This window comes from Terrapene carolina, unplaced genomic scaffold (genome assembly GCF_002925995.2).
Source record: "Terrapene carolina triunguis isolate 2854851 unplaced genomic scaffold, T_m_triunguis-2.0 Scaffold90, whole genome shotgun sequence".
In the NCBI taxonomy this organism is placed as follows: domain Eukaryota; kingdom Metazoa; phylum Chordata; order Testudines; family Emydidae; genus Terrapene; species Terrapene triunguis.
The window spans coordinates 1,073,662-1,145,750 of NW_020664441.1; the positions used below are offsets into that span (position 1 = coordinate 1,073,662).

The 72,089-nt window shown below is 45.4% G+C and overlaps 1 protein-coding gene across 1 annotated transcript; it reads right to left on the reverse strand.

Moving 5' to 3' along the window:
* Nucleotides 1-13,092: 13,092 nt before the first annotated feature.
* Nucleotides 13,093-51,287, reverse strand: FADS2 (fatty acid desaturase 2). The gene is made up of 12 exons (XM_024197971.2): nucleotides 51,081-51,287; nucleotides 36,032-36,142; nucleotides 34,294-34,491; nucleotides 33,774-33,875; nucleotides 31,339-31,464; nucleotides 24,709-24,769; nucleotides 24,114-24,190; nucleotides 23,823-23,920; nucleotides 19,233-19,329; nucleotides 17,297-17,376; nucleotides 15,928-16,053; nucleotides 13,093-14,136 (listed from the first exon to the last, which is right to left on the reverse strand). The coding sequence occupies exons 1-12, from the start codon at nucleotides 51,285-51,287 to the stop codon at nucleotides 14,085-14,087; spliced, it is 1,335 nt and encodes a 444-aa protein (XP_024053739.1). The 3' UTR covers nucleotides 13,093-14,084.
* Between the last annotated feature and the right edge of the window lie 20,802 nt (nucleotides 51,288-72,089).

Below are 72,089 nucleotides of genomic sequence, written 5' to 3' on the forward strand. Positions count from 1 at the left end.
TCTCTGGAGAGCTCATGAAGTTATCTACAGGCTCCAGAGAACACTCAGTTGTTCATGCAAAACTTCTGAGAGTTTCTGAGTATATGCCTAATGGCTGCCAATATTTCCTGTTTGAATCTCTACTTATACTTCATTACTGTAAGCATCTTCTAGCAGGAGAGACAGATGGTAACGTGATTCAGAGGCAGACTCCATCTGTCCTCAGCTCCCTTGGCCCAACGTGCTAATCTCACTATCTAATCACGTTGAGAATCCTTTCCAGTGGAAATGTCAGTCACTCTTTAGCCAAATCTGTTCTCATCCCATTGCAAATTCTGAGAAAACCCTTCAGTACCTTGAATGACCTTCCAGGTCAGCAGGCCAAGCGACTTATTAGTGCAGAAAGCCATCTGGCAAAGTGATAAGAATTAAGGTTGATCCAATTCCCGGTGCAGTCATTGACAATTCAGTGGCAGTGACAGCTGATGTTGATTTCATTGAGAATTGGATCAGGTGGTAAGTAACTCCAGTCTTTTACACCAACCCTGCTAAGGGAGAATGTCAGGAGTGCTGCTAGAAGAGGTCTGAGGTGCATTGGCAGAGCTATGTGAGAGGCCTTACCTGTACTTTGCCTAAAGAGTCCTTTACTTCCATGAACACTAACTGAGGGGACAATTAGTAACCTGAGGGTCAGATCTTACCTATATTCACAGTTCCATTGAAATCAGTGGGAATGACATGCATGTATCTTGAGGGCAGAATATGGTACTTGATTCTTAAATCCCTTGATTTGCCCCTTAGCTTCCTGGTCTTTTGGTCCATGTATTCCCCATGTATTGATAGCTGGCTTGGTTAGCAAAGGGGATTGATTTTGCCCAGTGCAACACATGCCAATTATAGACGTTTATAATCCTCCTGGGTAGTAAATTCTATGAAAACTTGGGAAGTACCTAGACAATCCTGAATTGCCACAGAGTTGCCAACAGTCATAATTGCCTCAGGAATAACTTGATGTTAGTTGACACTTAAGCCAGTCTTAACCCACTTGAGGAGCTCCATCTTTCTCACAAACTACAGACATGCCTGGAGTAAGACCCCTCTGATGGGCTGCCTTACTCACTTCCCCACCTCCTGGGAAAGAGCAGCCAATCCGGGCTGCTGCCTGAGGCAGGCTGAGCTGTCTCCCCACCCATAAGGAGCCAAGATTAGGTTTTGGTAGGGGAGATGGAGCAGAGGAGGGGTTCTCACTGGCTGCGAGATGGCCTGGAGGAGAAGAGGGAGGAGAAGGTAGTTGAAAGAACCCAGCAGCTCAGGGCAACTCCCTTCCCATGAATAACGGGTAAGTCTGCTCTGCTCCCTGGTCCTCCCCCTTCCTTCTCCATCTCTGCAACACCAGGGCTGGGAGGGGCAAGAAGGGGACCCTGCTGCAGCTGCACCCCCTACTCCAGGCCTAGGTGAGGAGGGTGAAGAACCCTTGAGGCTGCAGAAGGAGCAGAGGTTAGGCTGGGTGATGGGGGGCAGAACTGATGTGAGGTCAGAATTGATGTGGGGGCAAGGGGACAGGCAGATGTGATGATTGGGGGAAGAGAATTGATGTGGGGGCTAGGGGGTGGATAATTAATTGCTAGGCTGGGGAAGGGGCAGATGTGGGGCTGGAAGGGACACAGAATACATGAATTAGAAGGTTGGGGATTGGGGAGAAGGCAGAAGCTAAAAGCTCTGCCCTCTCACGCAGTCAGTGAGAGCTCCTGCAGTGGGGGCCAAAGTCACCTCACTCTATACATTTCAGGGAGCTGACAACACTGATCTGTTTTACACACACACACACACACACACACACACACACACACACACACACACACACGGGGTGGGTAGGGGAGCTCAGAAGATAGACAATGAAGCACAATATAATTTAAAACAAAATCTCATGATTTTTGGACCAGTCTTGTGATTTTCTTGGAGTCTGACACATGATTTCTGAGCTTTTGGTGTTGGCAATACTGTTAACACTCCAGGCCTGATTTTCTACACAGGCCAGTTAAGTGTGCGCTTGGGGGCATCAGTGTGCAAACGCTTAGCACCAGGCTTCCTGTTTGCACAGGCTCATTTTACACAGGCAAGTTTGTGCACTTATGTGTTTTTAAGGAATTTGGACCCTAAATCCACTGATGACATTATGGAGTGAAAGTTACACCCATAGGGCCAGTTTTTACTTTCATTTACACCAGCATAAATCTGGAGTCATTTCACTGGTGTCAATGGAGTTACTCCAGATGGACACTGGTGTAAACTGAGAGAAGAATCTGGCCTTAACTGTTCAAAATCCACAAACACACTTAAATAGATGGCACCACCCCAACCGCCCCACTTATCTTTACCCTCTGTTGGACATGCAGTAGATTTTGCCCACCTACATGTAACTGATTGAGAATGGAATTGGCCTCACATAGTCACAGCTACATATTTTGCATACCCAGTTTGGACAAATGAATTTAGTCCTTGCCACAGTCAGGTGACATTTACAAAATATTTGCCTCAAACCCCACAAAATTGTCCTGACGTTTTTGTCTATTCACTTCCTATGATAGCTGGTTACCAAGACACCTGTGGACAAAACCACCCCGAGGAGCTTTCTCCTTAATAAACATCCTCCTTCTCCCTATGTGATTCACTCACAGATGTCACCAGGAGAACTGTGCAACATTCCCTGCTTTTGCTTCATGAATACTCCCCCGTGCAAACAGACACGTTAGCCAAACCAAAAATGTCAAAATATTGTTCTGACACCATGTCTTCCTCCCTGGCAAGCAAAGAACAACAGGAAAGAGTCTGGGCTTGTTAGTCTTTATTTCTGTTGCCTTAGTGTTGGGGTGCCAACTGAAACGGGGCCTCAATGTGCTAGGCACCCTACACGTAGACTGAGTCAGGCTCTCCCACAAAGAGCTTACAGTCTAAATAAACAAGGTAAAGTGGGAGGAAAGGATACAGCATAGAAGCAGAAGATTGGGGATAGAGGCACACAGAGATTAAGTGACTTGCCCAAGGTCATTGGGGGAGGCTGTAGCACAGCCAGGAATTGACTCCATATCTCCTAAGCCCCCAGACCAGTGCCTTACCTACAAGACCATAGTTCTACTCTCTTTAGGCTGTATGGGTGATGGTGGGGAGAAAGAAAATCATGAGGTCGGGACACTGCACCACAAACTAAACAATGTTGCATCAAGACCATTCTGTGGCTCTACTTCAACATAACATTGAATTGTTGCATCACAGACCCATCATAATATATACAGGAGAGTGTTTTTCCCCATTCACACTGAATTAGAGATTTATTTGTGTTGGAAAACTGAGGGTTGCCTATAAGCTTCAGCAGTATTGAGAGACATGAATGAAAGCAAGGGATTGGAGCGCAAGGATGTCTACAAAGCATCTACTTGTGTCAGACTAGCTTTGTTTGGGGGTGCTGGTCTAACCTCATAGCAAACGTTCAGATCCATAGAATCATTGAGAAGTAGGGCTGGGAGGAACCTTGAGAAGTATCTGAGGCAGGACCAAGAATGGACCATTCCTGCCAGGTGTTTGTCCAACCTGTTCTGATAAACCTCCAAAGATGTGGGAACACATGAACCTTCATCTGGGAATATGTACATGGACCTGGTGGTCACTACTCTGCAAAGGGTTAAGACTTGAATGCTGAATTTTGCACAGCTCTGCCTGCGAAATTTCTGAATGAGTCAAGCAGGAGGGGAAAGGAGGTGGTCATTGAGGAGAATACTCCTGCTGATACACAAATGTCATCTAGTGTACCTCTGCCTGTTTTGTAGTTTCACCAGACACATGAACTTTTTCTGAGCTCCCCAAGGATGTGGTCCCAGTGTTGCAAACCTTGATGAGAGACCGCATCAAAGAATGAATCAGGGAAGAGGCATAGGCTAAATTCTCAGTTTTTTTCCCCATGTGGATGCTCTCTACTGGGTTGAAAGTTCATTGGTGCCTACAGAATTTGCACTTTCACCTTCCAAATTCAGGAAGACTGTTGTCAGATGTCAAGTGAATTGGTTCAGCAGAGATCAAAAGAGAGAAGCCCAGGCCTTGAGATCAAGGGGAGTGTCTGGGTGCTCAGCACTTTTGAAAATCAGATCATGTATTTTAGAGGTTAACTTTAGAGTTCCATTTTTGGAATGTCTTTGCCTACATGTCTGCCTCAATCAATTTCAGTACCCATTTATGACCAATTGAAAATTCATGTGCATCTTTGGTTATGTCTGAACATGCATCTCGAGTGATGCTTTATGCCCCAGTTATCATTTCTGGTTTGGTTTGGTGGACTGGGTGACACAGGTATATTCACAGGTTCATAGATTTTAAGGCCAAAAAGGAATGTTATGATCATCCAGCCTGGCCTCTTGCATAACCGAGGCCATAGATACTCATCCAGTAATTCATGCAGCAAGCCCAGTAATTTGTGGTTGAACTATGTTGTCATATCCTTTAAAGACATCCCTTGGCAATGGTTGATTGCTCTCACTTTTCAAAATGTGCATTTTATTTCTTGTTGGAATTTTTCTAGCATCAGCTTGCAGCCACTGCATCTCATTATGTCTTTGCCTGCTAGAATAAAGAGACCTCTGCTCTCAGAAATTTTCTCGCTGTGTGCATAAGTATAGACCATGGTCAAGTCTCCTCTTAACCTTCTCTGTGATAACCTAAAAAGAGTGATTCTCTCATTGTAAGTCATATTTTCCAGAATTCAATCATTCTTGTAGCTCTTCTCTGAATCCTCTCCATTTAAAAACAAACAAACATTCTCCTTAATGTGTGTACAACAGAACTGGACTGGGAAGAATTAGGTGAATTCAGTTAAAAAAAAAAACCAAACCAACCCAAGAATTTGCTCAAGTTTAAAAATAAATTGATTTTAGTCCAGTTCATGTTCATTTATGATTACAAATGGATGAGCAAATACTTGCTGATTATAAGCTTGCATCCTTGATTATTTGCAGATAGTGAAGTCATGGATGAGTTCTTCCACTGGAGAGAAATATATTTATTTGGTGTGGGGACACTGTATGGGTACGTCTACACTACGAGATTAATTCGAATTTAGATAATTCGAATTTGGGAAACAGATTGTATAAATTCGATTGTGCGCGGCCACACTAAGCACATTAATTCGGTTTTTAACCACATTAATTTGGTGGTGTGCGGCCACACTACCCCATTAATTTTAACCACATTAATTCGGTGGTGTGCGGCCACACTACCCCTAATTCGAATTTACAAAATCGATTTTGGTGCTACTCCGCTCGTCGGGGTGGAGTACAGAAATCGATTTTAAGCGCCCTTTAATTCGAAGTAACTGGCTCCGTTGTGTGGACGGGTTAAGGATTAATTCAGATTAACGCAGCTAAATCCGAATTAAAGTCGTAGTGTAGACCAGGCCTTTGATACAGCAGGGTGACAGGATTCCTGAAGCCTCTAGCCTGAGTCCTGATGGAAAGGCAACTAAACTACCTGTGTCCAGTCAAAGGGCCTGTTCCAATACCCATTGAAATCAATGAAAAGATTCCCACTAATTTCACTGAGCTTTGGGTTAAGCCCAAAGGTTAGATGGCACCCTTTGCAACAGAACCATGAACATAGGTGTAATTGCTTTGTGCCTATGGCTGTGATAAAGACAGAAAATCACAGGCTAATAAATGAAATGCACTTGGTATGCTTCATATGGGATGATCACTGCTTTATGTGGGATGGTCACAAAAGGGAGACAGGAATCATGGAGTCCTGACAAGAGTGCAGTGATCTGGTTGCTGTGACATTACATTCCATATTCCTTATGAAAATATGCTTATGATGAATATGACACAACTGAGATGTACTTTATGCAAGATATCATTGGAAAGGTTATCATAGAATATCAGGGTTGGAAGGGACCTCAGGAGGTCATCTAGTCCAACCCCCTGCTTAAAGCAGGGCTAATCCCCAGACAGATTTTTTCCCCAGTTCCCTAAATGGCCCCCTCAAGGATTGAGCTCACAACCCTGGGTTTAGCAGGCCAATGCTCAAACCACTGAGCTATCCCTCCCCCGAGAGCTGATTTGCAGCTGGCTGTGGCCCTGCTTGTATGTGTTAGATGCGGTTTTAAGAACCTGGCTCAGCAAGACAGGTGAAAGGGGGCCCAGGCTGGCAGAACAGATAGACTTAGCGGTATTTCAGCACATCCGGTGGCTTCCCAAGGGGTCCAACCCGTCACAGTTGCATCCTTTGAAACTAGGACTCCACTCACATGCAATTACTCTAAGTGTAAGTGATTAGAGAAGATTAAATGTTAACTCTGCATCCAGCTGATAAATCTCACAGTGACCTACACTGTTCTGGGAATGATGCCTCTGGCAAGGCTTGTGTAGCCCGGAAGAAAAAGGGTCAAGATCCCCCAATCAAGTTTATCTGTCTCCCTGATAGACCCAGAGCCCCCATGACATCCTGAATATTTAAGGCCTTGTTTGTACTTCAGATTAAGCCAGAGGTTCTCAAACTTCATTGCACCGTGACTCCCTTCTGACAACAAAAATTACGACATGACCCCCAGCAAGGGGAACCGAAGCCTGAGCCCACTAGAGCCCTTCTGCCCCGGCCAGGGGGCCAAAGCTCAAGCCCATCACCTGAGGTGGGGGGGGCCAACTTGGGCTTCAGCCCCGGGGTGAAAATTATTAACATGATAATCATACTCATGATGAATCTACCAACCAATCATGTCTCTGGTGGATTTGTGCAAAGAGAAAATGTATAGTACATGTGTGCAAACAGGAGCTTTCTCTTCAATAACCTCCTTCCTACCTGACACATTCATCATTGCCCTTATGGTCCTGATCCTGGTTGAGAATCTTCACTTCCCATTAATTTCAAGGGAGGGGAGCACGTCCCAGGATTGTGCCATGTGGGAAGCTGCACACAATCTCCAGTTTGCTTTGTGATGAAAGCAGAGATTTGAGCAAAAGGGTGCTTCTGTGACATCCCCTCTTTGTCCATAGCCAGCCTAGAAACTATTCAAGAAAGTGCTTCAGATTGGGCTGCCTTCAGGAAGTTTACATGCAGGGACCACCTTCCCCTACCCAAAAGAAGCCCAAACATAGTGGAACTGCATTCCAAAAAGAGACTGCAGGGAGACTTTCTGAGGTTCCATGGTGAGAACTCTGAATCACCACATCATGCTGCTGTCTACAGGCTTGATCCTGCTCGTATTGAAGTGAGTGGCAAAAGTCCCATTGACTTAAGTGGTGCAGGATCAAGCTTTTGACGCGAACAGAATTTTTTTCCTAGGGGGAGAGTTGACCCTGGGATCCTCTCCTTTGTAGCAAAATCTAGCAGGAGGCCAGAAGAGACACGGAGCAGCCACTTGGGATGGAACTGGGTCTGGTTGTGATAAAAGGGTAGGGGCTGGGCTTCCAGGAAGAGAGCCTTGCAACATGTTCGATGGAGGAACAGAGCAAAAGGAACAGAGGTATGAAAGGTCAAGCCTGAGGAGGGCAGACATTGGTTTAAGTTTATACTTTTGGTTTGAGGTTTATTGGGGGAGTTCAGGGAAAAGACATTTGAGTCCTTGCTCTGAAAGAAGGGTGAACTTAGAGGGCTGTAGGAGAGACCTGTTGGTAGGAAGAAGTCCAGGAAGGTGGCAGCAAGGAGTTTGGCGGTGAACCTTGATGGTCTGTCCTAAGGTCCCTGGCCTGGAACCCAGTGCAGTGGGAGGGCCTGGTAATGCAGCATGAAGCCCCTGAGAAAGGTACAAGGATGATTGAGATCCCTGAGAGAAGAGTGTGAGAACTGTGGGGGCCAGAGTCAGGTCCAAAGACATTGTGTAAGGACATTGGACTGTTGTTTGTTGGACATTCTATTACCCTCAAAATGGTGGGAGTACAATGTGGCTCAGCTGGAGGACCAAGTCTCAAGAAGAAGGGACTGTTGCAGGGCTGGAGTGGCTGTCGACAGGGGCTGTCATAGTTTCTTCTGTATTAAGAACATAAGACTATTTTGTGGCTCCAAGTTCATTCACAGACGAAGGAACTCTCCTGCTCTTGAAGGTTTACACCCTCTAATACAAAAGCATGCCGAGATGTCTATTTTCAATGGCTTAAATAGTCACCACACCAACTCATCCCCACAAAGCGAGAGGCTGGGGCTATCATAGAACACAGAGGGTTCCCCAGAGACATTCACAAAAGTCATGTCTGCTAAATATGGCTAGTTAGAAAGTGGTAATTTGTAATAAGCAGACAGCCACAACTGGAACTTTAAATCCTAATCCCTCTGAGGCCCAGGCAGGTCTGGACTTCAGCTGTTCTTATGGCTTGGGGGTCTGGTTTGGGGATTCAAAACAGGAAAAAGCTGCTTCATCTCTGATTTGGAATTGGAAGCAGTCAAAAAGAACAGCACTAACAAAACGGATCCTGAACCATGTACCAGATTCAGCCTTAAATCACACAAGTCTACACAAGTCATACTGAAAGAGCATTATATAAAAGCGCACGGGGAAACTTTAATGTGCACCAGCAGGGTATATACAAATCAATTAACATGCAACACAGTGCTTTAGAAATCACACCCCATAGTGCCATTACCCCCCTGGCTGAACAAGCCTTAAATCCCACCCCAAACCCAGCTAGTACTGGATTTAAACACACATCCTTGACACAACTCCAGACATAAGGAATGGTGTGCTGTCCTGGTGTTCAGATAATACAGCGATGGGTGTCCTAAAAATGCCCTAATTAGGTTAGATAGCTCTTCCTTGTTGCATGCCTTCAGTTTGTTTGTACATCTGCAGCTGCCCGAGAAGCATATACATCAACAGGTTTCACTATGGACAGCAATTACTTTGAATGTGAGTGAATAAACCACATTAAACGGTTTTATAGTCAACAGTTATGAATTTATTGAGAAGAAGATACACTAGAAAAAATAGTTCCTTTGATTTACTGAAATATTTATTGAAGAATGATACAATCAGGAGCTTTTCTATGATGATTTTTGAATTGATGCTTTTTTTTTAACTACCTCTAGACACACACTATATTTTAGGGCTCTGTTAGGGTGGCTTTTAGAAAAGTATCTGTTGGAAGAGGCTATGGCTGATGTATAGCAGCTTGTTACAGAAAGGAGGCATTTTGACACAGACTTCTATTGATGTGTGTGGACGGTGTTATCCATGGTACACGAATCTATTGACAGCAATGGAGTGGCAAGATTTACACCCGCTGAGGATCTACCCCACAGCTTTTAGGAGATTTCCTAGCTGGCTCACCCAGCATGTCTCCCAGAGTGCTAGAGAAGTGCACACTTCAGAGAGAACTGAAACACCCCTTTAAAGGGTGCAGTGTGTGTTTTCTTCCCCCTCCCCCGCACTGGCCCTGTTCTGCTAACTAGGTGGGAGTAGGATGGGTCCAAAACCCAACTCTTTGGGTTGTCTAGTATTGCTACTTGCATTAGACGCACCCAGTCTTTACTCAGGGAGATCAAGGACTGGGAGTGAGCCTTCTCCTTCCTTGTGAAAGGGAGCGCTCCTTGAGCTGGTGTCCTCCCTCCTCGTGCACCCATGCAGGGCTAGCCACAATCCTGCCTTGAAGCCATTATCTCATCAGGTAACGATGACATGAGAGAGAATGCGGGACAGTTGATCTCAGCCTGGTTTCCTCTCTCCTCGTCCTCTTTCCCCTGCTGATTTCTTTTCTGCCTCATGCTCACATCCCTGACCCTGTTCCCCTCACACATCCCCCAGCTCCCTACGACCTCCCCTTTCCCACCTGTACTCCCCATCTCTCCGCCCAGGGCTCCTGCCCCACTTTCAGCAGGTAACTCCTTCCCCCTCCAACTGCCAATCCCAACTGCCAAGGAACCTTCTAGCCTCAATGTTCCACACCGCCCCTTGCTAACTGGAGGGAAGCAAAGATTGTTCCTTCAGGTCTACCCATTCAATCGTCCTGTCTGAAACAAGCTGCTTACCTCCAACCCACAGCCTCTGGAAATGGCCTGCATGCTGCCAAAGGCCAAGTCACCCATGGCATGGCTCAGGCTTGTTTCCTAAAAGCCCCAACAGGCTCCCTGCATGTCCTAGAGTTTGTTGTGTGCTTGTATCTCATTCAAAAGCAATAAATAATCAAAAGAGAGAAAACATTATAGATTTTTCCCTGCTCGCTCTGGGAGGGGAACTCGTTGATTGCTGTTCTCTGGGGATTTGGGCAAACTAGGTTTTAAGTTTCCATGTTTGCACCCCTGAATTTCACTTTGTGTGTCAAGTTCAAACCTACAAACACAAAGTCAAATTCAGCTAAAATTGCAGAGTTTAGGCTGGTTTGGGACCAAAGCCATGCAAGGCCACTTCAGTGGTTCTTGGCTTTCATTCCAAAGCCTTCAATAAAGCCAGGATCTCTCTCTGCTGCCCCAGGTTGCAAACTGCTCTGCACCTTTCAGGCTAGTTGACTAGAATTTCAAATTTCATCATGAAAGTTTTTCACTTCTCTGAATACAGTGAGCCTGATTCATCCCTTTACACCAGGGCTCAGCCTGACTTACTCCAATGTATAAATGGAGACCTTGTCACTCTACTGAGTTGCTGCATCTGGACACACCTTTGTCTAAATAAAAGACTGTCTGGAGTTGGAGGAAGGAGAGAAAAGAGGCCTCAGTTCCAGCGAAAGAGGGAAGTTTTGAGAAGAACACTGCTCATTTGGGAAGGTGATTAAGTGGGACTGGCCCCAGAGGCAAAATTGACAGATACAGCTGACATTGTTCCCAACACATACAGTTTTCATAAGAGCATTGGGTTTGCATGTTAGTGTGACACTAACAGACCCCAGTTGTCAGCACTGAACTTGGGACCTCTGGAGTTAAATGCATGAACCTGTATTGCATGAGCTAAAAGCCACATGCCTCTTACCCAATGCTGTAGCAGACTCATTAATCTCTAGGTGGTTTAGTTGCCACTAGAGCACCACACTCAGCAGGCATAGGTTACATTAATACATAAAGTAAGATAAACACACCTGCAAGTTATGGTGGAGTCAGTGACTTGATCCTCTGTAGAGAGAGGACTTTCATCTCCCAGTAGACGTAACAATACGTCACTCAAATCTCTCCCAACTATATAATGGCATAGTTTTTATTTTGCAGGTCTTAGTGACTCAGAGTTTTCCATGAACAAGAATGTTTCTATAGTTTGATCTAAAGCACCCAGCTCGCCTGGGTGAGAGGGAAGAGCCAATATCAGGCACTTGCCTGTCCCTACTTGTTCCCTTTATGATTTTGTTTGTTGTTGCTCAGGACAAATGAAACAATTGTTCTGTTTAAGGACTGGCCCTTCCTTCTGCATGGTGCCCAGCCCTATTGCTCTTCTAGAATGTTCCGAGGTTCTACAGCTGTCAGTAGTGATAGCTGCCATCTCCCAAGCATTGGCAATGCAGGGTGCCCTACTGGAATTGCATTATTCTTTTAATAAAACACGAGTCCCTCCAGTAAGCTGATCAATGACAACTACAAAAGCACATGACTAGAATAAGGCTACTGGTTTGGGATGGGTCTATTGGGACGGTCACCACTCTCCTGAGATTCCTCTGGACGTTTACCATGCAAATGGACAACATTCCAACAAGACAGACAGCAAAGAGAAAGGGGCCAGAGCCCAGAGGAAGCAGCAGCCAAACTCAGAGTTTGTTATGGAAACAAGAACTGGAGGAGCAAAGAACCTGAACCTTCTCGAAAAGCGAGCTGCCTGTTTGGAAGACTGCAAAGCAGGTGCTGCAGTATGTTTGTGCTTATCCCTCCTGGAGCAGAGAAAGTGAAATACATTCATTGAATCAAAAAGAGACTGAGATTAAGGCAGTTTCAATGGTGTTTTCCACAATCCCATGCTAACTCATTACTACCTTGTTCAAAAAGATTACAAAATACAGAAGGATACTATTAATTATGCTATTAGAGATTGGAACCCCAGGGACTGCAATATAAAAGGTGTTCAAGGTCTGGTTGAAACTGAAACACCACCAGGACAATAAAACTTCATTCTAACCACCTGTGGTGATATTTAAGTATTGCAATCAACAGGGTGTGTATAATCACCCAACTATTTAGAGTCCCCTACAAACTTCAGGCATCAGTGGATTGGTTAAATTACAATGTCCACTATGAATTTCCTGGCTTTAGTGCAGTAAAATCTGATCTTCAGTGAGACATTTTCTAAAGCGGGTTAAACTTTCTCAAGTGTCAAGCCCCAGTCCTGCAGCTGCCTCCAGGCAGGCAGAGCCCTGTTGATTTTAGTGGAGCACCATCTAGGTCAGGGCCGGCTCCAGGGTTTTGGCCGCCCCAGGCAGCCAAAAAAAAAAAAAAAGAAAGCCGCGATCGTGATCTGCGGCGGCAATTCGGCGGAAGGTCCTTCGCTCCGAGCAGGAGTGAGGGACCGTCCGCCGAATTGCCGCCGAACAGCTGGACGTGCCGCCCCTCTCCGGAGTGGCAGCCCCAAGCACCTGCTTGCCAAGCTGGTGCCTGGAGCCGGCCCTGATCTGGGTGATAGGATCTGCTTGGGGAGATGCAGTTGTGGGATTGGGACCTAATGATGTGCTTGCAAACTTGCTGTTAGGTAACTGCATGACTAAATACCTATTTTGCACAAGGAAATGTGGGTTTTGAACAAGCAATGAGGGATGGGCAGAAGTTTAGAGGCCTTTTTTTAGAAACCTTGGCCCTTAATGTTACTGGAATGTCACATCTGTCTTGCTTTCAACTGTATTAAATTAAAGTCTCTGGGCCTAATGTAAAGCCAACTGCTGTCTATGGCAAACTTTCTATTGCTACCAGTTGGCTTTGGATTGGGCCCTGTGTCACGGAACCAACTGAACTCTACTCTCCACTAGAGCCACTAATGGTTCTTGGGTAACTGTCTATCAGACAGAAAATAGGTCTAGACAATTTAAGACATTTTTCAGTGCTCTATGGAAAGTTTCACACCAAATGTAAAACCAGGGTAGCTTGGTTCTCTGCTGTATTTGTGTTAAGTAGCTGCAACCCCTCCCGCACAAAGAGCACAATAAAGCATCTGCAATGGTCAGGTCAATTTGTTATATGCATCAATATTATCATTAGTTAGCAGACATCTCAGCAGTGTTAATGGGCCACATGGAAAGAAAACCTAAGTGATTGTTAAATCCCTCTCGCTGTTTCAGCCCAGAGCTGAGTTGCAGACCCCTGAAAACAGGGGTGAGCAGTAAAAACACACACGGAGCCTGATCCAGCACTGAGGCCCATGCAGTTGGATACTTGTGCCTGTGTAGAGTCCCAGCGAAGCTAATGCGGGAGTTCACAGCGCTGCGCTCAGAGAGAGAAAGAGGCTGAGCGAGAGACAAAGCCACAGCAGGGCTCTGAGCGAGGCAGACAGACTAAATAATGCAGCACCTGCTGCTCACAGCTGCGCCTCCCAATTCTCCAGGGAGGATGCAGCAGGCAGCGCAGCCAAGAGACTTCGCCGTTCTGTGGGTGATCAAACAGGCTTTTGGTTTTTTTTGTTTTTAAACACAATCCAATCCTGGGCTGTTGTTCCTCTGCACCAGCATCAGAAGGGGGAAAAGGACGTAAGCTGATTGGGGTTTCTGGGATTGTAAATATTGGAACAGATGCAGAAGCTCTTTGATGCTGGCCTGATCATGTTTATGAATCAAGTGCCTGTGTGTGTGTGGGGTTGAGGCTAGGGCTGCAGTGAATGGCTCAGGAAGAGGGAGGGGAGGGAAGAAATTGCTCTTCTGGTTATCCACCCCACTCTCTCATCCTCCCCCTCCAAAACAGAAAACCCCACTCAGCTTGGTCAATTTCCAGCCGGGTGGTATGAAATGGATCTTTTAACTCATCCTCTGAAGACTGTGCCAAACACATTTAAAAATCCCTCTGGTTTAAAAAGGTGTCTTAAACCTCCCCCCCCTCCACCCCCCAGTAGCATTTCACAAGACAGGAAACTCCCCTCCAACTGTGCACACAGATATAGGCTGAAAATCTGACAGTAAAAAACAAAAGAACAAAAACACATGGTCCTTCCCCCATCACTCGCACCTCCCCACTACGATGCAGTTTCATTTATGGAGGTAGGCATCCAACCAGAGATGTCCAGATTTCTTTAGGGACCTATGGAAAGAGAAGAGAGGCATTAGTGAAGCAGGACTCACAGGCCTACCTGAACAGAGATTCTGCAAGGAGTTGCCCACTTCTGAAACCAACCATCATTCCTCAGGAGGTCAATAGTCCTTCCCGAACGTTGGGTCTATAAAGCGAGACGAGGTGCCTATCTCGCTCCATACACAACTTGACTTAAAACAGAATGGGCACAATCCTCAGGTAGTGTCCATCAGATTAACTCCACAGACTTCATGGGCATTACACTGATTTACACCCACTGAGGAGCTGACCCAAAAGAAAACAAATTGTAGCTCCACACACTGGAACTATCTCTGCCTAACCATGCAGAACAAGCTGCACACATACAAGAATTCCCCCCTTCTTCCTCTGCATCACCCCTCATACAGAATTCCCTTCCACAGCAGCTCTCTGAAGACAATCAGACATGGAGAATGCAACAGATTTGGGCTATTATGGATCAAATATTCCTCTCAATGAGACAAGGTGGCTGGAGATGCCATGCATGGCCTGGAAGTGATGCTGTGTGAATGTGGGGGAATTCCACTGAGAGGACTGTCGGTTCTTACTCTCCCAAACGAGGGCCACACGTGTGCGGAGGTTTCCACAGAGTGTTATGTACCTTGCCCTTTGTAGTAGGAGGACTTTATACAAAGTGCCAGAAAGTAGCTCAATATGTTCTGCAGCAGGAACTCCTTCTAGTTACAATTCAGACAACACCCATGTTTCATGGTTTCAGAGAATTTGTATGTTATAGTCATGTGGTCACTGTCCTGAGAAACATCTGGCAGAACCCCCTGTGCATCAGAGCAGTACTTGATGCATCTGAGGGCAAGGGGGGGAGAGCAAAGGTGGTTTGCTGCCACTTTTCCATCCTTTTAAGGATTGCACTAACTTGTGCCAGCTTAGATTGGTTCCTTAGAGGCTGTTACGGCAGCATGCTGTTTCCATATCCCCTCCCACCCCCAACAGGCCCCCGTTAGAGTAGGCGGTACAGAACCAGTGATGCTAACTCTTTGCCAGCTGAGGATTCTGCAATGGTGGAGTAATCCTCAACTGCTTCTTTAGCACATAAATCCTGAGCATATGTGTGCTTTGACGTGGCCTCTTTGCTGCTGGAGGGGCACAAACAGGACTCAGTGTGGCTCAAGATCTGGGCCTTTAGTCTTAATGTCCACCTATTTCCCCCATCCTGAGGATGTGCCACTTCTTCGGGAATGTCAGCTGAGCAATAGGAAGGTGCTGTCTGCAAGAGTCAGGTGCAAAATGGCTACGTTAGGCCCGTAGCTACTTAAAGGGCTAGCCACCTGAATAGCATGGTACGAAAGGTGCTAGAAAGGGGTGAACATCTCTTGGGGGAATTCAGTGGTGACTTGGTAATCACTGAGCAAGTCACTCCTGATTTCTCCTTGTTTGAGGACCAGGGTGGAAGGAGTCTGTGGGTTAGAGAGCTGGAACCTGCTGTTTTTGAGATAGCTTTGTCCTTTTCTTCTCTATGACATTACGTCAACTGGGGATCTGGCTCAGAAATGGTTGTTACTCCACTGAAGTCAATGCAGCTATGTCATTTCTACAGTAAAAATCCAGATGCTTTTTAGTTTGGTGCAAAAAGGTTATCACTCCTACACCAAACAAACATTTTACAGCTCTAATGCCACTGCTCTAGGCACAGGTACCTATGAAACAGAGCTTTTTATATTAAAATAGACAAGAGATTAGTGGAAGGCTGGCACTGGCACTACAGGCTACATACACCCATGAGTAGTACTGAAGGCCCCTTACCCAACAATGTCTATGAATGCCTTGCCGAGAGATTTCTCTTCATAGTGGACTCCGTACTTGGTGCACAATGACTTCACCAGTGGGGCAATCTTGCAGTAATTGTGTCGTGGCATCATGGGAAACAGGCTTGAATAAAGAAGTAGAGAGAGCCTGAGAAAAACCTAACGACAGACCCCTGGGAACAGACACTTTCTGCTTCCTCTTAGGGCTAATTACTGCCTCTGTCCAAGCAAAACAGGCAGACAGAACAGAGCGAGAGGGAGAAATCCAAGCTTTGAAGTACCCCCTTTAAAGAAATGCTCTTGAAAATTGAATGTATTGATTCCCATTCCTGCTGTCATGCCCCAAAACAAAAACGTACTTAGAAAGAATGAAAGATCAGATTAGAAAACAGGGAGTGCTAGAAAAATAAGGAGTGAGGCAATCTCACTTGATCTACTGAGATTGCTGTCATAGAATCATAGAATATTAGGGTTGGAAGAGACCTCAGGAGGTCATGTAGTCCAACCCCCTGCTCAAAGCAGGACCAATCCCCAACTAAATCATCCCAGCCAGGGCTTTGTCAAGTCGGGCCTTAAAAACCTCTAAGGATGGAGATTCCTCCACCTCCCTAGGGAACCCATTCCAGTGCTTCACCACCCTCCTAGTGAAAACGTTTTTCCTAATATCCAACCTAAACCTCCCCCACTGCAACTTGACTTGCATTCCCTTTGGATAACAACTAATTGTCTATTGACAAGCTAAATTGTCTGGAAGTTCATAGACCATACAAACAGATAAAGAATTATCCTCTGCAGCTCTGTTAGGTTCTCTTTCATTCCCTAAATCAACTTCCGGGTCCTTCAGGCTTACTCCATCTGACCTCTCCTCTAATTTTTGTATTGTCATGGACAGCATTTTGCATAATTGATCTTATCTTTTGACATCTTTGCTGAACTAGGGTACCTAGAACTGCAGATAATCCTATGCAGTTGCACTAAAGCTACATAAATCAGAGGCTGGGAAGAGGCAGAGGGAATTACTGAAGTGAGTAGAAACACTCCAAACCAAATGAACCCAAGGACCTGATTTAATGGCCATTTTAATCAATGAGTCCTGAATCAGACTCTAAATTAAGATTGTGAGGGTGAAAGGGGAATTTGCTGGTGGCAACAGGTGAACGATATTTGTGTTTAGTGGTGAAATGAAAGGATGACTGCAGTTGTTTCTTCTGATTTCATGCATGATGTTCCTGAGGTCCCTTTTCCTTCCCTGCTTACTGCCGCCCCATAATGCTTGCACCCCTCCCCCAAGTCCTGCCCTGACTGGCCAGGTGGTGACCTGGTTGTGTCCATAAGATTCCTTCCCATCCCCCTGGGCCCATACTCACTGGTGCTCGATTTGGAAGTTCAAGTGCCCGGTGAACCAGTCATTGAAAAAGGACTGCTCGATATTACAGGTAGCTGCCAACTGCAAAGACAAGATGCCGACAGTGAATTTTAATGAAGCCTGGGCCTAAAACCAATTGGAGCAGGCTCTTCTTGCATGCTGCAGAAGGCAGAGGAGGTACTTCAAACCAAGCAGTCGTGTGCACCTTACTGCACTACCAAGCTGTTGGATGAAATATTCTCTTATGCATCTTCTCCTGCACTAGCTGTATTCCCTATACTCCTCTAGACCAATCCCATCTGGCCTCTGCTGACCTACTGTATATTCCCCTGATGCACCCTGGGGCTTGAGACCAGGAAGACCACCTTGGTAACTGAAAAAGAGGCTAATGGTGCCAGGCCAGTTAAACTACTAGGGTGTTCATAGTCTCAGCCTATCTTGGAAACGGCTCCTGGCTCCTAGCTCCAAGATGTGCAGCACATCACATTGCAGGTTGTCCTTCATGATAACAGAGCTGATGTCAGGGTGTTCCCACTCGTTTAGATCCCTCTCTGTTCTTCTTTTAGTTATCATAATAGTACCTCCCTATCTCCAATAGCAAATTGCTCCTGAGACGTCCATCCCTTCTGAACCAGAGGCAGATTGACAGAGAGGGCTGGGGGCACTAAAAGAAGAGTGACCAACTCCCCCACTCCTTAGGGAATAACCACATCCTCTTGCATGGCTCCACTAGCCTAGAAAGGAGAGAAGGCTGCAAGGCATCAATTCCACGTCTCTGTCACCAGAGAGGCTTGATCAGGGATTCTCTCAAGTTTTGGAAAGTGAACTGCATAGGGGTTGCCATACTGCCTCAGTTTCATCTAGTTGGTATCCTGCCTTCAACACACCCTATACCCAGTGCGTCAGAGCCAGGCAAAACAAGAGGCCATTGTACATCCAGCCAGCTGTGTAATATTACGACTTTGTGGGAGGTAGGGGATGGAAGGGAGGGAACAGGAAGATTACCTTCCCAGCTGCACACAGGTCATCAGCTGAACCCTGAAGCATGAGGTTTCAACAGGCTGGGAACATTTGCTTAGCTGGCATAGCTACCATTGGGATTCGTGAGCATACAATTACATAGTCTTTCTTAAAATTCTCTTACATTCTTTTCCTTGCTAAGCTGTGGCAGTGAATTCTGCATGGTGACTGCATGAGCAATAGGTGTTTCCAAACAACTCAGCTTAAAATCACATCAGTGTCAGATCTGTTCTTTCTCCAAATCCCCCATCCAACAAAACAGGTAAGCATGTGCTTCACGTCATACACATGAGTAGTGGACTACAGTGGGACTATTTACATGCTTAAAGCTAAGCAAATGCTTAAGCGTTTACTGGATCTGGACCCAAGAGAGAGATGGTGACTGCCAGACTTTGAAAGCTATCCCTTGAGGGCCTCAGTAGATAGTAGATACTGTAACTTGATGTAGGAGAATCCATCTCCTACTCAACTCAGCTACACCCGCTTTCTACTGACGTTATTGGAACTATTTCTGATTTACACCAGTATAATGGAGAGGAGACGCAGGCCAAGTGAGAGCTGAATTAATCTTAGAACACTGCAGGTAAGAGGCATGGTATCTCCTCCTCTGGTTGTATATGTTTGGTGAGTCTATGTCCTCAGCTGGTCTTGAAGTCAAAGAAGCTAAACTGATTTACACCTGAGGATCTGGCCCATTGAATTCCATGGAGTTACTTCTGATTTACACACCTGTGTGCCAATACACTTATGAAGGAGGGTTGTTGTGAAGCCCCTTGAACCTTGCACTTCTCCAGACCTGAATGAGGAACGCTTTCAAACTAAACATTGGGGCCAGGTAGTCAATGATAATCCAGCTGTTCTCTGAAGGGCAAGTGAATTTCTAACCTATTATGGGACATTAATATCCCAGCCATTACCTGAGCGCTGAGCCAGTCTCTGTGCTTCTCACAGTCAATTTCCATTGGAATATGGTTCATCTGTGTGACCCACACAAACCAGTGACTCTCCAGAAACCTTCAAAAGGAAGCATAACCATTCACAGCGCAGATCAGGATATAATCTGTGCAGCTTGCCATCCTCATATAGGGTAGTGCACGTAAGGCCAACAGTGATAGCAAAGGGAGTGGGGAGAGGGGTGTACAGGCAGCAGCCATGTTGTACACAGAGGGGGCATAGGATTCTAGGGGAGTATTTCCCAAGATGAGGGAGCAGGCAGCTTTCTGAATCTGGACAATGGAAGGAATCAGCTCTGCTCCATTGGAGCTCCATTTTAGGTCTAGGTGTTAACATGATTATTAGGATACCTTACTGTATTACCCTTAGTGGCTATCTCCCTTGATCTCTCATTCTCACTGGGGGATTGCTCTTTCACACTACTTTGCCTTTACAAGCTTTGATTCACCCCTTAGTTTGTGGAGTACTTGTGGCATCTTAGAGACTAACAAATTTATTTGGGCATAAGCTTTCGTGGGCTAAAACCCACTTAATCAGATGCATGCAGTGGAAAATATAGTAGGAAAATATATATACACAGAGAACATGAAAAAATGGGTGTTGCCATACCAACTCTAACAAGAATAATCAATTAAGGTGGGCTATTAGCAGCAGGAGAAACCAAACTTTTGTAGTGATAATCAGGATGGCCCATTTCAAACAGTTGACAAGAAGGTGTGAGTAACAGTAGGGGAAAAATTAGCATGGGGAAATAGTTTTTACTTTGTGTAATGACCCATCCACTCCTAGTCTTTATTCAAGCCTAATTTAATGGTGTCCAATTTGGAAATTAATTCCAGTTCTGCATTAATTGATTAGTCTCGTTAGAGCTGGTATGGCAACACCCATTTTTTCATGTTCTCTGTGTATATATATCTTCCTACTGTATTTTCCACTGCATGCATCCGATGAAGTGGGTTTTAGCCCATGAAAGCTTATGCCTAAAAAAATTTGTTCATCTCTAAGGTGCCGCAAGTACTCCTCGTTCTTTTTGCTGATACAGACTAACATGGCTACCACTCTAAAACCCTTAGTTTGTGATACACAGGGATGGGCCACCAGTATGGATAAAATAAGAACTGACCAGGAAACACTCACTCAGAATGAACCTTTCTGATCTGTTCAATTTCCTGGTGGACATGTATTCTCCTCACAACACCCTCCTCCCCAATCATTGTTAGGTTTCTGGCTGTCAGTCTTAGCAAAGAGATAAAGAATGGAATAGACCAGTGGTCACCAACCATAGAATCATAGGGTTGTAAGAGACCTCAGGAGATCATCTAGTCCAACCCGCTGCTCAAAGCAGGACAAATCCCCAGACAGTTTTTTTTTTAAACCCCAGTTCCCTAAATGGCCCCCTCAAGAATTGAACTCACAATCCTGGGTTTAGCAGGCCAATGCTCAAACCACTGAGCTATCCCTCCCCCTGCCTGTCTTTCCTAATATCCAACCTAGACCTCCTTCACTGCAACTTGAGACCATTGCTCCTTGTTCTGTCATCTGCCACCAATGAGAACAGCCGAGCTCCATCCTCTTTGGAACCCCCCTTCAGGTAGCTGAAGGCTGCTATCAAATCCCCCCTCACTCTTCTCTTCTGCAGACTAAACAAGCCCAGTTCCCTCAGCCTCTCCTCGTAAATCATGTGCCCCAGCCCCCTGATCATTTTCGTTGCCCTCCACTGGACTCTCTCAAATTTGTCCACATCCTTTCTGTAGTGGGGGGCCCAAAACTGGACACAATACTCCAGATGTGGCCTCACCAGGGCAAAAATAGAGGGGAATAATCACTTCCCTCTATCTGTTGGCAGTGCTCCTACTAATGCCGCCCAATATGTCGTTAGCCTTCTTGGCAACAAGGGCACACTGCTGACTTATATCCAGCTTCTCATCCACTGAAATCCCCAGGTCCTTTTCGGCAGAACTGCTGCTTAGCCAGTCAGTCCCCAGCCTGTAGTGCTGCTTAGCCAGTCAGTCCCCAGCCTGTAGTGGTGCATGGGATTCTTCCATTCTAAGTCCTAAACCAGTCGATTGCAATCGACTGGTTGATCCTGGAGCCTCTGCCAGTCAATTGTGATCTCCAGTTGCTAAAAGTCCAGCGGCACAGCAGGGCTAAGGCAGGCTCCCTGCCTGCCCTGGCCCTGCACCACTCCCGGAAGTGGCCAGCACACTCCTGGCCTGTGGCCCCTGGAGGTGGGGGTGGGCAGGGGTTTCCACGCGCTGCTCCTGCCTGCAAGCACTGCCCCCGAAGCTCCCATTGGCTGGGAATGGGGAACTGCTGCCAATGGGAGCTGCGTGGGTGGTGCCTGCAGGAAGGGGCAGTGTGCAGAACCATGTGCCCCCCCTGGGGCTGCCGGGGCATGCTGGCTGCTTCCGGGAGCAGTATGGGGCTGGAGCAGGCAGGAAGCCTGCCTTAGCCCTGCTGCGCTGCCGCCCAGAGCCATCCAAGGTAAGTGCTGCCTGGTGGGAGCCCTCCCCTCGACTCCCTCCCGGACCCAGCACCCCATACCCCCGCCTGCACCCCAAACCTTCTCCTACACCCCAACCCCCTGCCCCAGCCCGGTGAACATGAGTGAGGGTAGGGGAGAGCAAGCGACGGAGAGAGGAGGGATGGAGTGAGTGGGGCGGGGCTTCAGGGAAGGGGCGGGGTAGATCCTGGGTTGCACTTAAATTCAGAAAGTGATCTTGTGTGTAAAAAGGTTGCAGACCACTGGAATAGACCATGGAAACAGAACTCTCTTTTTATGCCTATTCTCTAGGCCAGGGTTGAGAGGGACTTTGGCAGGGCTATCCTTGTTCTGAACTTTGAACTTCTTCTTTGAAGAAACAGAAGACTTCAGTCTCCAGACTCGTCTAGCCTAGCCAGCATCTTTCACCAACAAAAATGTCACCCCAAAATTAAAGAAGAGAGTGGTGCAAGTGAAGAAGGATCTGAGAATTTTTCTAAGGTCCTGATGTTGGCCTAGAGAGGTTTTTATACACCATATTTGTTTCGCATGGTGTTTTAATCCAGCAACTGAAGGGTAATATGGGCCAAATAGCTTAATCAGAACAATCTGAACTTGCTGTCTTCCTGCTGGCTAGAAATGCCTGGGCTCACATCAAAAGTAAATGCTTTTATCCGAGCTTGCATCTGCAGCCTGAGTAGAAGTGGTAACTCAGTATAAGAATTCTGGTTTCTCTGACCAATGAGAGAGCAGCTAGGGAGAGATTTCATAACTGATTAGAATGCTGGTTTGATCTATAAAACTCCTTGGACTCTTTCCTGATTGTCTTACATTTAAATAAGCAATTTTAAGGACACTTGGTGATGCTTCATTAACCACATTACTGGGAGAAAAGCTGGTCTTGTTGCATTTGTGATCCAACCGAAACAAAGTAGTACTGGAAATCTAGCTACAGCATCTGCCACTGTGAGATTTTCAACTGGATTTGACACAGAAGAGGCTGGCTAAACCTTTAAACATATGGATGCTTATCATGACTTAATGAAATCTTCTGAAGTTCATGCTTCTCTAAGAGCCTGATCCAAAGCCCATTGATATCAATGGGAATTTTTCCTAACTAATGATCAGAGCCATTAAAATAACATGGGAGGTGAAATTCCGATCCTACAATGTAAAGATTTTTACACAGTTTTGCAAAAATTCTTTTAAAACATTAGAGGGGTAGCCGTGTTAGTCTGAATCTGTAAAAAGTAACAGAGGATCCTGTGGCACCTTTAAGACCCAATACTTCTGTTAGTCTTAAAGGTGCCACAGGACCCTCTGTTACTTTTAAAACATTATTTTTCTAAGGACCCTAATAATGGAACTAAATTCAGGTCAGCCTTTGGACATGAGCTAGCAGTCACAGTCACTGCTTCCAGGGTGGAGATGTCAATACAATCCTATGGTCTGGAACATCAGTCCAGTCAGTCATAGCACTGTCTCTGTACTAGGGTGTAAAACGAAGGATCTGTGAGTGCCTGGGTCAGGGACCATCCAACAAAGCATGCTACATGCAGGGGATCCCCGTGGGGGACAGCATTTAACTTCTCGCTCCCTGAGCGGGCAGGAGCTGGGCGTAATGTGGAGGCAGCACATTCAGTCCCTAAAGGAGGGAGCTCCATGCCTCATTCCTGAGTTACTTTCCAGCTGACTTGGGAGGGGCTCTGGAAGGAACCACATCCAAAATTCCTCAGGTGACTTAGACCCAGTGTGGGAGCTTTACATGGGTGGGGATGAGTGAGGAAGGAAGGAGGGAATGGAGATTCCCATCTCTGCCTGCCGTCACCACCACTAGGGATTTCCTGATGATGAGAGAGACTAAATACCAAAATCAAATCTTCTGGCAGAGATTGAGGCAAGAGAAGCTAGTCAAGGCAGTGTGATGTAGCACAGATTGGAGTAGATGAGGGGAGAGAATCTTGATTAATGAGGGAGGACTGCATGGCATAGATGAGTTAGCTTGACATCGCTCATCACGTGGGATGGGTGGGGCCCATGTCTGGAGGGAGGGGAGAGCAGTGTCTCCTACCTGACAAAGGTGAGGAGAAACAGGGATCCCAGAACTCCATAGAAAGGAATGTACATGATGAAATAGCGCATGTAATAACTGAAGGCCCAGGCCAGGTCCTAGGGAAAGAAAGAAGAGATAATGCATTAGAGGCAACGTACCCTCCCCTCACCCCCACCAACACCCCTCCTTAAGCCAGCTCTCTTTACAGAGTGGACAGAAGCCTCTTCTCTCCCTCCCCAGATAAGGTTCTCTCCACCATCCACGTGGGACACGGTTTGACACACAGAGCAGAGACAACCTTTCACTCACCGCCCAGAACCTGCGTCTGATCATGGTCATGATGATTTGCATTTGGAAGTACACGGGGATGAGGAGAGGTGGGAAAACTGAAAGGCAAACAAAAGACAGCAGATGAGGGAGACAGGTGTGTAACATGAGGTGAACAGACATGCTGGGGGCCTGAAAGTAAGAGTTGAGGCAAGAGCTTGTGAAGGGGAAACCAGATCTCTGCTACTGTCTCTCAGCAAAGAGAGGAGGCATTTCCTCCATGTCCTGCTCACCTTCTGGTATGGAAGATTCTAGACCAACAATGAGCAAACCCAGGACTTCTGCTGACATGTTCATCTACTGGGGGCTGCCTCCTAGACTTAGTCACTTGCCTCACTTTATTTAGCCTCTTTGGTGGTGATAAGGATCCATGGATCTCAATGATGATGTCACGGAGGAAATGAGGTGCCTGCTTCTATTGCAATTAAGCTGTGGAAGGGATAGTGGGCCCTGGATAGGGAGGGATTAGTTAGGAAGTGAAGAATAGCTCTGCTGAGGCAAAAGGGAGCCGCAAGGTAAAGATGCATCCCCTCTATCTCACCATATAGGGAAGTGTAGGGGGCCGGAGCATACTCACCTAGGAAGAAGTACTCATGCTGGTGGTTGTAAGGTAGGTATTTCAACTTCTTCTTGCCATACTGGAGGGGGAGACAAATGACAGAGAACTGTCTTAGCTCATTACACCCATGGATATGAGAAAACTCTCCTTGGGCGGAGACTCTCAATGACACCTCTTTATATTTGGTTAACTCTCTTTAGTCAGAGCTGAGGATTTATGGCCTAATCCTACCCTACTGAAGGCAATGAGGGTTTTGCCATTGCTTTACATGGAGCAGGAGCAAGCCCTTAGAAAGCTGCCTTAGCATACAATACTTCCTTCTCCAAGGCTATGTCTAGAGTAGGAAAATAGTCATGGTTTGAGACGTGTTAACTGATTGTTGTCAGGGTTGATCTTGCCCTGCTAATACATGTTTAATCATGACTTCCCTATGTACACTAGCTGCAAGCTCCCATTTAAAATCATCTACCTTGAGTACTTATTTGGTCCCTATTACTAAAGTACCTGAGCACCTCTCAGTCTTTCATGTACTACGAGATAGGGAAATGCTGTTATCCTCCTGTTACAGAGGGGGAACTGAGGGCGAGAGACTGAAGCCCAGAGTTTTAAAGGTGTTGCTCCACTCAGGGCTTGTCTACACTATAGCCAGGATCGATGCTGTGGTGATCAATCCACCGGAGGTCGATTTAGTGGGTCTAGTGAAGACCCGCTAAATCAACCGCTGATAGCTTGGATGTCGACTCTGGTACTCCACCAGATTGAGAAGAGGAAGAGGAGTCGATGGGAGAGCGTCTCCTGTCGACACAGCCTAGTGTGGACCCCACGGTAAGTAGATCTAAGCTACATCGATTTGAGTTACGCTATTCACAGAACTCAAATTGCGTAGCTTAGATCGACTTTTCCCTTTAGGTCTCAGTGTTTCAATGCCTAACTGACTTAGGAGCCTAAGTTTTGTTTTCAAAAGTGACATAGGCACTTAGGAGCCTGAGTCTTATTGAAAAGCAAGTTGTCTAAAAATGGATGAAGCAACAGAGGGTCCTCTGGCACCTTTAAGACTAACAGAAGTATTGGGAGCATAAGCTTTCGTGGGTAAGAACCTCACTTCTTCAGATGCAAGAGATGACTTGCATCTGAAGAAGTGAGGTTCTTACCCATGAAAGCTTATGCTCCCAATAATTCTGTTAGTCTTAAAGGTGCCACAGGAACCTCTGTTGCTTTTTACAGATTCAGACTAACACGGCTACCCCTCTGATACTAAAAATGGATGGGTTCTGGCTTCAGGTTTTCATGAAAGAAATGGAAAATTGTGGCCACACTGAAAAGGTACTGTGACATTTTTAGTCAAAAGCCACGTTTCATCAAATAAAATATTTTGAGGAAAAAATATCAATCAGCTCTAATAAACATGCACGAGTGTCATAACCATCCTTCAGGCAAGAGGAAGGAAGGTCTAATGGGTAAGGCACTGGAGTGGGATTCAGGAGATCTGAGGCTAATTCTCAGCTCTACACAGCTTTCCTGGGTGACCTCGATCGAGCCATTTCATTTCTTTGTGCTTCAGTTCCTCATCTGAAAAACAGGGATGATAATTCTTCCTTTCTCCTCCTCCTCCTCCCCTTTGTCTGTCTTATCTATTTGGGTTGTATACACCTCAGGGTAGGGACAGGGCCTAGCACAATGGGGGGCTGATTTCAGTCTCTGCCTCTAGGCCCTGCTATCATATCAATGAGAGGCCAGGGTGCAGTAATTGCAACTAACGTACTTTATCGTACGTCTACACAGCAAAAAGTCCAGCAGCAGAGAGTCCCAGAGCGCAGTCAACTGACTTGGACTTGAGCAGCCTGTGCTTTGGGGCTAAATATAGCAGTGTAGATCTTCGGACTTCGGCTGAAGCCAAGACCCAAGTGTGACAGTGCACCCCCTAAGGCTTTATGGAAATATGCTTATGAATGTATATATGACATAACTGGAATATGTTTTATGCTACATATGCCATGTAACATATCTCTGTAAAGGTTATGATCTACTGAATCTATTCCTCCTATTTGTATGCATGTGTCATTTTTCTATTCGAAGTTATGAATATTGGCTGTGTACTTGCTTGATTTTTAAGTAGCCTTAGTAAAGCTTTTGGTCAGCTTCTTGAGAAAGGAATGTGCAAATTAAGTGCCCAATCAAGAAACACTTAACGAACAATGGGTCTTGGAATGCTGCAATCCACATAAGAAGTCTACTTGAGGACGTTCAAGGTGGCATGTGAACCATGGCTGCTACCTGTAAGTTCTGAGTCATGCGTGGACATATGACTTGCCCATGTGACTCCAAAACTCCATCTTGTAGCTGGAATTCTACACAGGGGGAGGAAGGGGTATCCACCCACAAGAGAAAGTCTATTTAAACCCCTGGGAGACCCCTCCATTTGGTCTTCAGCTGGCTCAAGAGATAGCCTCTCCATCCGCAAGGATACCTGAGAGAAACTGGAACAAAGGACAGTAACTACAGGGGGTGTGAGTGATTGCTGGACCCAGACTAGAAGGAGACTAGTCTGTAAAAGGAAGCTTACTGGAACACCTCTGAGGGTGAGGTTTTATCTGTATTCAGTTTTCTTACTGTATTAGGCATAGGCTTGCGTGTTTTATTTTATTTTGTTTGGTAATTTACTTTGTTCTGTCTGCTATTACTTGGAACCACTTAAATCCTACTTTCTGTATTTAATAAAATCACTGTTTACTTATTAATTAACCCAGAGTAAATATTAATACCTGGGGGGGGGGGACAGCTGTGGATCTCTCTCTATCAGTGTTATAGAGGGCGAACAATTTATGAGTTTACCCTGCATACGTTTTATATAGGATAAAATGGCTTTATTTGGGGTTTGGACCCCATTGGGAGTTGGGCATCTGAGTGTTAAAGACAGGAACAGTTCTTAAGCTGCTTTCAATTAAGCCTACAGCTGTTAGGGGACGTGGTTCAGACCTGGGTCTGTATTTGTAGCAGGCTAGCGGGTCTGGCTCAGACCAGGCAGGGCACTGAAGTCCCAAGCTGCCAGGGCAGGAAAGCAGGGGCAGAAGTAGTCTTGGCACATCAGTTGGCAGCCCCAAGGGGTTTTCTGTGATCCAACCTGTCACATCAGGTCTCAGAGCCTGGGCTCCAGCCCGAGCCCAAGGCTCTAGCCTGAGCCTGAACATCTACTCTGCTATTTTTAGCCCCACAGTGTGACTCCCAGAAGGCCGAGTAGTTAACCCAAGCTCTGAGACTCGCTGCGGCAGGATTTTTTTGTTGTTGTTGCTGTGTCAATGTACTCTAAGGTACAATTCAATCCATTAAAACTGTACCTCTGCAGTGTTAAGTTTGAGATTTAAGTATACCGACAATCAGAAATTCATAATTAGTCTCCCCGCAGCATCTGTAACTCAGCCAAACTGTGCAGAAGTAACAGCTTTTAATCCTGTGTGCAGTACTGGCTGATATCGCTTTTATTACAGTTTGTTACTGTATCACACTACAGGTCTGCAGCAATCGGAGGATAAAGTTTCTTAGCAACATCAGTAGTTATGGCAGTCGAGATCAATTACAATAATAGCCATAAAAAGAGTGGGCATGCACAAGTGAGTGAGGAATCAGATCAGTGGCTGTTTGGTAGTCTCCAGTATGTGAACTAAATCTAGGGTTTCCATCTAGTTTCCAGAGGACAGGTGTCCCCGTCACAAAATACTGTCACCAATTGATAGTGATGGTAGATGGCAGTGGCAACAGAGAGGCCAAAGATTGACTAGGCCATATAGTCTGAAAAGCCCTCTCCCCTCTGAGTGATCCCTCCCATCTGGGTTAAGGCATAAGAATGGCCATACTGGGTCAGACCAATGGTCCATCTAACCCAGTATCCTGCCTTCCGATAGTGCTGATGACATACTCTTCAGAGGGAATGAACAGAACAGGGCAATCACTGAGTGATCCGTCCCCTGTCATCCACTCCCAGCATCTGGCAGTCAGAGGCTTAGGGATATCCACAGCATGGGATGTGTTCCTGACCATCTTGGCTAATAGCCATGGATGGACCTATACTCCATGAACTTATCTAATTCTTCTTTGAACCCAGTTATAGTTTTGACCTTCACAACTTCCCCTGGCAATGAGTTCCATTGCTTGACTGTGCATTGTGCGAGGAAATACTTCTTCACACAAGGATGGGGCAGTGTTGGGAAGCTTGGACTGCTGCTGACTGTTCTGTGGGTAGGGGAGAGTTTCCTGTGCTATCAATCCAGTTGTCTGATGTTCTCAGCTCAGTGTCCCCATCTGGGGTTCCCTTGCTTTAAACCTTTGATCTGCACGCTCATTCCTGTTTCCTTCTTTTGTTGTCAACTGATTACTTGGGACATCTGGCACCTTCTTCATCTGAGGGGGTGTTCCTTTAATTCCTGGTGGCCTCCACTCACCACCCCAGACTTGGAAATAGGCCACTCCCTGTCACCAGTTGTCTAGGGTTCTCTGGACAGTGTTCCCACACTTGTGTTCTCCTCTTACTTGTTTATCTTACTATTTCTCCCCACTTCCTTGTTCATTTCCATCTTGATTGACCCCTGTTCCATTTTGTTCCCTTCCTTCTGATTGAGGGGCATCACCAGAGAATTATTCCAGGAGTGGGTGGGTCAGCTTTTGTGGCCTGCATCATGCGGGAGGTCAGACTAGATGATCATAATGGTCCCTTCTGACCTTAAAGTCTATGAGTCTATGAGACCTGTTCCATGTCTTCATCCGAGTTCAAACAGGCTAACACCTTTCACCAGTAATACATTCACATGGCCTGTGGGTCACTGGTGATTTCAGGAATTACAGATTTATGAGAAGGGAATTAAGTGCGGTCCAAGTTCTGCAAGGCTGCACTAGGGTAAGGTTTCAATATACAAGAGTGCAAGCACATCCAAGCACTGATATAGTGCTCATACTTCATACACTCATCTTGGAAGACAGAACCAATTCCTTCATTGCTATAAGCACCCACATTCTGCTCAGCTATTTGTGCAGTGATGGGACCATCATCCTCAAAACCTAGCTATCAGGGGCCAGCTCTTCAAATGGTGTAAATCGGTAAATTCCATTGACATCAATGGAGTGGCACTGATTTACACCAGTTGAAGATCTGACTCCTGATATCTAGCCACCATAGTGTAATGGTTGATTAGTGGTTTGTTATGGTCCATTCTGGGTCACTCATTTCAGTGACATATGGCTAGACTTTTCTGTCTTCATAGAACACTCTCAGTACCTGTGCAGGTAACTCATCTTTTAGGCAGCCTCTCTATCATGTATCTGGAATTAGCTTCTTTGTGGCCTAGAAGTGGGTTGTGGTGGCATGAGTGTGCACTAGTATTTTCTTTTATGTCTTCCTATATTCTGTTTGTTACAAATGCCATTGCCGTGGTGTTTCAGAGCCACACGTTGGCTTTCTAAGCTTTTTTTGCTGCATGTCCTTATGCTGATACATCATATATCACTATTGATCTTTATGATACCCCTCCCTTAGGTTTTTGTACAATACAGAGAGTAAATATTGTGGCCCCAGATAATTGGATTTAATTGCATTACCTTAATAGATACAGTTACTGTGTGCAGTGTGGCTGACTCATAGTTGCCTTGGGAACCATGGCTCTGAACCTGAGCTGTTGTAAATCAATATAGCCCCATTGACTTCATGGATTTATATAGTCCAACATCTGGCCCCCTGTCTTTTGAGTTTATGGATTTTTGCAGGACTAGGTTGTGTCCCAAGGACACCGCCCATGCTTGAATTGCCCCAGGAAGGAATTACATCTCAGGGAGCTGCAATTCCCTCTGTGTTCCCCGCTTGCTTCAGGGGTATAATATACTGGCAGTAAATTACCATTCACCCTGCTATTCTGGCTCAGCTCTGCTGGGTGGTGGATTGGGAAATGAAGTACAACCAAGCCTTTGGTGTTTAACACATCAGCACTACAATTGCATTAATGTAGGTCTCTTCTCTCCCCGCCCCCCAGAGTTTCCTCATGTTTTTCCCCAAGCAGAAGACACAAGAGGAAACCATTATTCTGATGTAACCATGCAATCTGCTCTAAACAGAATTTGCCAAGGCTCCAATGAAGTGAGGACTCCTGTTTGTACACAAATTTAGTAAGGCATTTCTTTCAATATTAGATCAACTTTTTAAAGGAATTTGCTTTGACTACTCACAAGAGGTACCTGTCCTCACAGAAGAAATAAACCAATGACAAGTTGGAAATATCAGAAAGAAACCCTGTTTGTGTTAAGTCAGCAAATGAGTATTCTGCACCATTTTATCCACACTTGGATATCTCAGAACAATGGGATGAAAATTTCCCTATTTCTGCATTCTCTTCATTCTCATTCCCTAGCTCTCAAGCTATCTAAAAATATGCTCACCTTTGGGCTGAAAACAGGCATGAGAAATTATATCGACCACTGAACTTTCTGGCCCTCACATCTTCTCAAATTTTGATCCAAACTCCTGTCAGAAAATATAGATGCAGGGAACATTTCCTCAAAGATGAAGTCTTAAGAGCTGAGGTCTGGTCCTCCAGACACTGATCAACCTCTGTCCTCACAGAAAAAGTTCTCTAGAGCCCACCAGCAGACACCACTTCCTTGTCTTACCTCAACGGGCTGAGAATCTCCCAGGACAAAAATATGCATCATGTTCACATCTGGGTCCTTCTTGAAGATGTTGGGCTTGGCATGATGTTGGAAGTGACGATGATTCCACCAGTTTGCTGAGGCACCCTGGGAAGAGGGAGGAAATGTTTAGTAAATGGGGAGGCATGGTTCCCACTAATAGAGAGATGATCCCCCCGCTATGATATTCATTCACTTGTATATTCTAAACCGCCCATGGCATATAGTTTATGTCCAAACTCTTAGCTACCTGTGAAATTGTTGTAAGAGTGAAGAGGCTAAATCCTCTGCTCTGACAGGCTGATTAGTACCAGATGAGGATCTGGATCTGTCTGGATTAGTATATCATTTAAAAAAAATGCCACTCACATTGAGAAAAAAGAAGTTAGCCTTGCTTACCTGTAACTCCTAATATTTATATGCTGCAAAGACCAGCAGACAGACATCCCACCAGCAGGGGAAGCTCAAGATAAACAGCATCCTTTACCCAGAGCTCTGTTGTCTTCAGTGTCATCACCCATTTCATGGATGATGTCAAGAATGATGTAAGCAGGCAAAGCCATGTTGGCTTATGCAATGGAAGAAAGAATATGAAAAGAATCCCTCTTTGCCCAATGGAAAAAAGACAAAACTGGCCAGGAAAGAAATATTATTTTCCAGTGTCTAAGAAGATTTTAATGGAGAGTATTAAAAAAAAAAGACTGGACCGTGTCCCATAAGGGTCCTATATCCTCATTTCCCTCTGGCACTTGTGAAACACAGTGCCAAGCTGTCCCACTGCCAAGGATGCTCAGGCAGAAGGCCAGCAAAGCACTTGCCTTGTGACTGGTGATAAGCGTTGTGGGCAGCTGGCTGCTTCCAAGAATTCAGAGTGGACAGAGAGCCTCCATCTCACAAAGCTGCCTTTAGTTTAGTCATGTTAATGAGCATTCGGAGGTTACTTGCCCCTGCTTACACATGTTGGAAATCGGTTGTCCCAGGACTGGGCAATCTGAGAGCTCTGGTTGCTATGAATAACGGGGCATTGTTGAGAAGCTGGCAGTGAGGGAATAGCCAACCCCAACGTGGGAGCCCTCGTTTTTAGATTGCTGCAATAAATTGCTTTGTGGTTTTTTGGTGTTCCCTGTTCAGGACCTGCAAGTGATCATCTATAAAGTGAAGAAGGAGGAACACAGAGAATTGTGAGATGGGCAAAGGTCCAACATTGCCCCTCCTCTCCCCCGGAAGGAAAGGAGCTGTATCATGTAGGCTATGCCCATCTAATCCTAAAAGATTATCCTCTGTTCAGTGCTCTAGAGGAACGGAAATCCTGCCTCTTCACCCCAGATCCCTGCTGATCTCTCTCTCTGAGATATCATCTCTCTGCTCTGATATTTTGCCTGCCTCCTCCCTTGTTTTTTTCTATACTGCCAAATGTGCCCCGAAGAAGAAAATTTATCTAGACCCCAAATCTGGCAATTTGCTTAACCTTGTCCATGCAAATGAGACTCTCCATATTTAATCCCTTTTTATACACCAGGAAGAATGGGCTTCTTCTGCTAGGACTGCCTATTTCCTCTCCTTGCATTAAAGCAGGTTGGGTAGCAATTGAGCATTATTTGTGCTGCTTGCAAATTGGGAAATGTCTGGTCAGTACCACCCAAGCTGGGCCTCAAGAGGGGTAGAGGGACACTGTCACAAGGTGAGAACAGAGCTGTGGCCAAGGATGTTACTTGTTGCTGTGGTTTTCAATAGATGATGCCCCACCTTGGGTCTGGACACAGTGTTGTCTCACTGCTGCCTTTTAATACTTTTTATTGCTAGTGCGGTCATTCCATGCCTGAGGTTAAAATGGCCAAGGCCAAACTAAATATGCATCTAATAATGCCTACCATTCCATCCCTTTGTACAAGACTCCACACTGTAGGTGGATCGTTTTGCCAGCTATATTGTATAGGACTCTTGTGTTGGACCCTATCCTGGACTGAAGTTCTAAAATTGTCCCGAATGGGTGAGAGATGGCAGGGTGGTCGTTTTAATCAATAAACACATTACTTGGGCTTTATGTAGGGAAAGTGGGGGGAATGGGGAGTAAAGGAGATTGTATAATGCTTCATTTTAACAATCTTATGGGCCAGATCCCCAGCTGGTGGAAATCAGCATAGTTCCATTGGTGTTACTGGAGCTATAATGATTTACACTAGCTGAGGATCTGGCTCCCCTATCTGAGCCTCCAAGAACTCCACCTGGAATCTGTCACTAATTCTTCCTCCCTGCTGCTGCTCCCTCTGAAAGGGTGAGATCCGACTGGCAGGCTGGGGTTTATGGCTTTGACACCTACAGTCTGTGAAATGGGATGGAGTGGATCCCCAGTCTCCTTTGCTGCAATCATTTCCTTTCTGCACAGTGTGTGCTGGCATCCAGCAAATGACCTTTACCTTCAGGTGCCCGATGACAAACTTGTGGACGATATGGTTCCATTTAGATTTCTTAAAGACAGAGAGGTGTCCAAAGTCATGCTGTAGCCACCCAGCCTGGGCCTGCAGAGGAAAAAGGACCAGGGGTGACAGGGCTGCTTGAAATCAAAGGTAAGTAAGAAAGGACACCCAGAGTGGAAGGCAAGTATTGTGTGTCTGTATGAAATATGCACAGTCCTATGCACAGAAAAAGTGTGGAAGGGGAAGAGTTTTGTATTAATTTCATTGGTATTGGATCTATGGGAGGGGGACGTGAGACAGGCAGTGGACTCAATGCATCCGAGTGTGAGGCAGTGAGTAGGCGCCCTATGAGCAAGAGCAAGGCAGTGAGGGGGCTGAGGGGTGCATGAGGTTCATGAATGTTCTTCCAAAGTGAGTGTTGTGATAGTCCCGGCATGAGGTGCTCTGAACGACGGGATGCACTGACAGGTCACCTGTCGTGGAAGCACATGCACCCCCGTTACTCCATGCCATTTCTCACCTGGGAGGTTGCAAGGATGCAGGAAAGGATAAAGGTTGTGATCCAGCCAGTGCCGTAGTATGAAACTAGTAACCAAGCCAAAGCTTCCATCATGATGATGTGACCCAGGTAAAGGGAGAAAAATAAGGGATCTGCTTTGAACAAATTCATATCCTCTGCTGTCTTTCTCAGGGCCCGGAAATCATCCACCAGCTGGGGCTGCAAAATGGAAATGCAGGATTTAAGATGCACCTTCTTTACATGTGTGAATGTGTCCATTCAAGCTTGGGCTTCCACACTATAACCCCTGCCTGTTTTGGAGTCATCAGCTTCCCCAGAATGGGAGAAGAATTAGTCTCTGTACTCATGCAGTCTTTAGAATTTCTATACTGCCCCCCACAGGAACCTGATCCTAGTCCCTACCCTGATGGGTCTTATCCCACCTTCTGAATTACAATTAAAATCCAGATCTTCAGCTGGTGTAAGTCACCCGAGACCCACTAAAGTCAATATAGCTATGGCGATTTACACCAGCTGGTCCAACACCTCTCCATTTATCCAGTCTCAGTGCTCTGTAATTCATTCCATATAGGCTATAAAGGGACTTCTCCCCTCTCCTTGGGGAAGAGAGAATTCAGTCTCTTCACTTATGCATAACCCTGAACCTCTGCTGATGAGAGAGTATAGTGCCAAGGCAGCTCCATTCTCTTTGGGATGTGTTCAGTTAGCGTGCAGTCACTCATGAAAGCAGGTCAAGAGGTAATGCAGGTTAATGTAGTCACTGCTATTGTGCATGAAACAGGCAGGTCATAAACTCAGGAGGCTAAAGAACAATAAGGAAGAGAAAGGGTTTCACTTTAGGAGTCAGTTGTGCAGTGCACAGGGTCTGAATAATGAATGAATGGAACATTTGGGACTTGCATAGAGCTGGACACATTGACATGGAGTGGATAAAGGGCCCTGTTGTGTTACAGCTTCATAAGCACAGTGCTCGGAGCGAGCAGTTTGTTTCATCTCACCCACTGGTGTTATTGCCACTTACTCCACAAACATGGCCACTTTCACAGACTTCTCCATTGCTGAGAGCTAATCAGGACAAGTCCATATGAAGTTCAGAGTAGTGTTTGCTTGGGCTGCGTGGTCAATGGTATGAGGCAGAGGATGGAAGAGAGTTCAAATCTGCTTTAGATAACAAGCAGTCTCGTTTTGATGGTCTCATGGCCTTTTGTCCGTAGCACAAAACTGACATGCCATATGGAACGATGGGCAGACCCGGGTCATGAGAATTTGAGCAACAGGGTTATTGACTAGAGATGAACTCCAGCCACAAAGACTGGATCCAGATCTTGATCCATATTTATCCAAAGTTTGCAAGTGCTCAAATCGGTGAGTTTGAACTGGGCTCTTCTTTAGTTGTCACAGATCAGGCCTGAACTGCACAGGCAGAGCTGTTGAAAGCCTGCAGGAGGGGAATAGCAAGGGGTGCTGCAGGTCAGGAGAAGTTGACCTAAGTGTTGCCTGTCCCTGCACCAGTCAATACTGGGACATCCACATGGCCACACAGAGCTGTCTGACTGTGGGTGTCTTTCCCTGCAGTTTCCTGCACTTGCTAGAGCTGTCTATAGTGAAGAAGGCTTGTGAATTATATGTAGTGGCTTTGCACACAGGAACCTGGAGGGCAGCTTTGTAGATAAATTGCGGCATGACCAGACTCTTCTCCAGAAACAGAGCCCACAGAGAGGGGTTTGCAGCTACTCACGTTTTTGCCTCGGTCCTGGCTAGGTTCCCCTGGGGCAAGCTCTCCAATCAGTAATGGCTTGAGAAACTTTTGCACAAAGCTGGGGTTGAGGTGAAAGGCCCAGAAAGCATCCTGGATTGGAAACACAGGCAGACAGATGGGATTCAATAAAAAGCAATTGCAGTGGTCCTTTCCTGTTTGTTCCCAGCAATGACTTCTCCTCAGGGTTTCCCCCACATTACCCAAGCAGTTTCCCCAATTCTGGTGTCAGTTGACTGTCAGTACCCACAGTACACAACTCTTTCAGTGCAGTGTTCCTGGTTCTAGCAGATGCTGCTAGAATTAGATGAATGAATATGCAGTTTGTAGACAAAGGGCCAGATTTTTAAAGGTATTTAGGTGCCTAAAGATGCAGATAGGTACCTAGAGCATGCTCTAATTCCCATTGATTTCAGTGGAATTAAGCACCTAGGCAAAAAGAAGTCCAATATATCTTTCACCCCAGTTAGAAGCTGTGAATTTGTCTGCCTTATGTATCAGAAAAACATCTCTCAATATGCAGATGATCAGTCTCATTCTTTCAGTACAATGTCTCTAGTAAGCCCTAAAGGATCTGAAAAGAAAGATATTAAATATAATCAAAGAATGTATGGATGATGTCCACTAAATTTAGAGGAATGATTAAAGATTTTTTGAGTTTTTTTTCTAAGTTAGTATTATTATTTGCATTACCAACAATACAAAAAATAATAAAGTAGGACCCCATTGCACAATATAAACACCAGAACAAAAGGACAATCCCTGCCCCAAGGAATTTTCAATCAAAGTGTAAGAAAGTGAAAACAGATGCATATAGACAAATGGAGGAGTACAAGTAAGCAAGGAGACAATATTGGTCACCGTGCTAGACAGTGGTCTCTGCACACCAACAGCCTTCTGTAACTCTAAAAGTGATATGAATTCCAGAGGAAAAAGAATATTGAAAGCCTGTGTATAGCTCTAAAATATTCAATGAAAATGCTTAAAAGGGGGGAATTGCAACTCCAGGCTTGGAAGCTTGAATGCCCAAGCCTGAGCTCCAGCCCAAGTTGCAACATCAAAGCACTGTCTACACAGCTATTTTTAATGTGCTAGTTTGAGTTCCGCTAACACAAGTGTGTGGCTCTGGCCTGGGAGACTCGCTCCCAGTGTAGACATACCCTAAAACATCCATAGTACTGAAACAGCAGTATGTCAAAGTACAGTATGGAACTTTTAATGCACAGAAGCAGTTAGCGCATGGCAAGCTAGCGTGCTATAGATTTACACTCTGGCTTCTAGACTAGACTAGACTAGATGCGATAAATCCACCCCCGCTGGATCGATCACTGCCTGCCGATCCTGTGGGTAGGGTAGACATACCCTAAGTCTCTGTGTAGACAAGCCCTAAGCAGCCTGCTCTCAGAAATATTATGCAAGGTAAAAGTTGACCTGAGAAAAACCTTGTGTTAACATTAGTAAGCGAACGCTCCCTGGACGCAATAAAAAAGGGTTATCCAAATTAAATTCTGTTCAGATACTGGTTACAATATTTATCCAATTGGCAAATCTGATGGTTAGATTTCAGCTTTAAAATCTGACTGGAACCTCAGCAAATTCATAAAATTGACCCCCACTTATGCACCCAGAATATTCCAGCTCCCACACAGTGGAGGGGAAAACGATAAATCCATTTGTCAGAGAGGTTTTCTTCAGAGTTTTCAAGGTGTTGGATAGTTCCCTCCTTACAAAGTGCAAGGTTCTGGCTCTGCTACCTTGAGACCCTGGATGGGATGCAGAGGCCAAGTTGCTGAGTCAGTCAAAATTCTGCACAGGGCTCCCCCGTCAGTGCACACTGCATGTGTGTAACAAATGTTCCTCTCTGTGCTTTGCCAGTTCCATTGGTGGCAAAACCTTGACTCTTCCTCCATCTCTTTCCTGCTCAGTTTTAGGTACCTAGCTCCCACAGGTGCTGGCAGGGAAAAGGGACTATACTCCTGATGGGATTCTGACTGGCACTTTAGTTTTACACACCCCTCCCATCACAGGAACTGGCCAGAATCTGGCCCAAAGTGGCAGTGGGGTGGGGAGTTTCTCAAAAGCAAGGATCCCTCCCTCCAGCTCAGTCATTTCTGTTACAGCAAAATTCTGATATTCACTCCAGAATCTTCACAGAACTTCCACCCAGTGAATTTCAACAGGTCCACATGGTACTGAGATCTACTGTCACAAGAGCCACCACCAGAAACCTGCTTATTTGTTTAAATTGCCAAATTCCTTATCTATGGTATTTCCCTTTGCTTGAGAGATCACAAGGGGACTCAGGCTTTGTTTTCTTTTGCATGACACTGTCCATTACCTAGTGACCTAGCCCATTGCCAGCATGTGGATTTTCACTCTTCACACAATGAGACTGGCTAATGTGGTCACTGTGTCACCCAAGGAAATAAGGTTAAGATTTTCAAAGGAGACGAGGTATTGGCCAAGGTCTCCAAGCCTGGAATAGAACCCAGGAGTGTTAAGTCCCATCTGTTGAGAAGGGCCTAGCAAACAGAATACAGAAAACTTGGGAGTCTGTAGGAGGGAGTTCAGGGGATTTTCATCCTTTCTTCTTTAAGGCAAGGGACTAGAAAGAAAAGACAATGATGGCTATGGAGGTGGCGCTAGAGGTGTCCTGAGGAGAAGTGGAGACAAAGACTGGATGCAGAAGCTGCGGGTTGTATAATATCTTTGAATGGGTACCTGATGAAAGCTATTTACGTATGACATGCCACCTGATAGAGTTCATGGCAGAAAAGATCCAAGTGCTAGAGATCCACCTGGAGATGATGGTGGAGTTCAGATGGGGATTTGAAGACATGAGAGAGGAAAGGAGGGAGGACTGTAAAGACACAAGAAGTGATAACATAGTTTGTTACGAAGGATTGCAAAAGAGGTTCTACTGGGATACTGTTAAGGGTTAGATATAGACCCCCAGGGTCGGATTTGGATATGAATAGAGAACACTTAAATATTATTAGAGAGTATCATTAAATACTACTGGAAATTGTGCCATTTTGGGAGACTTTAACTTCCCAGATATAGATTGGAGAACAAATGCTACCAATAATGGTAAGGCCCGGTTACTCCTGGATGTGGTAGCTGACAGATTTCTTCACCAAACCGTCACTGAGCCCACAAGAGTTGATGCTATTTTAGACTTGGTTTTGGTAAGTAGTGGGGACATTATAGAAGAGCTGGTCAAAGGAAAAAACCTTGGATCGAGTGATCACAAGTTGATTCAGTTTAAATTCAATGGAAAGATAATCCGAACAGGTTGGCTGCTATGTTTTTTTTTTTACTTCAAAAGGGCAGTCTCTGAGAAAATAAGGGAACTAATTAGTGATGTCAGGTCGACCAAACAGCTCAGGGGACTTAAATGTGGAGAGGGCTTGGAATTTCTTTAATTCAACAGTGCAAAAACTGTCTGGAATTTACATCCCAAGCAAGGGGGAAAAACTTGTAGGGAAGTGCTCCAGATTTAGCTGGATGAACAACCACTTCATAAAGGAGACGAGGAGTAAACAAAGAGCCTACAAGGAAAAGAAGAAGTGATTAATCAGCTAAAAAAGCTGCATCATGGAGGTCAGAAAGTGTGAGGAGAAGGTGAGAATTGCCAAAAGTCAAACTGAGTTGGACCTTGTCAAAGAAATTAAAACAAACAGTAAAAGGTTCATTAGCAGTATAACTAAAAAGAGAACAAGAAAAGAAGTGGGGCTGCTGTGCAGTGAAAATGGGATAGAAATTAAAGATAATCTAGATATATCCCCAGTAAATTAATACTTTGCCTCAGTTTTCAATAAAGAAGACAAAATTGGGAGTCATTGTCAATGAAGAGGAGGATTGGAATATCATATGGGGGAAAATGGATGATCTTGAGGACTGGAGAAAGAGGAATGGAATGAAATTTAATAGCATAGAAGTGTAAGGTCATGCACTTAGGGACTGATAACAAGAATTTCTGCTGTAGACTGGGGCCTCATCAATTGGAAATGACAGAGGAGGAAAAAGACCTGGAAGTATCAGTTGATCACAAGATGGTTATGAGCCACCAATGTGATGTTGCTCTGAAAAAAGCAAATACCATCCTAGGATGTATCAGGTAAAATATTTCTAGTAGAGACAGGAAAGCATTAATGCCATTGTACAAGGCACTGGTAAGAATGCTGTGTATAATTATGAACAGCTGTGTTCAAGAAAGATGAATTCAAATTGGAACAAATGCAGAGAAGGGCTGGAAATTAGGTTTCTTGTCACCAGAGTGAGGTTTGGGACCATACTTCCTATAGGAGTAGTGGAGACCAACAACCTAACTAGTTTTAAGCTGGAGCTATTATGTTAATGAATGGAATTATATGATGGGGTTGCCTATGATAGCAGGGGACTGGGGTCTGTAATTTAGAGCTGGCCCTTTCAGTCCTGTGGCACCTTAGAGACTAACAGATTTATTTGAGCATAAGCTTTCGTGGGCTAAAACCCACTTCATCGGATGCATAGAATGGAACACACAGAAAGAAGATATTTATACATACAGAGAACATGAAAAGGTGGGAGTAGCCATACCAACTGTAAGAGGCCAATCAATTGAGATGAGCTATCATCAGCAGGAGAGAGAAAAAAACCTTTGAAGTGATAATCGAGATGACCCATAGAAGGTGTGAGGATATTTTAACATGGGGAAATAGATTCAATTAGTGTAATGACCTAACCATTCCCAGTCTCTGTTCAAGCCTAAGTTAATTGTATCTAATTTGTATATTAATTCAAGTTCAGCAGTCTCTCTTTGGAGTCTGTTTTTGAAATTTTTTTGTTGCAAAATTGCCACATTCAAGTCTGTCACTGAGTGGTTAGAGAGGTTGAAGTGTTCTCCCACTGGTTTTTGAATATTATGATTCCTGATGTCAGATTTGTGTCCATTTATTCTTTTGCGTAGAGACTGTTCGGTTTGGCCAATGTATATGGCAGAGGGGCATTGCTGGCACATGATGGCATATATCATGTTGGTAGATGTGCAGGTGAACAAGCCCCTGATGGCGTGGCCGATGTGATTAGGTCCTATGATGGTGTCACTTGAATAGATATGTGGACAGAGTTGGTATCGGGCTTTGTTGCAAGGATAGGTTCCTGGGTTAGTGTTTATGTTGTATGATGTGCGGTTGCTGGTGAGTATTTGCTTCAGGTTGGGGGGCTGTCTGTAAGCAAGGACTGGTCTGTCTCCCAAGATCTGTGAGAGTGAGGGATCATCTTTCAGAATAGGTTGTAGATCTTTGATGATGCGCTGGAGAGGTTTTAGTTGGGCGCTGAAGGTGACGGCTAGTGGCGTTCTGTTATTTTCTTTGTTGAGCCTGTCCTGTAGTAGATGACTTCTGGGTACTCTTCTGGCTCTGTCAATCTGTTTTTTCACTTCAGCAGGTGGGTATTGTATTTTAAGAATGCTTGATAGAGATCTTGTAGGTGTTTGTCTCTGTCTGAGGGATTGGAGCAAATGCGATTGTATCTTAGAGCTTGGCTGTAGACAATGGATCGTGTGGTGTGTCCTGGATGGAAGCTGGAGGCATGTAGGTAAGTATAGCGGTCAGTAGGTTTCCGGTATAGGGTGGTGTTTATGTGACCATCACTTATTAGCACAGTAGTGTCTAGGAAATGGACCGCTTGTGTGGATTGGTCTAGGCTGAGTTTGATGGTGGGATGGAAATTGTTAAAATCATGGTGGAATTCCTCGAGGGCTTCTTTTCCATGGGTCCAGATGATGAAGATGTCATCAGTGTAGCACAAGTAGAGTAGGGGTGCTGGGGACGAGAGCTAAGGAAGCGTTGTTCTAAGTCAGCCATAAAAATGTTGGCAGTGCTGCTGACTTGAAGGTATATATTGTCCCCAAATGTGAAATAGTTGTGGGTGAGGACAAAGTCACAAAGTTCAGTCACCAGGTTAGCCATGATATTATCGGGGATACTGTTCCTGATGGCTTGTAGTCCATCTTTGTGTGGAATGTTGGTGTAGAGAGCTTCTACATCCATAGTGGCCAGGATGGTGTTTTCTGGAAGATCACTGATGGATTGTAGTTTCCTCAGGAAGTCAGTGGTGTCTCGAAGATAGCTGGGAGTGCTGGTAGTGTAGGGCCTGAGGAGAGAATCCACATAGCCAGACAATCCTGCTGTTAGGGTGCCAATGCTTGAGATGATGGGGCGTCCAGGATTTCCAGGTTTATGGATCTTGGGTAGCAAACAGAATACCCCTGGTCGGGGTTCTAGGCATGTGTCTGTAAAGATCTGTTCCTGTGCTTTTTAAGGGAGTTTCTTGAGCAGATGGTGTAGTTTCTTTTGGTAATCATCAATGGGATCAGAGGATAATGTCCTGTAGAATGTGGAGTCCTGTTCTTTTTGCGGATACAGACTAACACGGCTGCTACTCTGAAACCTTTCAGTCCTATGTTCCTATTGGTCTAAACACTAAGGGCCAGATTTTCAAGTGCTCATTATCCACAACTGACCTGTATAGGAGTGTGATGGGTTGGATCACAGAAACCCCCTTGGGAACTGCCAACTGATGTGCCAAGACTACTTCTGCCCCTGCTTTCCTTACATACACTGGGTTAATTAATAAGTAAAAAGTGATTTTATTAAATACAGAAAGTAGGATTTAAGTGGTTCCAAGTAGTAACAGACAGAACAAAGTGAATTACCAAGCAAAATAAAATAGAACACGCAAGTCTATGCCTAATACAGTAAGAAAACTGAATACAGATAAAACCTCACCCTCAATGGTGTTACAGTAAGCTTCCTTTTACAGACTAGTCTCCTTCTAGTCTGGGTCTAGCAATCACTCACACCACCTGTAGTTGCTGTCCTTTGTTCCAGTTTCTCTCAGTTATCCTTGCGGATGGAAAGGCTATCTCTTGAGCCAGCTGAAGACCAAATGCAGGGGTCTCCCAGGGGTTTAAATAGACTTTCTCTTGTGTGTGGACACCTCTCCCACCCCCTGTGTAGAATCCCAGCTACAAGATGGAGTCTTGGAGTCACATGGGCAAGTCACATGCCCATGCATGACTCAGAACTTACAGGTAGCAGCCATGATTCACATGCCACCTTGAACGTCCTCAAGTAGACTTCTTATGTGGATTGGAGCCTTCCAAGATCCATTGTCCGTTAAGTGCTTCTTGATTGGGCACTTAACTTGCACATTCCTTTCTCAAGATGCTGACCAAATGCTTAACTAGGGTGACTTAGAAATCAAGCAAGTATACAGCCAATATTCCTAACTTCAAGTACAAAAATGATACATGCATACAAATAGGAGGAATGTATTCAGTAGATCATAACCTTTACAGAGATATGTTACATGGCATATGTAGCATAAAACATATTCCAGTTATGTTATATATACATTCATAAGCATATTTCCATAAAACCTCATGGGGTGTAATGTCACAAGTAGATGAGCTCTTTTCAAAATCTGTCCTAAATTGTGGGTGCTGAACCCTTCTGAAAATACTGGGCTAAGAGCCTGATCCAAAGCCCGTTGGAGTCAGAGAGTCTTTCAGCTTACTCCAACAGGCTTTGGATCAGGCCCTAAAACTGCTCTGTCCACCTCAGTTTTGCTGGAGGAAGTGGATGAGCAAGGAGGAAGAAGGGGGCATGTCAATCTGAGTCATTTAAATTGGGGCTAAAGAAACACAGAGAGGAGGATATTAGCATCACTGTATGAGAAGCAAGTGCTGTAGCAGGGAGAAGGTGGGGAGCCAGCAGGGGGAGGGGGAGAAAGAAAAAGAAAGTCTATGGGAATAATGTAGAGATTAGGAAAGCTGTAAAATACCAGAGTCTCAGCAGGGGGGAAGAGGCAGAATATGCTGCCTAATAACATTGAATAAAGTAAGCCAAAAAAAAATCTGATTTACATAATGAACATTTTTTCAGGGAGTCAGGACTTTCCCATTAGTTCTGGGAGCAATTTGATCCCTTTCCACCTCAACCAGGGAGAGAGAAACCTTTCTCTTATTGGGTTAGGGTGTATCAAAGTGTCTAAACAATCCCTCTTTATAAGCAAGTGAGGATCAAAGTGAAAGCCTGTTACCATAAGGGGTGATTTGCAGTCAGATAGGTTCAGTTTGTGCCTTTACTATGTTGGGAGATTGGCCCTGATTTCAGTCACTGGCTGCACCAGTGCAAACCCCCAGTGTGGACAAGGAAAGCCATGATTTGCACAGGCACATTTCAAGCAGGGGTGAGACACATTGGTTCCCATCATCGTAGTTTGCCTTGTGAACACTAAGGGTTAGCACCAATACAGCTACACCAATGGCTGAAACTGGGATAGATCCCCAGTGTCAACAAGGCCTTCAGCACAAGCTTCCATTGGGTACAGTTTGGAACTGTTTCTGTTTGGTCCTCTGACCCAGCCCAAGCAAACTTTGTCCTGAGTCACTAGTTCTATCTATGTACCCTATACAGACGCCCCCTGGGTTACGCAAACCCGACTTACGCAAATCCGCACTTACGGAAAAAGTTCTGTAAGCTAGAAATGGGGGGAGGGGTTGTTTTTTGTTTTTGCGTAATTGCCAGGTATACGTTTCCGACTTACGCAAAATTCGAGTTATGCAAGGCGTTCCAGAATGGAATGCTTGCGTAAGTCAGGGAGCGTCTGTATATTTATATAGCCTCCATTGCTGTAGTATCTGAGCACCTCACAATCTCTGCTGTATTTATGCTCACAACATCCCTGTGAAGTAGGGAAGTGCTACTATTTCTATTTTACAGATGGGAACTTGAGCTACAGGGAGCCAAGTGACCTGCCCAAGGTCACACAGGAAGTCTGTGGCAGAACAGGGACTTAAAACCAGCTCTTCCAATCCCTGGGCTAGTGCCCTAACCACTGGCCCATCCTTCCTCTTACCTGACAACAAGCCTCCATGGGTATTCCCTCAAAATGTTAATGCAGGTCACTAGACTCCTTCCTCCTCGCTCCCTTTGTGGGACTGATGTCACCTCCAGAAGATGACCCAAAAAGGAAGTAAGAGAGGATGGCGGTAACCAGAATTAATGTTTTGGGGTGAATATCCAAGGACTCTTGCTGCCAGGTCATGGAGAATCAGCCACTCAGAGCAAAGGTTCTGAGAAAAATGAAGGAGCGCTCGAATCACAAAGGAAATTATAGCGAATATCTGATTAGCATCATTTAGTTCATGGGAAAAATGAATCTTCAAGGGCAGTGGTTCCCAAACTGGGGTTCGTGAACCCCCGGGGGTTCACAAAATATTACAGGGGGTTCTTGGGAAAAAATTCCCTAATGGCGGACATAGCTGTCCATAGGGACCACGGGCAGCACGGGGCCAGCAACCCGGAGCCTTGGGGACTTCCAAGAGCTAAGCAGATCAAAGCAAGCATATCTATCACACTGAGGAGATTTAAACTTCAAGACTCCTCATATGAAATAGAAAGGGAGGCAGTTATTTTTTGCTGTTTTTAAAATTAAATAGGCTGCTAGTATTGTTTTTAAATTATTATGAAGAACAAGTTTAAGCTTTGTTGTAACATGCATTGTTTGCTTGGACAGCTCAAGACCTGAATTCTTGTGTAGGAGGAACTCTTTGAGTTGGCTTCTTAAATACCTTCATGCTGTTTCACATCTGATACTCCTTGATGAAAGATAGGAGCCAGAGGCGCCAGTACGAGGGGACGAGGGTCACGTGCTGCCCCCGCGTCGGCGTGAACCCCCCCCCCCTGCAGGTCCCTCCCCTTTCTTTCTGGCAGCCCCTGCTGCCCCCCCCCACTTTTCTGGCGGTGCCCCCCAGGCCCCAGGGTGCACGCAGGCTTTGCCCCCGCACCCCTTTTTTCTACTGGTGCCTCTGATAGGAGCCTTGTCTTATAACAGGCTTAATCAAAACTGATACAAGCTACAAAAGTGAGATCTTGGAAGTGTTGCTGTTTTCATAATGTAATTAAAATACTGTAATGATAATAATTAATAAATAGTGTGTAATAAGCATGTCATAAAAACACATTTTATATTTCCAAGATCACTGCTTTTCTAATTTATGCTGAGGTAAGGGAGAAAATCCCTGGAAATATTCATTTTTAGGAGGGGGTTCACGAGACTTGACATTTTAGTGAAAGGGGTTGTTAAAATTTGGGAACCACTGTTCTAGGGGCTGGCTCGTGCTCATCATGATTACAGCCAGGGAGCTGTCTCTGCCTGCTACTCAGCTGTCCACCCCCCCCCCCCACGCTTATCCTACCAATATCCCCTCCACTTTCTTTTAATGTATTCCCCAAATACACGACATGCATTTCATGTCTGCCCTGGATGCTTCCTTCAATCCATTTATTTTGAGGGGCCTTAAAAGTCTCACTGTGATGGCTTGGATCACAGAAACCCCCTGGGGGCTGCCAACTCATGTGCCAAGACTACTTCTGCCCCTGCTTTCTTGCCCTGGCAGCTTCGGACTTCAGTGCCCTGCCTGGTTTGAGCCAGACCCACTAGCCTGCTGAAAACCCAGACCCAGGTCTGAACCACGTCCCCTAACAGCGGTAGGCTTAAACTGAAAGCAGTTTAAGAAGCGTTCCTGTCTTTAACACTCAGATGCTTAACTCCCAATGGGGTCCAAACCCCAAATAAATCCATTTTACCCTGTATAAAACTTATACAGGGTACACTTATAAATTGTTCGCCCTCTATAACACTGATAAAGAGAAATGCACAGCTGTTTCCCCTCCCCCAGGTATTAATACATACTCTGGGTTAATTAATAAGTAAAAGGTGATTTTATTAAATACAGAAAGTAGGATTTAAGTGGTTCCAAGTAGTAACAGACAGAACAAAGTGAATTACCAAGCAAAATAAAATAGAACACGCAAATCTATGTCTAATACAGTAAGAAAACTGAATACAGATAAAACCTCACCCTCGGAGGTGTTCCAGTAAGCTTCCTTTTACAGACTAGTCTCCTTCTAGTCTGGGTCTAGCAATCACTCACACCACCTGTAGTTGCTGTCCTTTGTTCCAGTTTCTCTCAGATATCCTTGCGGATGGAAAGGCTATCTCTTGAGCCAGCTGAAGACCAAATGCAGGGGTCTCCCAGAGGTTTAAATAGACTTTTTCTTCTGTGTGGATACCCCTCCCACCCCCTGTGTAGAATCCCAGCTACAAGATGGAGTTTGGGAGTCACATGGGCAAGTCACATGTCCATGCATGACTCAGAACTTACAGGTAGCAGCCATGGTTCACACGCCACCTTGAACATCCTCAAGTAGACTTCTTATGTGGATTGGAGCCTTCCAAGATCCATTGTCCATTAAGTGCTTCTTGATTGGGCACTTAACTTGCACTTTCCTTTCTCAAGAAGCTGTCCAAATGCTTAACTAAGGTGTCAAGGCTGTATCCCCACTTTGAACTTTAGGGTACAAATGTAGGGGCCTGCATGAAAACTTCTAAGCTTAACTACCAGCTTAGCTCTGGTCCCGCTGCCACCATTCTCACTGGATTCCCTCCCTGGGAAGCCTTGAGAAACCTCTCATCAATTCCCTGGTGAATACAGATCCAAACCCCCTTGGATCTTAAAACAAGGAGAAATCAATCTGGTTCTTAAAAAGAAGGCTTTTAATTAAAGAAAAAGGTAAAAATCATCTCTGTAAAATCAGTATGGAAAATAACTTTACAGGGTAACAAACTTAAAGAGCTCAGAGGACCCCCCTCTGTCTTAGGTTCAAAGTACAGCAAACAAAGATAAACACTCTGGTAAAAGGTACATTTACAAGTTGAGAAAACAAAGTAAATCTAAGACACCTTGCCTGGCTTTTACTTACAATTTTGAAATAAGAGAGACTTGTTTAGAAAGATGGGGAGAACCTGGATTGATGTCTGGTCCCTCTCAGTCCCAAGAGCGAACAACCCCTTAAACAAAGGGCACAAAACAAAAGCCTTTCCCCCCCCCCCCAAGATTTGAAAGTATCTTGTCCCCTTATTGGTCCTTAGGGTCAGGTGTCAGCCAGGTTACCCGAGCTTCTTAACTCTTTACAGGTAAAAGGATTTGGAGTCTCTGTACACAGGAGAGCTGTTACCCTTCCCTTTATAGTTATGACACATTAAGTGCTTCTTGACTGGGCACTTAACTTGCACTTTCCTTTCTCAAGAAGCTGTCCAAATGCTTAACTAAGGCTACTTAGAAATCAAGCAAGTATACAGCCAATATTCCTAACTTCAAGTACAAAAATTATACATGTATACAAATAGGAGGAATGTATTCAGTAGATCATAACCTTTACAGAAATATGTTACATGGCATATGTAGCATAAAACATATTCCAGTTATGTCATATATACATTCATAAGCATATTTCCATAAAACCTTATGGGGTGCACTGTCACACTCACTTTTCTATGGGGAAAGACAGAAACGTGCACACATAAAAAATGCCAGGGTTGCCCTTAAGTCCCCTGTTGTTCTCACACCTTACTCCCATTCTCAAGGGAGATCCCAGGGGCAGTGAAGTCATAGATTCCCTCCATGTGAGCATGACAGAGATTCATTAAGTATGTCACAGACTTATGCAGAGAGGGGAAAGTTTCAACATACTCCAATAGCAGTCTAGAGAACACAAGCTCCTGAATATTTAATACTGAGTTCATCTCTCACCACCAGAAAAAAGAGTGTGACAATGACTGACGAGTTCTTGTGTCATCAGATATACCTCTTGTATTGTATCTGCAATTTCTTCTAGGCCGGCAGGTCATGGGTTCAAGCCCCACATAGGGATTTGGGATAACCCTCGGTGCTATAGTGGGGGATGGAATGGGAGATGTGATATGAAATAATTGGATATGTTACATTCAGATCTCTTCTGCCTGTCCCCAGTTGGACATTGTCCAGATGAGTTGAAGCTTCCTTGGTGTTGCTAACATGTCAGTGGGAGGGGTTGTCCTGGCTTTTCCCAGTAAAAACAGTTTTTGACCTCCAGAGATGTGTGAGTTGTAGCTGTGCACCAAAATGGGTGCCCTATTTGCCATCCCAATCACAGCATTATAGTATCCAGGCTCTTGCTTTGTGAAGCCCTTGGGACACTCAACAGTTTAAAAGGCACCATGGAACACACTGCAAATCTAGTCTGTCTTCTCAAGGTCTAAGGCAGTATGACAGCTGTCCATGAGATGAGGCATAAACAGAATGCCACAGGCACCAACTGTGAGAACACAGTGAGGTGTGGCCTGTGTAGGACGAACTCTGAGCATGGGCAACCCATGACAGATAACCAGGCTGGCATGGGCACTCGTGGTACAAACATCTTTAGAGGTAGGCTCATGCTGAATGAATGGGTTGTCATGGGAACCATCAATGTCAGCACCTTTAGGGACATCCTGTGATAAGTGAACACATGCGATCATACACCATCAGTGTGGGTGTTCATAGGTGGCCCAGAAGAAAGGGCCAGTGTGGTAGCAATGATATGAGCTGCCTTAGTGGGTGGTGTGTGTGACACGAACAGGAGCTGCTGCTGTCAATGCCCTTGGGAGTTGGTTCATGACAACTGAACAAGCTGGTGTGAGTCCTTAGGTGTAACCCATGATGGAGGTACAGGCACTGTTGGTGTATGTTCCCATTGGGCAGCCTGGGATGTATGGTCAGGCGCTGATGGTGTGTGTTGCCATGAGGCAGCCTGGGATGGATGGTCAGGTGCTGATGGTGTGTTGCCATTGGGCAGTCTGGGATGGATATTCAGGCGCTGATGGTGTGAGCATCCTTAAGGCTGGGGACGTTATAAGACTCAAGAATGTGAATTACATTGCAGAGTTGTGTTTTTGTCACTACCGCCTTCCCCTGAGCACTCCCAGTTCATAATTTCCCGAAGCCCTCAGTTAACTATGTCAGTTTAGACTTGATATCCTTTTACAGCTGCATGAGAGGGGCATTTTGTGGCTGATGATTGTAGATACATAGAAAAGTTGTGAGCCTGATGCAGATCGACTCCCTTTCACTGACAGGGTTTGGCAGCGGGTGCTTGAATCTGAACCTACATTGAGATCATTCTGCCTCCTACTGTACAGGGTTGCACTGAGGACTGTGGAGTGGGATGTAGTTGGGGAAGCTACACAACAGTGATATAACCACAAACCTGTGGGACAATCCTTGCAAAGACAAGCTGAACCCCAGAGCAAGACCAAATGCCCTTTGAGTGACAAACTGGAGACATCTGAGCCAAAGCGGTCTCTCATTTGTATTGTCTGCTGCTGCAACCCTTCTGGTTTCAATGGGTTTGTACTAATGCAGCTGAAAGGAGAATATGGCCCATTTGCAAAGCCCATTCATTCAGAAGCTTTGCTCCAAGGGTACAGAGGCAGCAAAGGAAATCATTGTGTGTGCAGCGAGCGGCGGGCTGATGGGCTGGGAGGAGCACAGACTCGGTGGCTGCGCTCCTGGGGCAGGTGGTTTGGGAACCCGCCGCCAGCTAGCCACGGGCCGATCCTGCAGCTGCTCCGCTCTGCTCTCTTTGGGCTGGAAGCCATGGAAACGGGAGGCAAAGCTCAGTGCAGCAGCAACAGCTGTGGCAGCAGCCTGGGAGAAACGGATCCGGTTCTTTCCTTACAAAGGGCGGCAGAGCCCACTAGAGACCTGCCTCCTGGGGGAGAGAGCAAAGCGGCTCCCCGCTCTGCCCCCTCAAGCCCCCCCTCCTGCAAGAGCCACTTCGGAGCCTGCGCTGCCCCCCCCCCCCGCTTACCCCCTGTCTTGGGGGCTGGCTAGCGGGGCTCCCCACGCGAGGGCCACCTGCCAGGCAGGGAGAGAACTGGGGATCGCTTGATCCCGGACTCAAGGGGCCGAGGCTGCACCAGACCAAAGGCAAACACCGGGGGGGGGGGGGGGGGGGAGGAGAAGCCTTGCGATTCCCCACCCACCCGCTTCTCACCTGGTGCCCCCGGCTGACTTCAGCGGCGCTACCCCGCGGCCAGCCGGGCGCTAGCGCCCCGCACCTCCCCACCCCGAGCCGCGGGCAGGTGTCAGAGCCCCCCGGAGGCGGCTGTGCCTTACCGTGGCATCTTCGCCGGCGTAGTGGCTGATCACCCGGGGGCCGCCCGGGTGCCTGGCTGCCCACGTGGTGATGTTGTAAACCTTCCGCTCGATCACCAGCCACTTGTCCGTCCGCAGGTTGTGCCGCTGGATCTCCTCCCAGCTGTAGAGCCGGCTCTGCGCCTCGCGCTCCCCTGCCTCCTCGCCTTTCTCCCCGCCTTTCCCCATGGGCGCCCCTCGCTCCGCGCCCCCCCTGCCCGAACCGCCCGCTGCCCCCCGGCCTGCCTGCGCCTCCTGGAGGGCGGCTGGAAGGAAAGATCGTTTCCCCCGGGTTGAATTCAGCTGATCCCCTGTTCTCCCCCCTTCCCGCCTCTCATGTTCGCTCTGGGGTTCTCTTTGTCTTCCCTTCCCTCTCCGCTGCCAGCCCCTTTGCAGTCACCCCGCCCCGCTGCCTGCTCTGAAGTGCCCCCTAGGCTGCTCTTCCCTGCACGGATAGGCTTCCCCTCTCCGCTAATAACCCTGCTCTGTGGGAACCTCAACCCGCTGCCCTCCCCCTCCCCCAGCAGCATGCCCCTCCATTCATCACTGGGGCGGGGGGGGGGGTTTCCACAGTGATCAGCAGAGCTCCTGCACCAATCCCAGCTCGCCTCGCAGCAGAGCCGGAGGCTGCCATTGGCTGAGGTTGATCTTGCGAAGGGGAAAGCAGGCTGAATTCCAGCATAAACCCGAAGAAGCCTTGACATTGTATCCCACTGGGATTGGGGCCAGCTCCCTCAAGAGAGGCAGCAAGAAGGGGGTACCTAGCAAAGGGATGGAGGGGGGAAGATGTAATTTCTAATGCGCCTCTAATTTTTGTTTGTATTTGCATTTGGCTTGGATTTTAGAAAGCTGGTTCGGGGCTGTCATCTCATTGGTAATTAGTGCCGGTTTTAGGAAGGAGACATTTGGACTGTGACTGAAATTAGCATGATTTGGCCGCTTTGATCATGCTGAATTATGGCCAGGATCGCTATCATGTGTAACCCTTCTGCCCATCTAGTTGGCAGCAACAAGGGCCGGGTTCTGTATCTAGGGGTTCCGTTTCAATAACACAATGCAAAACCGGCTCGAGCCCCCACCCAGTGACCTGGGACAATTACATACCACCCCCCTGGGCCCCTCTAAGAGGCAATACTTCCCCTCTCGCAAGCACGGAGTCTGAGTGTAGCAGAAAATGTTTAATAACATGAGGTAAACGACATCAGCATAAAATTGGAAAAACACCACAAACAGGATTCATAACACAAACCATGAGCAAAACCCACCCCAGCAAATGGGGCAGTGTCCTTTCCCTTTGGTTCTTGAATCCAGCAACCCAAAAATCACCAAGTCCCCAAAGTCCAACACCCCCAAAGTCTCTTGGGTCCAGCAACCACCCAAAGTCCCAAAAGTTCAACAACCCCCAAAGTCTCTGTCCCTGGTCAGTGCAGCCCCAGAGTAAAAGGGGGGGGGGCACGCAGGGTGTTAAGGGGCACCTTACGTGATCCGAGGCTGGCCAGCCGTCTGTTTCTCCGTGGGGGTTCCGCCACAGCCTTCACCACAAGTCGGTCCACTTTCCTGCCACCCCACAAACTGCTCCGCTCTACAAGCTGCTCCGCTCTGCTCCGCTCCGCTCCGCTCACCGACCTGTGAGCCGTTCCAGCCGTCCCCGCAAACAGCTCCGCTCGCCGTTCCTTGGGCCACTCCAACCGGCCCCTCAAGGCTCCACGCCGCTCGCTGCTCCTCCAGTCGTCCCCACAAATTGCTCCGCCAGCTGCTGAGCAACATAGCTTCAGGCTCCCCCACTAGTTAACACAGCACTCAGTGATTTCAGCTCTTTTGTGATTTCAGCTCTTAGCGATTTCAGCTCATAGTATAGTAGGGGAGCCCCAGTGCTGGTGCACCATTGGCCCAAAGTGAATTCAGCTCAGCAGCCTGTAACTAGACTCCTAAGGGAATCAAAGTTAGCTCTGACATTCAACAGTGGAGAGAGGAGGCAGTGCAATTGGTGTTTCAAACCCTCAGCAGGGGGCCCATACCATCAGGTACAAATACCTGTCCCCATCCTCTCTCAATTCACTGGGTTTTGTAACCCATGCCCCTTGACAAGCAAATGCTACTTAGGTAATGGTGACGGATTCACTCAGTCCTTCTGTCATACAACAGTTCCACTGGCCTTGATTCACAGAATCAGGGTAACAAAACTTTATTCTTCCTGCCCCAATAACAGAGAAACTGGGGATCCCACACCAGCCAAAGTAACCACTTTCGGTTGCTGTGGGCTCATGCTAGGCGTGTGGGTGTGCCTATGCAAACAAGATCCGCCCCTGGAGTTCTTTTCCACACTCGCCATAATTCGCCACCAGATGTCAGGGTAGAGCTCATCCTGACTCTGCTTACACATGCATTGCAGTTTCTTCCACTGCCGAGGCGATTCATCTCTTTGCAGGACAGTTCGCTGCTTGGGGCAGTGCTTGGTGTCAATTTCATTAGCGGGTAGGAGAATTCCCTTCTTCTTTAGCCCCCAGGGCACTTCATAATAAAACGATCCCCATTCTTAGTTGCCAGAACTTTGCTGCTCAAAGGCAAAAAAAGAATGGCACAGCAGTTACACTACCTTCGTTCAGGTGTGGAAGGACATTTATGACAACTCTCCAGGGCAATCCAATCCTGACCCATGGCATCCCCTTCTTTTCCTGACCTGCATGGCTCTGCCAATACACCTCATGGTTCACCTGCAACAGGCATATCATGGCACTCTTATAAATCCCCTCTTAACCCAGATTTGTTAATTCACCTTAAGCCTGATCTGCAACATTCAAGTTATTTTAAACCCGGGGCCCTCTCACACAGCTCCAAGTGCACCTGTTACACCTCAGCCATTCCACTCCCCCATAGCACTACCATACATCTCAATCCTGAACTGCAGCAGCATGACTCAAGGATCTCAAGTTATTTAGCTTAACAAAGAGGAGGTCAAGGAGTGACTTGTTTCCAGTCTATAAGTACCTACATGGGGAACAAATATTTTGTAATAGGCTCTTGAGTTTAGCAGACATAGGTATAACAAAATTCAGTGACTGAAAGTTGAAGCTAGACATACTGAGACTGGAAATAAGGTGTATATTTTTAACAGTGAGAGTAATTAATCATTGGAACAATTTACCAGGATTGTGGTGGATTTTCTGTCATTGACAATGTTAAAATCAAGATTGTATTTTTTTAAAGATATGCTCTAGTTCAAAAAAAAATTACTTTGGGGGAAGTTCTATAGCATGTGTTACATAGGCGGTTGGTCAGACTAGATCAGGGGCAGGCAAACTATTGGCCTGAGGGCCGCATCGGGTTTCCAAAATTGTATGGAGGGCCAGTTAGCAGAGGCTGTGCCTCCCCAAACAGTCAGGTGTGGCCCGGCCCCGGCCCCTATCTGACCCCTCCTGCTTCTTGCCCCCTGACACCCTCCCCAGGACTCCTGCCCCATCCAACCCCCCCGTTCCCTGTCCCCTGACTGCCCCCGCCGCCCCATCCAACCCCTCCTCTCATTCCTGACTGCCCCCCCAGGACTCCTGCCCCATCCAACCACCCCTTCTCCCTGTCCCCTGACCACCCCTGGAACCCCTGTCACTGACTATCCCCTGCCACCCCATCCAACCCCTCCTCTCATTCCTGACTGCCCCCCCGGGACCCCTGCCCCCATTCAACCCCCCTGTTCCCCACTCTCTGACCGCCCCAACCCCTATCCACCCCCACCCCCTGACCACCCCCTGAACTCCCCTGCCCTCTATCCAACCCCCCCTGCTGCCTGCCCCCTTACTGCGCTGCCTGGAACACTGGTGGCTGGCGGCGCTACAGCCGTGCCGCCCAGAGCCGGGTCAGGCAGCCGTGCTGCCTGGCTGGAGCCAGCCACGCCACCTCGCAGCACAGAGCACCGGGTCAGGCCCTAGGTCTTGCCTGGCAAGAGCTCGCAGCCCCGCCGCCCAGAGCATTGCGCCTGCAGTGCAGTGAGCTGAGGCTGCGGGGAAGAGGGAACAGCGGGGGTGGGGGCTAGCCTCCCAGACCAGGAGCTCAGGAACTGGGCAGGAGGGTCCTGCGAGCCGGATGTGGCCTGTGGGCCGTAGTTTGCCCACCTCTGGACTAGATGATCATAATTATCCCTTCTGCCCTTGGAATCTATGAATCTTCTCTTCTGTTTCTGCCCCCCAAACAACTATTTCAAAGTATCTCACTACTGACTGCCAATGCAGCCCCTTCGTATGCCATGCCTGGGTGCCTGCACTGCTCTGCTAGCATAGCTCGATCCTGTCCTGCAGCCCCCTTGATTATTCCAATCCTGGGTCCCATGCCTCCACAGCTCTGCCAATGAACATCAATTCTGTCCTGTAGCACCTCTTGCTATTCCACCTGTATGTCCTTTGCACAGCTCTACCAATACACCCAATCTTCCCCTTTCAGGATAAACTGGACACTCTGAGACAAGCTGATCAGTTTCCTGGCACAGGCAAGGCTGGCAAGACCTATACCGTGTGCTCTTTGGTTGTATTTTCCATGCTGCTTTGCCTAGTGTATGTTTGTGGTGGCATAACTGCCCTGAGTGCATGTGGAATAACTTGACAGATTGTGCCTCCCAGGGCCAATGCTAGACTTTCTCACACTTTAGGCAGCCCCTCGCACCCTGGAAAGCTGTCCTGGCCAGAGCCCCATTAGTCTGTACCCAGTTGCTGGTGGAGGGAGGGATGCCCTTAAAAAAGCAGAGAGATAGACGCACATAGCATGTCTGTGCCTAGTATATTGTTGGGGGCTGAAATAGTAATTAATAAAATATTAGTTAATCAGTGTCTGTGGGCTGGTGCTAACTGCTACTGCTCCTACCATTCTGAGAAGCTGTTTGCTATAAGGACCTCATCGAGGTTATAATGGGTGTTGTCCATTGGTTTTCTAAAGCAGCAGTATTTTGCAAGGCTGAAAAGAAGGGACTGGCTGTGAATGGCATAACCAGTGTCGATCTGTGCGACCTGTTGGTCAATAGCATGCATAGCTCTGTGAAAGTCAGATCCCTGTCCCTTTGTAAAGTGAGTTCCATTTATTGCATTTTCCATTGTGACAACATTTTTGCTGGGCAAATTTCTATTCTTGTGTGTTTTTCTGCACAGCACAAAAACCCTTTCCGTGTCTTTGGCTGCTGCTTTCCTGTGCCCACTTCTGTGTGCCCCACTGTTTTCTTTTGCCTGCTGGATACATATGCATGTGATCAGTTTGCATGTCATCTACCACTATTACCAGCTGTTGTAGAGCTAGTGTATGGATCCTGGCTATATTGGCTTATTTCTCTAAGGAAAGCAGAGCTCCCTGATTGAGCAGGCTGTCTCTAATCTATGGAGAGTTTTTATGAAAAGCTACAGGCCTCATTTTCCTTTAACACAAGTCTGATGCTGGTGTCACTCCATTGACTTTAATGGAATTATTCCTGGATACTATGCAGTATGAGGGCCTGATCCCATTGACTTCAGTGGGTTTAGATTATTAGGCCATAATCAAGAGATGAAGTAGGTCCTATATATCTCCAAGATGGCAGGTCGAGGAGCATGGCTGAGCATCTGCAGAGAAAGCCTCTTTGGTGGAGCCACCTCAGCGCAGGAAACCAGGCATAAACTATAAACAAGATGTTCTGGCTTTGCCAGCTGAAACTTACATATCAATTCTATGCAAATAGAGATTCAAATACAAGGGAATTATATGTGCATTTGTATAGGCTCCTTGTCATGAGTAAATTTATTCAGATACATCTTAATAGCTTACCTGTTGCAAAAAAAAATTGCTCAGGTTGGATTTTGGAGTGTGTTGCAGTTGAGAAGCCTGGGGGGTGTTGGGCCTATAGAATATCCCAGGTTATCATAATGAATGACAATAAAAATGTTTGATGGGATATTAAACTTTGTACTTCATGGTTAAGACAATCTCTAACTATTAGAGAGCGGGAGGAGATCTATGTGGAGGGCAGTGTGAAGGAGGGTGTGACGTTGCACCCCATGAGGTTTTATGGAAATATGCTTATGAATGTATATATGACATAACTGGAATATGTTTTATGCTACATATGCCATGTAACATATCTCTGTAAAGGTTATGATCTACTGAATACATTCTTCCTATTTGTATGCATGTATCATTTTTGTACTTGAAGTTATGAATATTGGCTGTATACTTGCTTGATTTCTAAGTAGCCTTAGTTAAGCATTTGGTCAGCTTCTTGAGAAAGGAATGTGGAAGTTAAGTGCCCAATCAAGAAGCACTTAACGGACAATGGATCTTGGAAGGCTCCAATCCACATAAGAAGTCTACTTGAGGACGTTCAAGGTAGCAAGTGAACCATGGCTGCTACCTGTAAGTTCTGAGTCATGCATGGACATGTGACTGGCCCATGTGACTCCAAGCCTCCATCTTGTAGCTGGAATTCTACACAGGGGGAGGGATGGGTATCCACCCACAAGAGAAAGTCTATTTAAACCCCCGAGAGACTCCTCCATTTGGACTTCAGCTGGCTCAAAAGATAGTCTCTCCACCTCCAAGGATACCTGAGAGAAACTGGAACAAAGGACAATAACTACAGGGGGTGTGAGTGATTGCTGGACCCAGACTAGAAGGAGACTAGTCTGTAAAAGAAAGTTTACTGGAACACCTCTGAAGGTGAGGTTTTATCTGTATTCAGTTTTCTTACTGTATTAGGCATAGACTTACGTGTTTTATTTTATTTTCCTTGGTAATTCACTTTGTTCTGTCTGCTATTACTTGGAACCAGTTAAATCCTACTTTTAGGGGATGTGGTTCAGACCTGGGTCTGGGTTGGCAGCAGGCTAGCGGGTCTGGCTCAAACCAGGCAGGGAACTGAAGTCCCAAGCTACCAGGGCAGGAAAGCAGGGGCAGAAGTAGTCTTGGCACATCAGTTGGCAGCCCCCAAGGGGTTTCTGTGATCCAACCCATCACAGTGGCGTAGTCGGCAGGATCTGTGCACAGCTGATTGCCTTGAGATACTGGTAGTGATTTTAAGTGAGTTTTGGGTGTGGTGGCTGGAGAACAGACAAAGTGGATACTGGTTTGTTATTTTCTGTTTCCTTATTTTGGGAAAGGGAATAGAGGCAGGAAAATCAGGAACCTGAGTCAGAGCGAGACTCAGAAAAAGCTAGAACTGCACAGGTTACAAATGGCTGAGAAAGAAAATGAACATAAAAGACTGATGGAATTAAAACAATTAGAAATTAATGCAGAAAAGGCTGCCTGGAAGAGAGCTATGGAGGCAGAAACAGCCAGGGAGGAGGCTGCCCACAGGAGAGCTATGGAGGCCCAGATTGAAGCCCAGAAGCATGAACTGGCTGTTATGGAGTTGAAGAGACAAAATCCTCCAGGTGCTGGCTCCACTTCCCCAAAAATCCACAAATGGGAGTGACTATGTCCACAGTATGATGAATCCAGCGATATTGCTGAATATTTCATCACCTTTGAGAGACTGTGCACCCTCCATGCAATCCCTGAAGATCAAAAGATGACCACATTGATAGCAAAATTGACTGGCAGAGCTCTGGACATATTCAATAAGATGCCTGTTGATGATGCTTCAAACTATGGTAAATTTAAGGAACTGGTTTTCAAACAGTTTCAGGTTACACCTGAAACCTACAGGGTTAAATTCAGGTGTTTTAAGAGGATATCTGGATTGAGTAATGTGGCTTATGTAAATGAAATGAGAAATTTGGTAGATAAGTGGGTGAGGGGGAAAGGCATTACAAGCTTGGAAGAAACATGTGATTTGGTTACTCAGGAACAATTGCTGAATATGTGCAGTGATGATGTAAAACAGCATTTGTGGGACAAAAAGGTGAATGCAGTGGGTGAATTAGCTGGTTTTGCAGACTCTTATGAGCAAGCACAAGCTGCAATTAAACATAAACCACTGGCAGAGGGTACAGGGTGGAGGGAAAGCAGAATCACCATTTTACCCCTGGGAAAAAGGAGGCTGGGTGTTCACCTCCCCATTCCCCTGTTACCTGTCCCAAATCTCCTGTACAAGCAGAGGAGCCCAAGAGGTGCTATAATTGTAAGTTCACTGGGCACCTGAGGAATAAGTGTCCCTTGCTGAGTGGAAACAGGCATCAAGTAACACATGAAGCTCCTGCTTCTCAGAGCCCGGCTGCTGCCTCTTTCCACACAGGATTTGTAAAGCTTGCTTCTGCACAACCAAGCAGTGAGTATATGCATGCTCTTAAACTTAATGGTAAATTACTCATTGGACTGAGAGATACGGGGGCTGAAATTTCTGTGGTCAGGAGGGACCTGATCCAGGAGAAGGATTTGCTGTTAATCTTAAAGTGTAGGTGTCTTGGCATTTAGCCACCAATGCCATGAGGTGGTGTGCCTCAGTTTCCCCTTCTACACAGGTATGTCTCACCCTTTAAAGAAGTGGGACATACCTGTGTAGAAGGGGAAACTGAGGCACACCACCTCATGGCATTGGTGGCTAAATGCCAAGACACCTACACTTTAACAGATATTGCTGACTGCATTCTGCTAGCAATACTACGCCCCAGCCTGTTTTCAGGCACCCCAAAACTTGCTAGTACACTTATGAATGACATTATATCGTTTAAAGGTACTGAAGGGGAGTGTGACCAAAGACAAACAGGGATTTTACATGTACTGCCTCCGCCATGGACAGTGTCCAAGTCTCTGGCAGTAAGTTCAGAAGGAGGGTGTGACGTTGCACCCCTGAGATTTTATGGAAATATGCTTATGAATGTATATATGACATAACTGGAATATGCTTTATGCTACATATGCCATGTAACATATCTCTGTAAAGGTTATGATCTACTGAATACATTCCCCCCTATTTGTATGCATGTATCATTTTTGTACTTGAAGTTAAGAATATTGGCTGTATACTTGCTTGATTTCTACGTAGCCTTAGTTAAGAATTTGGTCAGCTTCTTGAGAAAGGAATATGCAAGTTAAGTGCCCAATCAGGAAGCACTTAATGGACAATGGATCTTGGAAAGCTCCAATCCACATAAGAAGTCTACTTGAGGACGTTCAAGGTAGCATGTGAACCATGGCTGCTACCGCTAAGTTCTGAGTCATGCATGGACATGTGACTTGCCCATGTGACTCCAAGCCTCCATCTTGTAGCTGGAATTCTACACAGGGGGGGGGAGGGGTATCCACCCACAAGAGAAAGTGTATTTAAACCCCTGGGAGACCCCTCCATTTGGTCTTCAGCTGGCTCAAGAGATAGCCTCTCCACCTCCAAGGATACCTGAGAGAAACTGGAACAAAGGACATAACTACAGGGGGTGTGAGTGATTGCTAGACCCAGACTAGAAGGAGACTAGTCTCTAAAAGGAAGCTTAGTGCAACACCACTGAGGGTGAGGTTTTATCTGTATTCAGTTTTCTTACTGTATTAAACTCAGACTTCCTTGTTTTATTTTATTTTATTTGGTAATTCACTTTGCTCTGTCTCTTACTACTTGGAACCACTTAAATCCTATTTTCTGTATTTAATAAAATCACTTTTTACTTATTAATTAACCCAGAGTATATATTAATATCAGGGGGGGTGCAAACAGCTGTGCATACCTCTCTATCAGTGTTATAGAGGGCGAACAATTCATGAGTTTACCCTGTATAAGCTTTATTTATTTGGGGTTTGGACCCCATTGGGAGTTGGGCATCTGAGTGTTAAAGACAGGAACACTTCTTAAGCTGCTTTCAGTTTAAGCCTACAGCTGTTAGGGGACGTGGTTCAGACCTGGGTCTGGGTTTGCTGCAGGCTAGCAGGTCTGGCTCAAACCAGGCAGGGCACTGAAGTCCCAAACTGCCAAGACAGGAAAGCAGGGGCAGAAGTAGTCTTGGCACATCAGTTGGCAGCCCCAAGGGGGTTTCTGTGATCCAACCCGTCACAGGCAGATTATCCCACATTTGCCTACTGTTGCATTGTCACACCATTCTCTGCAGCATCTGGTTCTAGCCATTGTTGGAGACAGGATATTAGACTGGATGCACCTTGGTTCTGATCTGGTATGGCAATCCTTGTGTTCCTGTAGCTTACAGAGCTGAATCCATGATCTCTCTTCCTACCTTTTTGGTTTGCAGTATTTCGGTTTTTGTATTTCCTTTTCTCTGATGATATTTTAGAGGACCTGTACGGACACTGTCAGATATTTCGTTTGAGTGGTCTTATGAGGCTATTTAGAGCTGGATCACCCCCTCTACTTCTCTTACTGTTGAGAACCCAGATCCAGTGCCTCTCCCACAAGGTGCATGGGAGTGTGGGAGCTGTGCTTTGCACCACTTTCCCACAATGCCACAGAAGTCTCTCTGTTCTAAGCTATGCAGATCAAGTTCTCTCACTCTCTTTGTCTGTAGGGACAGGCTAAGCATGAGGGGATGGCCACTCCCACAACTTTGTCCCCCTCTAGTGGGTGATCTGCTTAAATGGTTGAAGTGTTATTTCTTCCAGCTAGTGGACTTGATCTGGGGGGGGATCACCTTTCTAGTGGTGAAAGTCCATAGTTCAAACCTGCTGACAGCCCAAGCAGGACTGGTTACATATTTAAACTCTGAGCCTCAGGCCTCTTCTGCATGAGCAGATCCTCTCTTGAATTAAACATGCTGATGAGAAAGCAGGTAGGTTTGGAAAGCCATTGACCTTTTCCTGCAGGTATAGTTGCTGTAGCACCTGTCCACATACCTATTCATTTGTCATGCTGGATGGTTTACAGTGGTAGCTGTTTAATTTAATCAGAAATAACTGAAAGGTGCCTAGTTGCCTGGTGGTAATTGCCAGAGGAACAGCATTATCACCATTACACAACTCAGCCCTCTGGCACTGTCAGGAATTATTTGCATCCCTCTCCACCATCAAGGCTGGGACATGAGTTGGTTTGGTTCAACCAGCATAAAGCAGCCAGTGAAGAGGTGGAAATGAACTATTTATTCTGACAACAGTTTCAGCAGCCAACTAGGTTAAAGGCTGCTCTCATTGTTGCTGAAGCTTGGGAGCTGGGCACAGAGTAGCTTTAATTACACAAAAGATCCTGTGTAATGGAGGGCAGCAGAAAGACATAGAGATGGGGGAGGAGGGAAGACATAAGCAGGAAGGAGGGAGAGAGAAAAAAGAGGGAGAGAGGCAGGGTAGAGGAGGAGAAAGAGACAGCTGAAGTGGCTATGAGATGGATAGACAGAGTGTGTGTGTGTGTGTGTGACAGAGAGAGAGAGAGATCCCGATGGAAAAGTCCTGTCAAATTTAATAAAAAACTATCACCTTCTTATAGGTTATTTTTGATCCCTTCTTTGGAATTTTATATTCCTGCTTTAGCATTTGCTAGGATTGTTTTAAAAAATATCAGAAAGGATTTCACTCTCTCTATTAAGATACGTAGGGTAATTTCTGCAGAATCCTATTAAACGTCAGTAAAACCCTATTGATGTTATTCTTATGAAATTTGATAAAACTTTTTCAGATGTGTGAAAATGAGAGTGAAGAAGATTAAGAGATGATTCTATTGTGTTCAAGTTTACACCTTCTATAATTCCTCACTCAGCATGTCAGATTCTTAGACTCACTCATACTCATCAGTAAGCAGGTGTCACTTATGCAACCTTACACATCACCTGTGAATATGACTCAGTGAGTCTAGAGAAGTCTAAATTGGTGTATCACACATGCCAAGATGTCAGAAGGGGTGGCAAAAACACAACTGACAGGAGGAAGTACGCAGGTGTAAATTAAACTAGGAGATGGCAAGGAAGTGCATCAAACATTGTCCTAATGTCCCGGAGTGCAATATTCCTGATGCTCCACCTGCTACCCTAGAGAGTGTAAAGTATGCTGTGACCAAGCAGCATGGATAGGGGTCATCAGGTGTGTGGCATGAGCTATAACTGGACCAACTGGTGTTTCCTCAGTGCTGTGAAATGAACAGCACAGCTCCAGAAAAAACTGGACTAGGGGAGCAACCGTGCACATAGCCTATGAGTGTATCCATGGTTACTGGCTTTGTTAAATCACATTCCTCACAGTCCGTTACACCAAGGTGAAATCCCTCACAATATGTGAGTAGCTGGTATGAGCGTGTGAGGGCGTGAGAAGTCCCCTCCTTCCAGCTGCTCAAACAGGCGGCAGCATGTTCTGGGTGATGCCCCGTTAGCTGAGGATGAGGCAGAAGGTTGGGGCCAGAAGATTCCGTGGCAGTTGGACTTGGCAGTTGGAGGGGGGAAACAGGCAGAGGGATGTGGGGGGAATAAGGAGCTGGGGAAGGCGTGTGGGGGGGGGCCAGGGATGTGAGTGGGGAGAAAGAATGAGAGAACCCACCAGTCCCAGGGAGAAAAACAGATTGAGGGCTAGATTTTTAAAGGTGTTTAGGAGCCTACAGATGCAGAGAGGCACCTAGTGGGATTTTCAAAAGTGCTGAGGCACCTATTGGCATCTTCAGGCACCTGAACACCTTTAAAAAATCTAGCCCTGAGAAACCCGCCTGAGAAAGAAGTGATGCTGGGTTATTGCTTCTCACCCTGCAATTGGAGGGGAGGGGCTTTGAAGGGCTGATGACCTTGGGGCTAAGAGGGTCATCATTAAGTACCATGATATTCCCTTCATCTTGGAGCAGCTCCTGAGGGGAGCAGAATGTTCTGTTGCTGAATAGGAGTGATGAATAGGACCATGCGCTCCATATGCGTCTTAGATTGTCTGGAAAGCTTACAGGCTCAAGTTGTTCATCCTTTCTCGGGCTAGGTGTGGTGGTGATTTTGATGTAAGTGTGTTTTGTAAACAAGTCCAGGCTTTGGAGAATCCAGGTTCCAAAGGAAGAAACTCAAGAATTGACCTTCCATGCCCTTTGGCAGTCTGAGGATTTGATCTGAAACATGGGAGGTGTCTTCCAGACTCCACCCTCGCAATCTTTCAGCTCATCAGCTACATTAGTATTTTCTTGTATCTTTAAGGTAAGGGCGTTGCTCAAATATTACCTGACTCAGGGCCACATTTGCAACTTGTCAGAGTCCAGCAGTGCACATTTAATTTGCATAAAATAGAGGAGATTCTAGTTGCTATTATCTTTGTTTCACTGAGGTTAAAGGAGTTCAGTCTCTTCTGAGACTGCAAACAATAGGCCCAATTAATGACATCTGTGGTGGTTGTTTTTGTGATGCGGACATGAATGTCCAGAGGGAGTTGGACTGAGATTCATAATTCATTTCACACATGCAACAACACAGCTGTCAGGTGGTAAGGATTTTTGGTCACTACCAAGCTATCTGGCTGGAGGCCTCTCTCCATTGGGAAAAGTTTGGCTGGAACAGGAGTACAAAATCTCTCTAGGAGTCACAATGCCAAGAAATATTTAAGTGACAAACTGAAAAGATAGTTAAAACACTGCTAAAAATTAGGGCTGTCAAGCGATTAAAAAAATTAATTGAGATAAATCGTGAGATTAAAAAAATTAATCATGATTAATCGCATTGTTAAACAATAATAGAATACCATTTATACAAATATTTTTGGATGTTTCCACATTTTCAAATATATTGATTTCAATTACAACACAGAATACAAAGTGTACAGTGCTCACTTTAATTTTTGTTATAAATATTTGCACTGTAAAAATAAAAGAAATGGTATTTTTCAATTCACTTAATACAAGTACTGTAGTGTAATCTCTTTATCATGAAAGTTGAACTTACAAATGTAGAATTATGTACAAAAATATAACTGCATTCAAAAATAAAACAATGTAAAACTTTAGAGCCTACAAGTCCACTCAGTCCTTCAGCCAATTGTTCAGACAAACAAGTTTGTTTACATTTGCAGGAGATAATGCTGCCCACTTCTTGTTTACAATGTCACCTGAAAGTGAGAACAGGTGTTCGAATGGCACTGTTGTAGCCGGCGTTGCAAAATATTTACATGCCATATACATTAAAGATTCATATATTTCAGAGTAGCAGCTGTGTTAGTCTGTATCCGCAAAAAGAACCGGAGTACTTGTGGCACCTTAGAGACTAACAAATTTATCTGAGCATAAACTGTAGCCCACGAAAGCTTATGCTCAAATAAATTTGTTAGTCTCTAAGGTGCCACAAGTACTCTTGTTCTTTTTAAAGATTCATATGTCCCTTCATGCTTCAACCACCATTCCAGAGGACATGCATCCATGCTGATGATGGGTTCTGCTAGATAATGATCCAAAGCAGTGCAGACCAACGTATGTTCATTTTCATTAACTGAGTCAGATGCCACCAGTAGAAGGCTGATTTTCTTTTTTGGTGGTTCAGGTTCTGTAGTTTCCACATCAGAGTGTTGCTCTTTTAAGACTTCTGAACGCATGCTCCACACCCTGTCCCGATCAGATTTTGGAAGGCATTTCAGATTCTTAAATCTTGGGTCGAGTGCTGTAGTTCTCTTTAGCAATCTCACATTGGTACCTTCTTTGTGTTTTGTCAAATCTGCAGTGAAAGTGTCCTTAAAACGAACAACATGCTGGGTCACCATCCCAGTCTGCTATAACATGAAATATATGGCAGAATGCGGGTAAAACACAGAGCAGGAGACATACAATTCTCCCACAAGGAGTTCAGTCACAAATATAATTAACACATTATTTTTTTTAATGAGCGTCATCAGCATGGAAGCATGATCTCTGGAATGGTGGCCAAAGCATGAAGGGGCATATGCATGTTTAGCAGATCTGGCATGTAAATACCTTGCAATGCTGGCTACAAAAGTGCCATGTGAATGTCTGTTCTCACTTTCAGGTGACATTGTAAATAAGAAGCGGGCAGCATTATCTCCCGTAAATGTAAACAAACTTGTTTCTCTTAGTGATTGGCTAAACAAGAAGTAGGACTGAGTGGACTTGTAGGCTCTAAAGTTGTACATTGTTTTGTTTTTGAGTGCAGTTATATAACAAAAAAAATTTACATTTGTAAGTTGTGCTTTCACAATAAAGAGATTGCATTATGGTACTTGTATGAGGTGAATTGAAAAATACTGTTTCTTTTGTTTATCATTTTTACAGTGCAAATATTTGTAATAAAATAATATAAAGTGAGCACTGTACACTTTGTATTCTGTGTTATAATTGGAATTGTTATATTTTAAAATGTATAAAACCATCCAAAATATTTAATACATTTCAATTGGTTTTCTATTGTTTAACAGTGCGATTTAAACTGCGATTAATTGCAATTAATTTTTTTCAGTTAATTGCGTGAGTTAATTGCGATTAATCGACAGCTCCAAATGGGGCATGTAGAAGAAATGTGGAAACACAGGAACCTCAGCCCTTAGTTTATAAACTTACATTAGGATTTCCTATGCCAGATCAGTAACTCTGGGTACATGATTTGGACTGTTTGGACTTATCAGCGTGTCACAGTGACATGACTTGAGCCTTGTATTCCCAGCATTACTTACATCAGGACAGATGACTGTTTCTGTGTGCGTCTATTTGTCTTTTTCTTTCTCCAAAAAACTCAGACCAGACAGAGAAGGAGAAAAAAAGAGTAGAATTAAAAGAAAGATAACTACAGAAAAAGTGAGGAGAGAGCAAGAGAACTAAAGGAAAAGACTGACAGAGACCAGAAAGGAAAAGGCATCCAGTGAGAGAGAGACTGTTTCTGATTTGTGAAGGGATGCTTCTTCCATCACAGGTGAAACCACACATTCATAAGTTTGGCAGAGATGACTTGTCTATGGGAGGTAGATTGCAGGGATTCATGCTCCTGAGATGAAATGTACTTGCTGTGTCATGTGTTACGGGGAGTTTGAAATATATGAATGAGAAATTAAAGACATTGAAGGTATAGATTAGTCCATATTTGGAGGGAAAGGATTGAAGCATGTGGAGATTTTTGAAGTCAGTCGGTAAATAGACTGAGCTTTTAAAAAGGATTGGTTCTAAAAACATTAGAGAGCAAGAGATTCAGGGACTGAGACCTAGACAGAGCAATTGGACATGGGAGGGAGAATGGAGATGAAGAGCTATATTTCCACTTAACTGTGTGTTCCGCTTATCTCAGTCAAGGGATTTCATTTCAGTGAAAAGCAGCAGAACTATCTTATTTAAACATACCAATTCTTAACAAGGCCTTACATGTCACAGGAGAAAATGCCTCAGTTGCCCTCCATCTCCTCATTCCAAACACATCATTACAGCCTCTCTTTCCAGAGCCCAGGAACTGAGTCTTGTCTGAATACTTAGCACACTCTGAATAGTATCTCTGGCATGACAAGGCAACTTCTATCAGATCAGACCAACAGTCCATCCAGTCCAGTACCCTGTCTCTGACAGTTGCTAGTTTCAGATTCTTCAAAAGAAACTTCAATCCCTTTGTACTAGGCAATTATGCAATAATATTTCAAGGAGGAAGATTCTTCCTAGCAACAGGGATTTAATGGCTAGACACAAGTGTTTTCTATCTAATGTTCACCCCAGGTAAAGGCTCAGACTGGGTAGTGGTAGTGCTTGTAAATGATACTGACTGATCACATACATAGCCCTCACCCTGAATACCAGCTCTGACTGGATACCTAGTGCTTACCCAGGTACCAGTTCTGGCTCATTATTGGTCTCTGGACTGAAGTATTTTAATATTTTTTGTTGCTTGATTTGAGGACAAAACTAAATCCAGTTTGTGTGATGCCACCTAGTGACATGTTCCAGCCCTTTGAAGAAATTTAAAGCTGTTGAGTTGGCACTGCTCTCCGCAGCCATGGGACATTGGGCTGGAACTGACCAGCTATACAAGCCCAACAAACAGAAGATAGAAAGTCCCATTGTGTTTCCACTGCTGGACTGAGTTTTACATTCCAGAGTGGGCACTGGATGAGCCATGTGGATTACAGGGTCAAAGTGCAGGCTGGCCTGAATGCCAACAGAGCACAGTTTAGTCCCCTATTTCCCACACATGTACTTTATATTTCTTTGTGCAGTATCATTCCCTTCTTTGACCCTTAGATGAGGTGCTGGGAATGGGATTAATTTTGTTTTGTTTTCTTTTCATGGGTCCTTAATTGAATATCTAGAAGACGGGAACTAAAGGATGCATCAGAAAAATATTTCACTGTAGAACTGTTACTGAAAATGACAGAAAATTTTTGTCTTACAAACCCAAAACATAGATATTTTATCAAGCTGGGACACCATGTAACCCAGTTTAGTCTTGTTGTGTAGGTGAGACCAACCTTTGTTATAACCTTGATACTGAAACATTCTAAACCCCTATAAAGACCGGAGGCCTTTGATTGGAAATAGTCAATACAGCAACAGCTCAGGAATCTTAAAAGGTGGATGGGGTAAGAACATCTATAAAATCCCCTCGTGTACAGGTCTTTAATGTGAACTCCTGCTCCCTGATTTGTCTCAAATGGATGCCACGTACCGAAGACTGCTGGGAAATTTTTGCATGGTATAAGAAAAGTGCTACAAAATGGTAAAACTCAGATATTAATTTTTCAGAGGCCAGGGAAGTAATACTTATTATTTGAGGAACCAGGGACACTGGTGCAGTCATTAAAGGAGGACATTGTCCCCCAAATACTTTACTATCCTGGGGACTTCTCCCTCAGTTCAGTTGCAAGACTAATTCATTCTCACTCCTGGTCTCGCCAACTTTTTCTATGTCATTGTATCACTAGTCTGGGGATTGTCCACTCTCTGTGAGGCCTGGAGAATGTACTCCTGCTGTTAAAAAAATTATGACATTAAAACTACTTGGATTATTTTCCTTAATTATGGACTATGTTATGATGATTTCTGTGAAGAAAGGCCCCGGTTACTGGCAATTGCATCAGATAAAGGTCAATACTGATGTAAATATTAACTAATTTATTAATGAGAACTTCATCTTCCTTATGTTCTGTGAGCATCAACAGCTGGAACAGGTTCACCTCCCACCCTTCAAACTTTGCTTTGAAATCTGAAAAATTTAGCAAATCAACTCCTGACTGCTCAACTTGGCAAAGTGCTTCACTTCAAGTTAACTCTTAGAACCCAGAGGACATGAACCACAGTGAAGTATGATACCCATCCTCAGAACTCTGTCTCCCCCCATGTAGTTTGGCTGCCTCCTGGTGGATGATCCACTCCTCTTCTTTGCCTCAAAAGACCCGACTCCCTCCAAACTCATTAACTTTCTCACAATACCCCACTCTCTAACTGTTTCCTTCTCTCTCCCTTTCAGCTGTCCACCTGATGTCAGCTCAGACGGTTGCCTTACAAAGCCTTGCTGACATGTTCGTGAATGAGGTCAGGAACGGCCATGAGACAGGTAGGTTGTGTCAAGCTGTCCTGCAGGGGCTCATAGGCATGAGTACCAGCTTCAGGGCTGACTGTCAAGAACCAGGGCACAAGCCCCAAATTGGTTGTGAGTTCTATACTTAGATGTTCACCAATCAATTTTCAAGTGTAAACTCTCGGGCACTATTACAGCCTTACTGTGAGTCATAGACAGTCCCTTGGGTAGGCCGATCTGTCTTGCCACCCAGCTAAGCCTACCTTTGTGACAGATGGTCCCTTACACCAAGGATCACAGCAATATTTAGGTTACTCCCAGTCCCACAGGTCAAGTGCACTTTAGATCTCACACCAAAGACGATGCTTGTAGTCAATCGTATATCTTTAGATAGTTTATTATACTATAGAGGAAAAGGAAACAAGAAAGTTATTTACAAGGTAAAAGCAGGTAAATACATATACACACAAATGAGTTTCAATTTTAAGTTTCAAAAAGTAATAGAAGCTTCTATAATAAGCAAACTCTATGTGTCCTTTAGGACTAACCCAGGCTAAGCATTGAGGATCTTTTGCTTATGCCTAGTAATCCTTCCCCCCAAAGTCCAAGCAGCATACAGTTCCTTCTTGTTCAATAATTAACAATGATCTAGACATCTAGGCCTCAATTTGCCCATCTCTGTATAAGACTATCTCCCCTCCCTGAAATTACTATCACAGGAGAATAAGACTTCATACCTTTAAAAAACACTGTCACCTTCTGGAAAGAAGATAGGAAAAAGCATAACAAGCCAGTGTAGGTGGTTATATATTCCTGCACAAAAGATTCACACTGGCAGATATCAGGTCCAATGCACACACTAATGATTGTGTCATTCATGTGATTTCCAACTCCTTTACACTGGCAGAGTGATGAAAAAGGGCTGGTCCATAGGAAATGATATGGCACTTTTGGTTTGGTCCCGCTTTCAGTAAAGTCAACAGCAAAACTCCCACTGACTTCAATGGGAGCAGCATTGTACCTTTAATATATTGTATGAAATCTATGGTATGTGAGGATTACACAGATGCCACTTGCTGCACACCATGACCATTTAGAACTTAATTGAGATAGTGGGAGTAAAACTGCAATTCTTCTGCTCCAACATCGTAAGTCCCTAATGCTCGAGTTGAAGGAGGCTCTCCATTAGATAGCTATTAGCAGTACAGGGTGTGTGACACTCTTGAGCCATTCGGATTCCATCCTAGAACAGAAACTAGTAGTGTATAGTGTACTACAGTGAAGGGAGAGACCCATTTGGGGGTACATTACTAACTTTACTTTAGCCATGGAGGAAACAGAATTATTTTTGTATTGATTTGCATATTGGGGGGCAAAAATACAACGTAAACAGGAATTTCAATAAGAAGTGTAAGGGAGTCATACTGAAATGATTTAATTGTGGAAAATTGTGGATGTGGAAAAATTGGGAAGAGTCCAACAGAGGGCATCAAAAATGATTAGGGGGCTGGAGCACATGATTTATGAGGAGAGGCTGAGGGAACTGGGATTATTTAGTCTGCAGAAGAGGAGAATTAGGGGGATTTGATAGCAGCCTTCAACTACCTGAAAGGGGGTTCCAAAGAGGATGGATCTAGACTGTTCTCAGTGGTAGTAGATGACAGAACAAGGAGTAATGGTCTCAAGTTGCAGTGCGGGAGGTTTAGGTTGGATATTAGGAAAAACTTTTTCACTAGGAGGGTGGTGAAGCACTGGAATGGGTTACCTAGGGAGGTGGTGGAATCTCCTTCCTTAGAGATTTTTAAGGTCAGGCTTGACAAAGCCCTGGCTGGGATGATTTAGGTGGGGATTGGTCCTGCTTTGAGCAGGGGGTTGGACTAGGTTGGACCCCTGCTTTGAGCAGGGGGTTGGACTCCTGAGGTCCCTTCCAACCCTGATATCCTATGATTCTATGAATTATCTAGTGATTTTGCTAAAAGGCTTTCAGGAAACAATTAATACCATCCTGATAACATATATAGTATGGGCTAGCATGATTTTTGATGCATGAGGGTATGATCAGACCTCGACAGCTTCTCACCAGACATAGAGCCAGGGATCACAATGTGGAACTAGGAACTGAGGGGTATAAAGCCTATTGGAAGCCCAAGAAGGCTGGACTTGGTAACCAGTATAACTGAAGAAAAATGGAATATGAGAGACATTTTCACATCTACAGCCCAAAATATAAAGACGGACTTAGAAATTCCTCAGTCTCTCAGAAGTAGTAAACAACTTCCCGCTAAAGGGGAGGAAGGGAAACTGTACAATTTTGGGACAAAGGAAGCAACTGCTTTACAGTATGTGAACTCCTGCCACTGAATCAGAAAAAAAAACGGTAATGCCAAATGGACACTGTGTATAATATCTGTCATCCCGTTCTCACTGGGAAAACTTGCCTATGAACACATACTAGATGTACTAACGCTGGCTACATTTTATATATTTTGTTAGGTCAAGGAAGTTATAAAAATAGAAATTTGAGAGAAGTGGGGGAAGGACAACTGGACAGAGACAGAGAGGGTTCAAAATGCTGCTGGAAAAGTAGAGGCTATTGAGTGACCTGCTGTCCTATCTATTTCCCTGTTAACTGCCTTTCACCGGAGATGAACTCTCTGCTAATGCAGATGGTCACAGCTGGATGTAGGATGCTAGTGAGTGTGTAATGGCACTGGCAACTGTTTTTTCACAT

Bases quoted from the DNA above. Each gene is read 5' to 3' on its own strand.
- FADS2 (XM_024197971.2), bottom strand. From the start codon at position 51,287: ATGGGGAAAGGCGGGGAGAAAGGCGAGGAGGCAGGGGAGCGCGAGGCG. The intron at 36,143-51,080 runs GTAAGGCACAGC...TTTCCAATCCAG, and splicing joins ACGCCGGCGAAGATGCCACG to GATGCTTTCTGGGCCTTTCA. The intron at 23,921-24,113 runs GTGAGTGAAAGG...TTCTTTCCCTAG, and splicing joins TCAGACGCAGGTTCTGGGCG to GACCTGGCCTGGGCCTTCAG.